The sequence below is a fragment of the Alosa pseudoharengus genome, unplaced genomic scaffold (assembly GCF_046254945.1).
Source record: "Alosa pseudoharengus isolate Yale_2024_CS ecotype anadromous, Long Island Sound unplaced genomic scaffold, YU_APseudo_1.1 YU_APseudo_1.1_scf_9, whole genome shotgun sequence".
NCBI lineage: Eukaryota > Metazoa > Chordata > Actinopteri > Clupeiformes > Clupeidae > Alosa > Alosa pseudoharengus.
Window position 1 is genome coordinate 19,408,532 of NW_027468881.1, and position 72,089 is coordinate 19,480,620.

A 72,089-nucleotide genomic window follows, 5' to 3' on the forward strand; every position below is an offset into this window, starting at 1 on the left:
CACCTGGCCTAGGATTCTAATTGCTTAACGGCAGTCTTAATAGAGCCATATTGTATGCTTAAAGCCTGAGACAGAGTATATAGTTTAAAAGTTAAATGTAGATAGTGTAATGGATGTTGATAGACAGAAAGTTGAATGGATTTTGATAGGCAGATTGTTTAATGGATGTTGATGGATAGTTTAATGGGTGGATGAGTGAATGGTTTGAAGAGGATGAATGGATAGAAAGTTGGATGAAATGTGTCTTATATCCTTGTAGAATGGAGAAACACAGAGAGAGTTGGTCTAGTTCAGTAGAAAGCAGTTGATACAGGTGCAATCAGTTGAACTGATTCTTTGATGGGGCCTAGATGAGCAGCTGGAAGATGATACAGGTGCAAATCGAGTTAATTAGTCCATTGTGATGTCATGAGCCCATGTTAAGTCTATGGGGACATTTTGAGTAGTTTTTAATTAATAGTTTAAAAAGTATAAAAGTTACAAAGCTGAAAAATACAAAGCCCACATGTCCTAAGTAAGACCTACGCAACATAGTTTGAATGAAGTTTCTACGTTAAACGGTTGAAGCTGCATTAACTGCGTTAGAAGAAGACGAATAATAGGAAGAAGAAGAAGAAGAAGAAGCCTAGGAAGAACAGCACAGTGCATTTTCATGCACTGTAATTAATTGTTTTTCCCCTTTAACGAATAGCATATACAACAAACTTTTGCTTTAGGTGTTTACTGTAGCAATGATACCAGAACTAGTCAGAGAGAGACATTTTATCTTAGCCTACAGAATTGACTTAAACTGAGTTTAGTTTCATTCACACCAAGTATCACATCTCAGTGTCTGACTTATCCGGAAAGGGCAATTTCTTTCTTTTTGTAGTCAATACAGCAGCCTCTCAATTTCAGCCAGAAATAGCCTTAGTACACTGAAACAGACATACTGTATGATGCTGTGGCGCTGAGCCAATGGACCACCTTTGCCCTGGGATGACTTGACAGACACAAGGTAGGCAGAGGCAGAACCTCCTAGGCCGCTGTTAGTCACACGACTCCGGCCCCACCCCTTCTCCACTTCTTTTGCCTTCACTCCTCTCAGCTAGACTCTTCTCTCTCCTAGGCCTGATGGCTGCAGAATGAATGACTGTGAGCAGTTTTCTACAAGAGATGACACACAGTTGGTCAGGTTCAAACTCATCCTCTTTTTACCTCAAAGGCCTGAAGTGGAACTAGACACCAGCTGTAACTGACGTTAATTGGCTTACCTACCTCATACCATACTCTACCTTAGCCAATGTACTGTTGTACAGTTCAGGGTTTCCCGCAGGAAATGTGTTAGTCAAGGTGGTAGGTCGTAGGTCAGGGCTCTGGTATCGGTTGCCGTCCGAGTGGGGGGGGGGGGGTGTTCTTGTATCGATTGCTGTCCGACCGGGGTGGTAATAACACCTAACAAACAGTATTTAAATATTTCAAAATATTTGTGTAACTTGTGCAATTTTAACAAAGACTATTACAACCTATAGAACAAGTGCAAAAGAAAGTGCAAAACAACAAAATGTGCAAATGTGATCAGTCACTACTTATGGCAGAGCTGACAACTATAGCATCGTTACAAGTAGGGATGTAACTGTATTAGCTAGGATGCAATTCATGAACTTCTGGCACTTCTGGATAAGAAATGCCCAATCTTCATGATTTTTCACATATTCCTTCCCAGCTATATGAAAATTTAACCTCATGGTTATAGTGACCAAAATTATCACGGTTTTCGGTATTATCACGGTATTTCTAAAAATGTGATCAATATGTTCAGAAAGCACTGATAGGCCTACACAAGCTGAAATAGTTTCAAAAAGTGTCCCGTTCACTTTTTTCTTCATGCTTAATTGGCTATGTGCTTATAGCTTAACTTACCCTACCATAACTTGGAGTTTGCTATTTCTTTTATTTGGATGCAATGAGTGAGAACAAAGTAAGCGTTCAAAATAAAACTTTAGGCTACTGTATTCTCCTGATAACGTGAGTGGAATGGATTTAATGTGGACGTGAACATAAAAAGACCCAAGTCTGTCCTGATCTATACACCGAGAGTGAATGAAGTTTAGATTATTTTATAGTTTTGTGTAATATGGATGGAATTTGTGCGTGGAGCGTTTTTTAATTTAGAGGCCGCTCTGTTCCGCTCCGATACCGCTCACACCACGAGACTGAGGCATGCCCAATTGTCTTCCTAATAAAACCAAGACCGTTAAATTTCAAAGATATTGGCCATATTGCCTAAGTTCGTTGATGGGGATGGAGTTAGCTAAATAATTTAGAAAGCATACGCACTATTGGCACTATTGTCAGTCTTGCCCGTCCGATTAGAGGGCTTTCCTTCGTTTACGCTCACCATCTTAAAAAGACACGCAAGTCAACACTGTGCTGAGAGCAGGTGGCTGTTTACTCGGCCGCTCCTCCGTTCAAATTCGCGTCAGGTCAATTTCGCTCCCCGGTCCCAAAGAACTAAGAGCAACGGCAATATATTTCACTCAGAACATTTATTTTAAAAGACTGAAAACACTGATAGTGCAACAACAAACAAGCTTGGCAACGTTAATACATAAGCCTAAAACTAAAGGGATCAGTCGGGATTAATTGCCAAAAGAATACAGGCTTAGCATCCAAGTTTTACTTTAGCCTTCTACTTGATATGAAGCATATTCAAATTGCTCACGTTTTTCTTTGCTCTCCGTAGCACACCCTCATGGTTCCGCGAAATGTGTCCTCTTAGATACCAAAATGAATCTTTACTCACTGGAACAGTGTCACCACCAAATGCTTATTCTTGCTCTACATTGTTAGTATCTAGTTGTTTTGTAGGAATAGTACACTGACTTATCAGTTTCCTTTCTAACAGTAGCGTAGCCAGAAATGTTCAAATGGGTGGGCACAGAAAAAACGGGTGGGCAAAGCGAATTTGATTGAACATAAGAGAGGCCTAAATTAGATACACCATAGAAGAATTAATCATAGGCATGTTATATTTATGACATAAAACAGGAATTTATTGAACGCATTTGATCACAGCTGACAAATTACGCAGAAACATTTTCAACTGGAGCAAAACAATGCATGAATGTAGCTTCTGCGACAAATTACGCAGTTGGCTAAACATTTTAAACTTGCGCCAAACGGATGGACCCAGCATCGGTGCGTCGCATAAATTAAAACACAAATTGAAGCAACAACTTGATCATTGGACAATCCTACGACAAAACCTTTCCATAGGCCTGCAACATTTATGACATAAAAAATCGAATATGAACGCATTTCATCACACCTGACAATTAAACGGATCTGTGGCTGTTCGTGATTTGACTGATTCATCTTGAGAGCGAGGAGCGAGATATTTGCACCGCTCAGCTCCGCTCACTAGCTCTGATTCGGAGGCATATCACATATGTAAAAATGATAAAATCTGATTATTTTTCGATTCATGACGCGTTTCTTCTTATTTTTTTAATGCGTTCTGCGGAGAAGGGAGATTGGCGTTGGTCACGGTTTGGAATGAAAGGGAGAAAACAGGACAGAGTAACTTAACACGTTTTTGTTTTTTAAGACGACGTAGTTAAGGCGGCAGGCTTGTTTTGCCAAGGCGGCCACCTTGACTGCAAAGTGCTGTGGGAAACCCTGCAGTTGGTGTGAACTTGTTGAAGTCTGAAGGTGATGATATATGGGACAACTTTTTGAGCAATGTTGGTGGTCAACCACATAACCAGTTCCATTTATTCTGATTGGATGATCATGATGATTTGCCTACTGTTCTCCAGAAAATAATAACACATAACGTTGCAGCAACATTGGCAGAAAGTTGTCATTTGGTCACCATAATATTACCTGGCCATGTCCTTGCAGCGTCTGTGAGAATGTTGTCATTTGGTAAGGCAAGTAACGTGGCAATGACATTGTAAACTGGTCAAAATCCGAGAGTAATGTTTACGTGATGTTGTGCCATGATACTCGCAAATGTTGTCATTTGGTGTCATGCGTAAAGTTGCCACAACGTTGCAACCTGGTCGCCTGATAGTTTGTACCGTAGATAACATTACCACAATGTCATGCTATGATCACTCGCACGTCTTCATTTGATGCCATGATTCAAATTGCCACAACGTTGTGATCCTGGTCGCCTGATAACAGGACCAGTTAATACTGTGGCATTGTTAACGTTGCCACCACGCCCTAACACAGAGATATGCAAACTTTTACAACATTGGTTTCATCTACCATGTGTGTATTTGTTAGTGTGTATGTCGTGCCAGGCTACCCGAGCAGTACTCAAATTCAGTCCCTCTAGGCCAATCACGAACCGGAGTTGAGAGAAGGGGCGGGGCACTCAGTCCACTTTCTTCTCCTAGTCACTGCTAAACGAAGGAAAAACACTTAGTGTCCACTCACAGTCATCTGCCAGCCCATTCACTGAGCGACAAATTATGATCACTTCCCTTAGCTGTGCGCTGACTGGAACATCTTGCACTCCACGCCCAACTTCAGTCTGGGCGTGTGCTGGTAGAGAGGAAACACTTCTTTACTGGAAGGCAGTGACATTATCTGTGTCTGCAATGAAGTTGTTTTCAGGAGATATTGACTATTGTTGCCTTTCTGTCTGTCTGTTTCAGATATAAGTGTGACTTCAACGAGTCCATAGAGACCGTCCACAAACTGCTTGTGCACAGGATGACACAGGGAGATTAAAAAATTCTTGCTGTCTAGTTTCTTCAAGGCTTCCCTCACCCCACATTGCATCAGCTATGCTACCAAAAGAACACAACAGGTAAAATAAAATAATGAAAAAAAACTGCCTTAAAAAACAGGAGAAATGTTTTCAGTGTTGCGCTGTAGTCATGAAGTTTGAATAGTCAGTTTGAGAAGAGTGGGAAGTTAACTTGGCTATAGGCTACCAGCGAGAGTTGCAGTTCGGAGGACTGATTTGTTACAGTCGTGAATTTTTAATAGTTTGTTGGATAAGTTAACAAAGTTACCAGTGAGAGTTGCAACACAGGGAATTAAGAGGGAAGAACTAGGAACCAGGGACATAATAATCCAACAAAAGGTAACAAAGAGATTTATTTTCAACCAAAAAATATCTGCTAAGACTAGCCAGCTACCTGCACACACCTTGGAAACTAGATGGTAATGTCCCCTAGTTGTGAAGAGCAGCAACCGAAGTCTGAAGTAGCCTATCATTACAGAGGCTAGTCACTACTGCCATTGACGCCAATATTTACATTTCTTCTTCTACAGTCTAAGCAATAGCCTTTTCACAACAGCGACACCTCAGGAGAATACTGCAACTAGTGTCACGACCACCACGCGCGAGTATAAATAGTTATGCCGTTCCTGTGACGTCACATTGTCGCATGACAGGTCGGGAACGGCGAGTATACTGAAGCCTTTACTCTCCATGTATTATAAATAGGACAGGCTCCTTACTACTCTAATCACCAGCACCGTTTGGGGCCGTTTTAATTAACTTTGACTTTTGCTGTGGTGACCTACATATTTCACTACATGTTATATTGTATTTCTTATATTGATAACACAGAATGTTAATAACCAAAGGCAAATACACTTGCAGTATATGCAAATGTGTTGAGAGAACTGACAGTTTACCATCCCAGTTTGCCAATACTGGTTAGTCAGATTGACAATAGTGTTTTTAATGGTACCACAATGATACCACAAACACTATAGTGCCTGAAAGGGACTTGTCTCTCTTTTGTTATGTTATTGTAGTTCCTAGTCCCTAGGCATATCATTAAGACCAGCTGGTTTTGTTGGAATTCCCTTACTGCTTTGAATTAAGTTTGTCCCCTTAAGAGGGGCCGTGAGACGCACTTACTGTTTGGAATGAAGGCATTGCCACCTTTCTGGTATGAGCACGTAATTATTAGCACAGTTTGGCTGACAAAGAGTTCAAACAAAAGGAGGTCAGGATATAATTGAAACCAAGGTGTCATATAGGCTCTATAATTGAAAAGAGTAACGTACACCTTGTGAAGTATGTTTGTTAAGACACCATCACCCCAATTAGCTCAGAAGAGGTATTTGGTGGTGGTGGTATGGTGAGGTATCAGGCAGGCCCAAGATTGCAATATAACCATTCCACACTACAACTTAACCAGCCTCTCCCCTTAATCCACACATGCATGCGTGCCCACACGTGGGCACGCGCGCGCACACACACACACACACACAGGAACAGTCTGTGAAAAGCACACAGAAAATGCTTTCCTGCAGTACACTGGCCCGATTCATTCACGTTTAATCCGTTAAGCAGTTTCTGCCTAATTTGGGCATGTCTCTTTCATCTGAATTGGAAGACCTGCATCAGAGAACTAAGTAAAAGATACAGTTTATCTGTATAGTTCTGCATCTGTACAATTAATTTAACAAATACATTACTTCAGCCCATAACCTTAACATTCAGACGATATATGTATTGACTGGTGTGGCTGATTAGATTAGATATGAAGTCTGTTCTTTTGCTTAAAGGTAGAACTGGTTGAAACCAGATTACATACAAGATTCACCTGGAATATGTAATGTATGCAAATGTAGTCTATTCATTCCAAGTAGTGGTGATTGATCTAAAACTTTAGAGGACACCTGTTGTATGCTAAAATTCAAAACATATAGAACTCAGGCACATACTCTAGTGACTAGTAAATGGTTTAACCACCTAGGATGTGGTCAGTGCTTGGTTATCCCCAGGCCGGGTGTTCATTTGAATGGACTCACTGGCCTTGGAATGCCTTCCATTGATGTCTGTAGAGGCTCCAGACGCTCCAGTTGTGCAGGAACGCTGTGTTTAACATAGAGCCCTGTTGCTCGAGGTCACAGAGTACTGTCGTTAGGAAAAAAATGCAGTCAGGGGGCATCACTTAAACTGTGCCCAACTTAACCCTTGTAAGGTGTTCATATTTTTGTTCCCGAGTCTGGTCTACCCACCACATTATTAGGCTTTACAGCCATAACAATTTATGTAAAATTACTTATCAGATGTTTACTTCGTTTTTGTGACAAACAATTATAAACAAGGCATTATTAATTATTATTAAGGTATAAACAAGATCATTTAACAATTTTGTAACTTTTAGTGGGAATAGCAGGTGCAGAAAAACAACATTCCCGCACACAGACACCTACACTCAGACACATGCACACACACACACACACACACACACACACAAGCAGGCCCGGTTAGGAGGAGGACACAGTTAAGGTATACATAGCACCTACAATTATTACACTCGGATCCAGTAGACCCGAACACCACATATGTAATAGTTATGTGTAGGGGGGTGTACCGTGTGCAGTCATTGAAAATAAGGTTTTTTTTTTATGTTCTTCACAGAAAATGAGCCAAGGCCACTGAGTCTGAGTTTGAAGAAATAATAAATAGGATATTTTTTCTTTAAGCAAACTTTGAAAAAGAGCCCCACAGACCCGAACACCTTACAAGGGTTAAAAGACTCAAAATGTCATTACAAGTGCTATGCAACATGAACATGGTCTTTATGAGACATCACTATGCATGTTTATGTCAGTTATTATGAAGAATCAGTATAAATCCAGTTTACAGGTACAGTAGTCACATATCTCTGTTTCCATCAGTCACTTCCTGTAAAGTCCGTACAAAAGTCAAACTCAGGCCTTTTCCCATTTCCACAGAGACTAAATGTTTATTTCCAAAAAAATGACGATTGAGCATTGCAATGGTTAATATTAATGACTATGTAACAACATGGGAATGGTCCATATGACAGCTGAATTGGTGCACATCACTAACACTACTGAAAGCTATATAGGACCAAAAACTACTTTAGGATTAATTAATAAATGCAGAAATAGATTATGAAATGTATACATAAATAAATGGATCTTTACAGTTTGGTCATGAAAACTGGTCATTATTATTAATTTATCTCTGTATTTCTTTATTTCTTTATTTATTTCGGCCTTTCTACTTTTTTTCATTCATTTATTTATGTATTTACACATTGTTTCATTTATTTACTTGTATTTTCTTAACTGTACGTAAATGAGATAGAAATTAGCTAATTGCATAAATGAACTACCAGATTGACTAACTGTATTCCTGTATCTGTACGTACAGCACTTTATTAGCACCCTATTCTTTGAATGTTCAGTAATCTCCTTTACACTTGATGAAGGTACACATCACTAAAATGTGTAAGAAACACAGCTGATGTTTAACCATCATAAAATAATGGAAAACAACACTGTCCAAAGCTCAGTCACGAAGCTAGCAGAAACATACAGAGGATTCTAAGAAATGACTCTTAGCTGGACTTAAGGCTGCCAAGCAGAGAGGTCATTTCCGAGGGAAACATACTGTCCTCTAGATGCATAATCAATTTGAACTCCTCAATACTTCAAGATTTCCCCTGGACAAGATGGCACATGGTACATGCAGATTTACAAGGCTATAATTGTATGACTTTAAGGTGCAGTCATCCATCTACCTTTGCCTTGAATTTCCCCTGGGGATCAATAAAGTATCTATCTATCTATCTATCTGTTTTCTATGAAAAAAAGTTGGTAGCAAATTGTATGTCATTACTTGCTTACGCATGCTGGAGGAGCAGTACAGACTTGAACATTGAATGTTATTGCAGTAACGCAGTGAACTGTTCTCTTTTGTGGGTGTATCATCCAGGATGGGTTTTTTTAATTATTATTTTGTTTTTATTCTGATCAAAATTTAACCATGTTCTCTGAAAAAATATCCAATTTGCTGACAGTGTTATGGTTCAATGCCTCTTGAGACTTGAATGATTAAATATTTACAAATACTGCAGCTTGCCGACAGGTTCAGGCACACTCTGGTGGTCAAGCGATTTCGCAACAAATGTAATAAGTTCAAAAGATCTAGAAGACTAGCCAGAAGTGATTAACTTGTAACAAATATGTTTCCTGGTTGACAGGAAGAAAGTGTTCCATTTTGGCTATTGGTTGTTTGTTTGGGTAACAGAACAATTGTTATGATTACAGTGATGGCAAGTTAGCCAAAATGTTCCAGTATAAAAAGAATGTGAACCATGAAGCCACCAAGAAAGAGAAAGAAGTTCAATATGTGGACCCACCAGATGGAGGATGGGGCTGGATGGTGGTTCTGCACTGTTTTTTGGTATTTTATTTTTACCCTAAGTTAAAATGCTTTTAAACATTTATTTCAAACTCACTGAATAGTAAAAGTTAATTTAAGTTCAAATTGAATACTGCTTGTTCCAGTCAACTATGCAGGTAGTTAATAATTCCGTTTCAGTACAAACCTTGTTTTCATTTGTTGGGACAGGTGAATGTTTTGGTCATGGGAACCCTGAAGAGCTTCGGCATCTTTTTTGTGGCATTCCAAGACGAGTTTGGAGGCTCGGCTGAAAGCATCAGTTGGATTGGCTCAATCATGTCGAGCCTCAGACTATCTGGAGGTCAGCCATTTTTCCTATTGTCATACCTCACACATCACATCTGGCCTCGGCTGATTTCTGAACCAATATCGCTGAACCTGCTTCTCTAGGTCCCATTGCCTCGGTGGCGTGTGCCAAGCTGGGAAACCGCATCACCTCCATCATGGGAGCACTGTTCGTTACTGTAGGCTTCCTCATCAGCATATTTGCTACAAATGCTGTCTTCTTATATATCAGCATGGGATTGATTGTGGGTAAGTGCCCAATCTGAAACTATATAGCATAAAACAGTGCAACTCAGCATGTCTGAATGTTGTGTCTATTAAAACAAACATTCATGTTCCATGTAGGTATAGGTTTTGCTTTCCTGTACCAAGCCAGCTCTGTTGTTACGGCAACATATTTCCGGAAGAGGCTGGCCACTGCATATTCCATTGGCCGCTCAGGAATGGGCTTGACTTTTGCTCTCGCTCCTTTCACACAGCTTCTTCTGGACCACTATGCTTGGCAAGGTAAATATTACATCACTCAAACATTCTGCTATAACACGGACATCCAAGACACTGTTTCTTAGAACTAACAGAGTTTAGATGTAGCAACTGGGAGTCTAAATGATTAGCATTCATCACAGAACAGAGAGCAACCATCTTAAACTTCATAATTAAGAAATGCTGATAATAACTTCCAATTTACAAAGTATCTATTTTCAATGAATGAATTCAAATTTATCATCCCAATTATCTGACATTAAATGACCTTGGTGAACAGTATGTGAACCCCTTTTTCAGCAACTGGTGTGAACCCAATGCCTTTAAACAAATATTTCTGTTCCTGTCCAAACCATGATCTTATCAATACCCTGTTGCAATATTTGAGATGACTTATTATGTTTGAAGGTCATTTTTAATGCCTCTCATCTAAGCCAAGTTTTTGACTCATCTGTCCACAAAACCATTAGTTCTCAGGGCCATTGAACCATTAGCCCAAAACTTTAAATCGGCATAGGTGAAACCAAACACCCCCCTCCCCCAAGGCTTGTGACTGATCCACAGGTACCAGGCACCAGCAGCAAAAAAAGGTGATCAGTTATTGGAAGGTTCACAATTTCACTTATATTTTTTGACCAGAGAATATTGTATCAGATTCTCTTCTGAAATGGTATAGCTTGATGATCTGTTTAGATTTGTTAAAATTTTCATTTAGAACGTTATAGGTGATGGGACATGGGACAACTTTTTTTGCAATGTTCCAGGGCAACCTCACAACCAGTTCCATGTGATTTGATTGGATGATTATGAAAATGTTCTTACTGATAATTGTAACTGTCCACCAGTATGATCTTCTTAGCATCCTTTATTCAGAAACATGTTTGACGGCACAGCTGATCTGGGGCAAATCTCTTCCTGCACAGGAGCTCTGCTGATCCTGGGGGGTCTCATGCTGAACCTGGTGGCTTCAGGAATGCTTCTGAGACCGATCAACGTCAGGCCCTCCTCCTCTCCATCTCCCGCAACCTCTTCGTCTCCCTCCTCGCCTTCAATCCAAAAAGGCCAGCATGGTGTTCTCAATAGACAAGAAAAGGAGCCACTTAAGAACGGCGTAAATGGGTCTACACCGGTGGCCAATGGAATTGCCAAAGCAGACTCTTCTCCATCCACAACATGGGCCGTGTCTAGCCCAGAGATAATAGGCAAGGGGCAGAATGATCTGACAAGTGTGGAAGTCACACAGCTAGTCCATAATGGAGTGAATGGGCTAGAGAGCAATTGCACCATGACAGGGGATCCTCCTCTGGAACGCAACGGAGCCTCTTCTCTAGCAAATACTTCATTGCATGAGAAGGCCTCTTGTGAAAACCAAAAAAACAAAGCTCTGGACTTCTCTCTCCTGAAGAACCCTTTCTTCTGCATTTACACCTGGTCTCTTGTCTTCAGCCAACTAGCTTACTTCATCCCCTACTTCCACCTGTCTGCACGAGCTCGGAATCTTGGTATCGATGCCATGGACGCCTCGTTCATCATCTCCTTGGCCGGTGAGTTTTTCCATTTCTGCTTTTCAGTTTTCTAGCACATGTTGCAGACATTAAAAAATAAAAATAAATATGATTTATTTAAGGCACATAGAGCTGCATTTTTCCTAGAGCATCACTTGAGCAACAAATCAACCATTTAAAATCCACTAACCAGATCTCATTTGGAGTATTGCGCTTACCTCAAGGATTATCAGATCATGAGGCAGCTGCGGTAGTGTTTAATTTGAGGATTACTAGCCTGTGAAGCATGTGGTGTTTTCAGGGTGTCAAATAAGCATTTTAAGCACGTAAATACAGGAAACAGTGCATGGTGCTTGTCCAAAAGTTGAATTTCAGAGAAAAAAATAGTTGTTGAGTCAGCAAAAATCTTACAGTCCTATAGTCTTAATCCAAACCAGCCATTTCGCTACTGATGACTCTGGATATTAATATTATAGTATCAATTATTAAGGGCAATTAAGGTTCATTATTTTCTATTGTAGCTGAAAATACCATAGCATGCATTTCACTGAGCTTTTGAGGGTGATGCAAAAAGTCCTCAGTCAACTTTTGTGCATTAATTATTTGTGAGCTGCTCAGAATCTGCAGTCTTATGTAATGAACGTTCTTACATAAAAGCTGAACTTTAGCCCACTGGCCGAGGCAGTTGAGTTCAGAAGTATCCCATTGATGAAACCACATTATATGAAAACAAGAGAAGAAGAAAAAAACTTCACAACATGCATGAGGTCCGTGCTGGCAGAGGAAATTAGACTGCTCCATGGATGGAGGAGTTATATGTGATTGAGGTTAAATCTATGAAGCATGGCACAGTGATGAGTGTTGCACTACTCTGACAAGCAGAATAAGGAGGCTGGACGTGTATCACTCCATACTTGTTGTCAGTCTGCTCCTAAATTCTGGGAAATGTGTTTATCCATCCCATAAGAGTACTTGGATAAAGAAGTGAAGCTTGAGTACTAACCTTGCGCTTTACATCGACAGTGAAACATAATGCACAGCGCAGTTATGCAGACATATTACTTTTACTCCTACCCCCACAGAGAGGGATTACTGTCCCATGTCATATTGATATGTCGACTAAGTCCAACCAACCCCAACTCATTTCTAGCCCCCTTTGCCAACCCCCCAATTCAAAAGACTCTTTTCAGTTGAAACAGAGAGACTGGCCCCCAGAGTCCCAGGCCTCTACAAATGTGTTCCCGTGACAGACCAGTGCTGGCGAGCCAGGGAGTCGCTAAGCAACGGCTTACAGAGTAGAGTCGCTGCTGTGGTGACAGGGGGGCTTCCCAATTTTGCCCCAAGTTTGAAGTGGCTGAGATTGTGCTGAGACTCACTGAGGCAGCAAAGCCACACAAAGGGGTGGCCAGGCAGGCCAAACACGCTTGTATTTTAATGAGTGGGCAGGAAAATTGGACGTGGACTTAATATTGTGAGAGCATTGTTTTGCACTGACGCAGTGGACATTGCATGTCCTTCCAACCTTTTTGAGTCTTTGGTCAGAGACGTCTGTCAAGATGCAATTAAAGGAAGCTTGAGGATACTGGTTATTCTCTGTGTGACTGACGGGAGAGGTCCATGCTACAGAACGTCAAAGAGCTTAGCTTTCAAAGCCCAACTAGCTTTCTGCAGAGAGACTGCCTTAGGCACAGTATGGAGCGCTCAATGGGACCAGCTGCAAACGTTGACTAACCTGCTGAGATTAAAACACACAAACAAGCTCCCAGTGTCTCTGTGCTCAAGAGGGAGCACACCAGGAGATACCCTCTGGTTGTCTGCAGAGGATACATAAACAATAGACAGCTGTTTCAATTCATTCTGCACCACCACTAAGCATCCTGTGGCACATACTTCTGAAGGGGTGTCACATCGGAGGATTCACTCGGTTCAATTTCTCTGCAGATTGCATTCAATTAGAAAATGAAAGGAGTGCACTGCAGTTTTGGGGCAACTAACGTTCTCCAAACATCTCTGCAACAGCTGTTGGTTGTTAGCACTAGCCCGCACAGAAAGGTGATTGGAAACACATGGCTCTCGTGTCACTGCAGTGGGCTATAGCCATGTGGCAAGTCCACTGCAGACTCAAGGAGTTGAGGTTGAAAAATGCCTCATCACCAGCATTCTCTATAATGCGGCTGCAGCGGAAATGGGACCCATTGATCGGTCCTTGTTTGGGAGCTGTTTTTTTTTTCATTGATCTGCTGGATAGTGCTGCCAGCAGCTTTTTCCTGAAGTGATCAATATCCAACTTCTTTCCAAACAGTTGGACTGCAGTGATATAGAATTACCATATCTCATGAGAGACTCCAGGCACTGAAAGACTTGCAAGGGCATGCTAAAAGAATTCCTTTTTTCTGTAGTAGCCATCTTTTTGTTTATGTCGTTTTGGGGTTAATGCCAGGGAGCAATTTTGATATTGTGACTGTTCAATATTTATAAACTGTCTTGGGAAAGAGAAACTGGGAGGATATCCAGTATACCTTAATATTGACTTGTGCAAGAAGAATGTGCTACCATCTCTAGTAGCCTATGTCTGGGTTTGTAATGGTGGGCTATTTATCTTCACAGCCTGTCTCCAACATTAAACTACACACTTTAGGCAAGGTGCAGAGCGCAGAGCATGTGAGGTTCCTCAGTGTCATGATATGGAGTTTGTAAGGTGCTGAACATCATCTAATGCATAGTTTAACCTGCCAATCAGGCCTTTTTGAATGCATCTAGAGAGTAACACCACTTGTTACTCTCAGAGTAGTCAGATTAATCAAGGGGACTAGTAGTGGATTAGTTTTTTAGTATTTCATATAGTGCTGAATAGAGAAAACATAATCAGACCTGACAAAAAATGACTATTACAGAGTTTGGTCTCTCTCTTCAGGCATCACAGAGACTATGGCCCAGCTGGGATCAGGCTGGTTGGCAGACCGTAACTTTCTCCATAAGTATCACTACCACAAGGCCTACCTGATCCTGTGTGGTGTGGTCAACCTGCTGTCGCCGTTGGCTACATCCTACATGCACCTTATGGTGTACGCGGTCTTCTTCGCCATCTTCTGCGGGGGCTACATGGCACTGTTGCTGCCTGTCCTGGTGAGTGCTGATTAATGAGAACTATGCAAAAGCTGATAATGCATAGGGCAACTTTTTGAGCAATGTTCCTCATTATAGTGGTTCTGGCATGTTCCCATTGATATTGGGCAACAGTTTATTTTCTCAAGAACTTTAATCATCTGTAGGCAAATTGTCATGATCATCCAATTCAGAATGAACGGAACTGGTTAAGTAAATGCCCAGCAATATTGCTCAAAATGTTGCCCCATGTATCATCAGCTAAAGAGAATAAGGAAACACTAGGAAACAAGCCCTGCTGGATGACATACAGACATACATCATATACAACAGAAATGAACTCATAAAGAACTTGAATTGTTTCACTTTACACTACAGTCATGGCATGACTTCTAAGTTGAACAGAAGGGTATTTGTTCTTATATCAAATAAAAAAAATCAGTTTTGATTTACTGTATTATCTACTATCCACTACAGAGCCGGCCTGAGGCATAAGCAAACTAAGCGGCTGCTTGAGGCCCCCAAGATGAGGTGGTCATAGTATTCGTACACAAAACTAAGACAAGATAATTCTGATTTCATGATCAATATTATACTACTGCTGTGTCTGCCAACGTTTGGATCATGTGCACAGACAGACAGTGAACTCTAGCGTTAACACAGCAACATTAAACCCACAGTCGACAGTTCGGATAAAAGTGAGTTTGCTCACTGTAGCTAGTTACTGTAACTAATTACTGGTACTAATTTTCAGTAACTCGCCCAACATTGGTTATTTTTCAATTTAAGGTCAGTAAACCACACATAGTGCTTTATTTTAAAATACGAAAGTAAAAAATAATACTAGATCACTTTTATGATTTTAGTACCCTCTAAGGTTAAAGTGACACTGGTTTGGTGTAAATAACAACTATATTAATACAATTTATAATGTTACTATAGTGTGACATTTGTATCAATAATAGTCAAGCATGATAGGTGACTCATAAAGGCTTGGGCCCGCACTGTTTATTTATTATGGCAAACTCTTTGGTGGATGGGCTGTTTCTCTGCCTTTGTTTTTAAAGTGGCCATATTATGCTCACTTTTCTGGTTCTGGTTCCATTTGGGTCACCTATGCTGCTACAAACACTTTAGTTGAGAGAGGTTGATGTCAGAAACTATGTGCTTCTTTGAGCTAGTCAGAAATCTCCCTTATAGAGTACAGAAGTGTGACGTTCCGTTTCCATGATGGCAGAATCACTGGATTTAAACAAACTTTCGAAGTGGCTTAAATAGCATTGAATGTAGACATGTGGCTTCATTTCTAGCTAATAAATTGTTTTAAATGTAGGCTATAGTCATTTAAATGTGTTTTACCTGCTAGGCAGCAGCTTAGCCACATAACACAGATTCCCTGGCAGGTGTAATTCCAGTGGATATTTCACATCTTCTCAAAGACTGGCGGCTGTTAAGAGTGACGTTTTTTGCCAAAAAAATAAAGCCAAAACACGTCCGTGAAATTAAGGATTATCCGCATGCTGTGAAGTTACATGCAGGTCTCTTTTACGGAGGAAACCCATGCTAAAATAAAACTCTGTAGTCACGAATTTGATCGACATGCAGGTGTCTGAATTGATTCAGCTATGGATATTTTAGGCAACAGGCCCCAGAAACAGCCTATTCTTAAAGGGACAAGAATGGAGCTGTGTAATCTGAGAGGAATTTTGGAATTCGCTTCAGCTTCAGTGACAAGTTTTGTGCAACCCATAGGTCTATTTTGACTTGTTGAAACAGAAGTACCTTTAAAATAACCGAAAGGTGTTCTACTGGGTTCAAGGCAAGTCACATACCATGTCTTAATTCTCAACGCCTCTCCAGAAATACTATGGAAAAACTGCTCATCTAACAAAGTGTTATTAATCGTATGTTAAGATCAAAACTGTAGTTAGTATTGTTTTAAGTATAAAAGATAAAGAATGTAATAGCAGCCTGTCTTATTAAAACAAATTTAGCTGCCAGTGCATTAAGCAAATGTCTCTTGATGTTTTGAATTAATACAGGCTGCTATTAAAGGGGAACTATGCAGTTTGTTTAGCTTAATTTACCTTAACTTAACAGCTTCGGAGTTATTAGAATAGTTATATGAGTTTTTCTGGGGTGAATGGTGGCAGTCTCACTTCACTAGCGTCTGTAAGCCGAAAAACCAGCCCAAACTTCTCAGAGACAGAAAGTCTCGCAGCCTCTTGATGTAACGGATTGCTTTACTGCACACACACATACACACCAGGAAGTGGCTAGAACAAGCTAGTGAAGTTAGGGAAGTTTCTCAGGCATTTGTCACGGCAGAGCCAGCGAAAAGAAGCAGAAAGCGAGTAAACTGTTGTCGGAGGAACAGGGAAAGAGGAAACGGCAGACTGACTAATTGAGGAGTATCGTAAAATATATAATCTGAAGCTGTAGGGGGAGAGAAGCCTGCGAGCAAAAAGAGAAAACAGCGAATAAATGACCAAAACGGCATATTTTCCCTTTAAATTAAGTGAAAATGATCTTACGAGAAAGTGCTAGGTACTTTTCTTTATACTAAAAACAATACCAAGTAGATTTTTGATCTTAAAGGGGTGGTTCAGGATTTTGGACATAGGACCTCATTTCCAAGTTAGCAAGTGTGATATTTATCAGTGGAGACCGTTTTCAACACAGTCCTTCTAGTTGCAGAGTTCGCAGTTGCTAGGCTAGCGCAAGTCATCAGTATGTGCTAGCCTGCCACTAAAAACATTCTTACCCATTCCAAAGCACACCTGAGGCAAATAAATTATAACGCCAGACATTTACATCGATCGTCTGCCGTTACAATTTATTTGCCTCGTGTGTACTGTGGAGTGGGTAAGACGGTTTTTAGTGGCAGGCTAACACATACTGATGACTTGTGCTAGCCTAGCACCTGCAAACTCTGCAACTAGAAGGACTGGATGAAACATGTTGAAAATGGTCTTCACTGATAAATATCACACTTGCTAGCATGGAAGTGAGGTCCTATGTCCAAAATCCTGAACCACCCCTTTAATATAAGATTGATAACACTTGGTTAGATAAGAAGTTTTTGCAGTGCTCCCTTCTTAACAAGCAAATAGTTGTCCCTCAATGCTCCATCTGTCCCAAAGTCAAAGAGTCAATCCGTTCAAATTCAAATCCAGTCCCACACAAAAACAAAATCTCCCCAGAAAAAAGGTAGCCTACAGCATGATGAGAGGCATAAGGAATGTGCAATCTCGCCAGTTGTCGCGTTTATAAAAAAGGTTCCTGTATTTGCAGTAGCCTAAATCCAATGCCTTCAGAGTATAGTCAAGTCAAGTTTATTTATATAGCACATTTCATACACAGAGGTCATTCAATGTGCTTTACTTAAACCAAACAATAATATACTCCTCCAGTGTTCAAATCCACAGCAAAAAAACACAGGGTAAATCCTGCTGAAAGATGAGGTAGTTACATTACATTACATTTTGGCTGACGCTTTTTTAGCCAAAGCGACTAACAACATGGTAAACAGTTTAAGTATTAGAAGTAAGTAAGTAAGTAAGTAAGAGGTAGTGTCAGAGGTGGGGTGCTCTTTTTGCATTCCAGTCAGGTGTGCCCACTGAAAAACAATCTTTGTTCCTGCTTCATTTAAGGCCAACGCACCTGACACACGTCAAGTGACGCCAAAGTTTACATCATTACTTTTAACGGAGCAAAGCCCAATGGTGGCGTCTAATGCGTGTCAACGCCAAAGCTTCGAAGCTTCTCTTGAGCGTCAAATCCAATGTCGTCGGCAGTGGGTATTGGCCTTTATTGTCCTTTGGGGCAGTCGTGGCCTACTGGTTAGGGCTTCAGGCTTGGAACCGGAGGGTTGCCGGTTCGATCTCTGACCAGTGGGAACGGCTGAAGTGCCCTTGAGCAAGGCACCTAACCCCTCACTGCTCCCCGAGTGCCGCTGTAGCAAGGCAGCTCACTGCTCTGGTTTAGTGTGTGCTTCACCTCACTCTGTGTGCTCTGTGTGTTCACTAATTCACGGATGGGATAAATGCAGACACCAATTTCCTTGAATACGCAAGTATACTTGGCCTAGAAAACCTGATTTACTTAAGAGACAACAGAACCAGTATTATGTCACAGAAATCTGTTGGGGTGTTCCAGTCAATCAATACTGATTTGCAATGATTAGTCTTGTGCTAATATCCAGAGTAAAAATTGAAGAACTGACATTTACTGTACATAAGTAAATATAAGCAGCAGTATACAGTTGACAGCTTTCTGAAGAATGTGTAATAGGCACCTAGTTTTGGTATACAGTAATCTTAAAATTCATAGAATTTTAATAAAGAATAGATGACAACTGCTGTCATAGAAAGAATAGATGACACCTGTCATTTGGTGGTCTGTGCTGGACCGCTCTGCAAAGTTTCAAGAGAAGCTTGAAGAGAAGAACACAACACCAAAAGACACCAGTTAGCATGCTATCAGCTTTGATCAGTGGCAGCTGTGCTGTTGTGTTTGCAAGATGTTGTATGTCGCGTAGGAAGTTCTCTCCCTACATGCTGTGTTGATAGGTAGATAGAGCTGTTTCTCTCAAAGGCCTATTGAAATTAAGTCATGCTTTGCACCTCCCATACCAGTGTGCTCAGCTGAGAGGGGCCCCTGAGGTCTGTAAATCAATCAACCAGGCCCAGCCTCGCTCAACCCTCAGATAGCAGTCCACATGCTCTGTACAGCTTCAGTTCTAACCTCTCCCTCCCCCCACAACAAAGTGGGGGGCATGCCAAAGAAAAACAAACTCCCACATCATTCACCTTCAATGGCAATAAAACCCTCCAAATGTCACTCAACCTCTTTTGAGAGGCTACAGTTTAACTCTGTGTCTGCTTTACCTTCACAGGTAGATCTGGTGGGATCTGAGAAAGTAAACAACTCAATGGGCTTCTCCATGTTTTTTGTGGGGCTTGGTTGCCTGACGGGCCCTCCGCTTGCAGGTATGTGTGCACAGGTATCAGCGCTCCCGTTGGCCAGAAGCCATGAATCATATTAGATGGTGATGAAATGACGTCAGGTGAGAGGTGATTGTGGAGTGCACATGCTTGCTGCGTGGGGTCGGGGGCTGAGAGGGTGTGCTGCACTGTTAGGCTGCCAGAACATGTAAACCATCAGTATCTTCAAATGTCAGTGTTCTCTCAAGCTCACCCTGTGTAGGTTGATCCTGCCTGAGTTTGGCCGGTAATAAACCGGGGGAGCATTAAAAACTCAGAAATGTACAACAAACTTTCTTCTGGTAGTTGTGACCTACTTGTTTTTCTGGAGTGTCCTTTTGAGTAAGGGGAAGGGTAACCCAGAACCTGAGAATGTCACGGTTCTTGGAAACACTATTCCACACTCTCTCACTCTCTTGTGAAGGGGGGCCTCTTTGGGTGGGGTTGTTGAACCTGGTGTCACAGTTCCCAGATGGGCTAACGCAAACCAGCTTGTCAGACTTGCTTGAGAGGTCAAGATGTGATTAGGGAGTCGGGAGGGAGAGGGGGGTCCAGAAATAGTGTGGTGTGTGCTGTTTGGCTGACTGGGGGCTTTGAGTTTACAGGGCTCCATGATGACCCCAGTGTCTTGAGTTATGACTGATACAACCACCCAGCTGGTTAAAAATGGCAAAAGCCCAAACTTATATAGGAGTGCTTTGTCTTCATGGAAAAGCTTTTTAAGCTTTCCAAAATTATTCCTAAAATGCCTATTTTCAGACCAGCTTGCTACATTTTCCACTGACCAATGTATCCATTTACAATTTTGTATTACAGATCAATTCAAAATAAGTTTCAAGAGAGATATATGGTCTTCTAACATCTGAAAGTTCATCACATGTTTTTTTATTTTTTTTTATGAACTTAACCCTCCAAAAATAGATATGCATGAATGCCTGACTGAGCTTCTCACCTTTCAGGTTTCCTGTATGACTACACCCAGACGTACGATTGCTCTTTCTACCTGGCGGGAGTGTGCTACCTGCTCTCCTCTGTCTCACTCTTCCTGGAGCCCCTGGCACGGAGATGGCAGTCGAGGAGTAAAGGCAAAGACCTGGGGAGGGAACCTGGAGGAAAAGTCAATGGCTGCTTCTGCCCAGAGCCTCTCAGGAATGGTGTTGTCTAGCAGATGGAAGCTGGCACAGGAACGACTCCACTTTTCTGTACGTTCCCTTTCCTTGAACTTCCACATGTGTATGGGCCCAAGGTGGAGAGAATATCACTGTCTTCAGTCAAGTTCCTTGGCAGAGGAAAAGAGCTGAATGCATTCTAACCAACACACATCCAGTGCTTGAAGATGAAACGGAGACTATACCTGTAGTTCACAGATGCAAAGGCTTAATCCTGTTTTGTAACTTTTTATATATGCCAAATAGACATTTATATTATGACATATTGTTATTTCCTCCCTTTGTTTCCACTGGCATCATCGGCTTTTGAAAACATGATGAATAGACTTGCATTGGTCACTTGTGATTGTATTCTCGATTTTGCATTGCATACTGTAGCTGTTAACAGAAAGGCATATCAGATGCATTGTGTAATACACTCAATAGATTATTGATCTTGATATCTGTTGTCCTGTGTAACTATAGTCACAAACACGCACTTTCTTGCCAAAAGTAGGTCAGATTCTATGCAACAGCCAATTATTTTCTGGTGTAGTAGGAAGATTGCTTTTGTTTGGACAGACTGTTGCATGAACTTTAAACTCAAACGAGTTTATCACTGCAAAGAAACATACTTTCTCCTATTGCACATCCCAGATGGTTTCATGAAGCATGAAGCTATTCAACTGCATTAGTGATAGTTGGAAGAGTGTTAGGAGAAGCTGAAAACTTGGTAAAACTTAGAGGCAAACTGCCATTTGGATTTCATTTTTGCCAATTCCTTCCTACACTGATCTACCTCTCTAGTAATCCCATGTAAGCTCTGTCATGTATAATGAATGGTCACAGGCTTAGTCATTTTGAATAGAGACTATGTGGGAAGCACTGGAGTTTGTATATTTTGTATTGAAATGCTAGTTTCACTTTGTTTGTCCCACCATTTGCCTTTATATACTTAACTTTACTAACTATTCTATAATGTAAGCCAAAGATGCAGAGATATTCTATGCATTCACACCCATCACAATATGAAATGCAGTACCATTGACTGTACTTGGTAGCACCTAGAGATGTTTGTTCATGTGTGTTCTGTTGTGATTTTGAAATGTGCGTGAACACAATGTGTTCTGTTGTGTGCTGCCCCCTAGTGGCAATGGGAAGTTTTGGCAAAAAGAATGTCATTTCAATTAGTCTAAATCCTCACTGCACCTCTGTTCAGCTTACTGAAATCCACTCCAAGCTCATACGCACTGGACTCACAAATTTAACTCTAACCTTATGTAACCCATATCCCATTGTCTTCACTATAAAAAAAATCAGAATGTTATTAGGTAGCCTTCTTGGCAAACACTGAATGTCTGAAATGGCTTTGTGACTTCTGGGTTTATATCCAGTCACTTAAGGGGTACCATGTTTATCTTCTTAAATTGGTCACACCACTATGTAATACTTCAATGGAAAACATAATTTCCATGTTAATCTCCTCAACTTTCTTGAGGAGTTTGGTGCCCCATGGTGGTCTTGTATATTGAGACATATACACATTGACATAGCCTGAGCTGGGCACAGACGTCTAAATGTAAATAGAATGTATGATTACAGACATGTTGAGCAAATTTTGTTGTGGACTGAGCAGAATTACTGGTACTTGTCTTAATCCATCAGCATTTTGTATGCGTCTGTGGGATCGTGGTTGTTGGGAAACTGATTACAAGGTGTTAACAACTGATTTTAATAGTGGTCACAACTTTCTCATCTGCAATAAAGACTTTAGTGACCACTAATCAAATATTTATTGGTCCATTGTTTGTGTGTCTAACAGCTAAAACCACAATCTCTTGGATAACAGATATTTTGTCATATTTTTCAACTCTGGTGAAATCACCTCTATTAATAAAACTAATATGCAGACCATTGCATATGGATAGGGATAATTGTTTTCAAATATATTTTACCTGCAAGATCTGAAAGGTTTATGGACATATTTAGCAAAAATACAACAACAAGAAGAAGAAGACAAATGTCCATTCTTAAGATACTAAAAATTACCACTGGTACTGCAGTAATTACTACAATTATTAAGAGGTGGTGATAACGTAGTGGTTAAAGAGCTGGGCCATGTAATAATTTACATAATAATTCACTTTGGATAAGTGTCAGCCAAATATATATATTTTTAAAGATACCACAGGTGGCGGGGGGTACAAACGCAACCACCTGTTGGTGCTCCTGTGCATTATCTCCACAAAGTGTGGTAGGCTTTGCATACAATCCTATTTGACTAGTAAATTGAATGGGAAACCAATCATATATTCATATAATAATTTAGAGATCTGTACAGGGAAGCAGGAGGATTGGAGCAGATGGAAGGAAATGTGAAGAATCTTGCTTAGATTCAGGTTTCACACAACATCTAGGACCCATATTCAATAGTTGGTTCCATTACTTCAATAACCCATATTGTTCTGGTAAGCATTTTTATATGATGTGTTTAAATGAGACACTGTTAAAGATGAGTCTGGGTAGGAGTCAGGCCTACCAGAGCTTATGGATGTCATGTGCCTGGCTTAAAAAGAGCTAAGCTACAACTAAGAACCTTGAATCAAATGTTTTCTGGCTAAGGACTTTAATATATTATTTCAATAAAGGCTTGTTTTATGGAGGGTCAGGGCATTGTTCTTTAAATTTGACAAAGGAAGCATGAAAAATGAGAGCAATAGAAGGTATCACATGCTTGGCCCTAAGGATCAGTAAGGAAACATGACAAAGAGCCTTAAGTTCTTAAATGGCATCCCACAGAATGCCTTAAAACAAAGCAAAGAATATAATCTTCCAGTCATAATGCACCATCAGTTAGCTGAGGGGTTCCTCCATTTTTTGAGGCCAGGGACTTCATACACGGGAGACATCTTTCCTTATAATCTTAATATTAAGCATGTGCTTACTACCATATTTCTTCTTAGCAGAGGTGGTACACACTTTCCATACTCAAGTAGAAGTACAGATACTTCTGTAAAAAAAAGACTAATAAAAGTATAATAGTGATTTAACTTCTTTGCTCAAGTAAAAGTAACAAAGTACATGTTCTGAAATGTAAATGTAAAGCATAAAAGTATCCTAGCCATTTTGAAGGACTATTTTACCAGTTGTTTGTGTTAAAAGAAGTGGACTATAACCTACAATGGTATATTCCAATTTAATAACTGTAATTCCTTATAGCAGTTAAACACAAAAATGTAACACTTTGTAGAAAAATATGAAACTCTTTTTGATAGAAAAACTCACAAAGTTGACCAGATTTAGAATCATAGGCGCCTCGGATTTAGCACCTGGGACCATGGCGGCCATTTTTAAAATGTCTGACAAATATGGATTTCTTAAGGTGAAAAGGGATTGACAGCAGAAACTATCAACTAATAGTTACATATTTTACCATAAATCTATGTAATTCTTCACACATACTCATGGACAAGGCCCTTTAAATTTGCCCCCTGTGATACCAACTAGTACCATATGCAAGTTCATGTAGTGTGATCAGAATTTGTGTAGTCAGAATTAAGAATCATTCAAGAATTTACATTTAGTCATTTATCTGACGCCTTTATCTGACGCGACTTACAAAAAGAGGGAACAATCAAGGTGCGGTGCAACTAGGACATGTTAGTGCAGCAATACGTACTATTCACATAGAATAGGATTACAGTTCACGCAAAGTTAAGTCAAGGGAAGGAGAAGAGGGATAGTCTAGTGCTAGATTAAGCATGGCCAGTTGTTTGTAGTCCTAGGAGAGGAGGTACTCTGAAGGGTTGGGTCTTCAAGAGGTTTTTGAAGACAGAGAAGGACACTCCTGCTCTGGTAGGAACTGGTAATGCATTCCACCAATGGGTAACTACAGATGAGAAAAGTTTGGATTGCCATTCAGCATACGGGTGACAGTGTTCATTGGAGGAATGCAGCGGTCTGGAGGTAGCATATTCTGGATCAACTGGAAGGGTTTTATGTGCAGGCTGGGAGGCCCGTCAGGAGAATGTTACAGTAGTCGAGTCGCGAGATAATGATGCCTGTATCAGGCAGTGGTGGGTAGAGTACTGACAATCTATACTCAAGTACAAGTACAATTACTTCCTTCAAAATCTAAGCTTACTTGAGTAAAAGTAAATATTCCAATTGGACAAACCTACTCGAGTAAAAGTAAAAAAGTACTTTGTTATTAAGTTACTCAAATTACAAGTTGCTTTTCATTTTTGTATTGATGTGCTTGGATCAGTGAAAAAGACATAACAGGCCCTATTTTGGCAATCTAAAACACATGGTCACTAGCGAATAGCTTAAATACATTTAGGGGTTTGTCCAGTCCACACTCGGGGTGGTTTTGTTATCAAACGTCAGGCGCCTGGTGCAAAAAGGTGGCTCTTATGTTTTTTTAATCAGTCATGGGTGTGTTTTCGGCATAACATCCTTTAAACCAATCAGAATGACACCTGGCATTCCCTTTAGAAGCAAGCACTGCAACTTCAAACAGCGCATTGGTATTTTGATAGTCAGTGGCGCATTTGAAGGAATCAAATTGAAACACAACTACCTAAGAAAAACCAACCAGGCTGACAGAGGGAGAGAGAGAGAGGGAAAGAAAGGGAGGGAGAGAGAAACAATAACAATATAGGCCATCAAACAAATTTACACTAAACATGTAATTTAACTTCAGTTCTGTGCATATGGCAAAATCCCATGCAACAATTGCTGCATTTATTCAGCAAGTTACATTCTGTTGTTAACCCTTCCTGAAGCATACATTCTACTAGTTATACCAGGGTCTCCAACCTTTTTGGGAATGAGGGCTATCATCAGGAGTTGGATAGCATATTGAGTCAGGTAGGCCTATGGCCTGATTTTTCTTATGTTGTAAAGTGCGAAGCAACATGAGCACCATGGCAGTACTATTTACGTACGTTCTGGAGCCCAATGCAGTATCTAGCTTTCTAATACCTACTGTATGTATTTTACATTTATTTATTTATTTATTAATTAACAAACAAAACAATCCTTGTCATTTCCATTCAGTTTTCAACAGCTATCAAGAAGAGAGGTCATGCCATGGATTTTTGTGAATGTTTCTTCTAGGTCGTAGGATATTGATACAACTTGTATAAGATTAACGTACCTGCAGTAAAAACCAAGCATGTCCGATAAACATTCTCAGATTTATTTTGGCTTCAAGAAGAAATGGGAATTACATTTCATGTGAAAATCATCCTACCCTTATTAGACGTTCTCTGCGGTAAACTGTTGTCCTTGTAGGAAGCGTCTATTTTCTTTCCAACCCTCTTTAGATTAACTTCCAACAAAATTACGTCTCACTGCAACGATGCACCATCTGGTGGACAAACGACTACGTAACGCCAATATTGGAAATGCAGCCAAATGATGATGATGAATATTTGGCTTTCCTTTAATCCTACTGAATTTGTAATTATGTATTGCCCGATCTTATTGCCAATACCGATAGTATGTACGTGCCTGTGTGTGTGTGCGTGTGTGTATGTGTGCACCACCATCTACAGGCCAATGAGTGTACAGTCACTAAATGTACACATAACTTAATTTTTTTAGATCCCCCCATGGATGAAATTCTACGAAACTTGGCATACCCCCAGAGAATGTCAGGTTAATCATACACATGAAATTTGGTGCAGTTCTAAACATCTTTACTGAAGAGAGGGGCAATTAAAGCAGAATGATATTGCATTTTCATTTTTTACGGGGTGCAAATCACAAATGAGTGATTATGGGCTAGGTTGATGTGGGCCCTTGAGACCAACAGAATATGGCATAGAAATGTCTTCATCCTCGGTGCCACGATTCAGGTAGTTATTTAGGAAAAACTGCATTTTTTGGGTTTCGGGGGCCCAGCGCGGTGGTCTTGAGTGGCCCCTAGGGACCAAACGAAATTTCCAATCCCTATATGACTTCTTCGCTAGCTTCGCATAATACTGTTACCGTTAGCATTGGTTAAGTGATGGAGGCCAATTTGGAGGCCAATTTGATTATTGATGTATTTGTAGAAAACCATAAATGCGGTTATAGGCTACCAAGCAAATTGATAACAGCACTAATTATGACTGCCGCTAGCGAATATAGGGATTGTCAACGTTTTTGTTAATTATTTTTTTATTTATTTATTTTTTTCCCCGTCATCTACTTCCTGAAATTTTGGTCAACGATACCCGGGACACCGAAACACCGGGACACATGAAATTTGGTGGGTATGTAGCCCCACTAGACTTTTACGAAAAAAAATTGTTTGGTCCCCGGGGGCCACTCCCTCCCCGCACTTTATCCACCAGATGGCGCATCGTTGCAGTGAGATGTAATTTTGTTGGAAGTTAATCTAAAGTGGGTTGGAAAGACAACACTTTAGTTTATTGCAGAGAACGTCTAATAAGAGTAGGATGATTTCCACATGAAATGTAATTCCCATTTCTTCTTGAAGCCGAAATAAATCTGAAAATGTTTATCAGACATGCTTGGTTTTTACTGCAGGTAGGCTACGTTAATCTTGTAAATTATAGCCTAGGAGGTAGGTAAAATAATGTTACCGTTAGCATTGGTTGAGTGATGGAGCCCAATTTGATTATATATTTGTAGAAAACCATAAATACAGTTATAGGCTACCAAGGACATTGATAACAGCACTAATTCTATCTTTCGACTGTCATCCCAGTCTCTTATGACCATAACCTAGGCTAGGCTACTAGCAGGAGCTAAGTGACCACGTTCGCTAACGTGATGGTTTTCTAATGGAAAATATATAGGCTACCTTAAAGATAACCTCTCTATGATGCACCCTAAACACCGGGCTGGGACATTTCTGCTCAAAATCTCAAAAAGCATCTGAGTCAACGTTAATTCCCAAACACCCACTAGGCTACTTCAATCCTCTATTTTCAAAGGTGATTAAAGTAAGGAAGAGTGAAAGTAATTGTGGTGAATAATGACTTAATATTAACTTAGACTGGCAAACTTCAGGAAAACTCAGGAATCAGGTTTATTCTGTTACAAGCAGAGGGTAAAAAATGGTCTATGGTCTATGTAGGCCATGGCCTCTGTTGGATCAACCTCTCTCTCTCTTCTTCAGTTCTCCATCTAGTTCTAGTTCTTCTAACTAACAATGCAAGTTAGTCACTTTTGTATGGGTTAAACAAAGAAAGAAGTTTGGCGGCAAAACAAGCCCACATGGTTGGTTCTCCAGATGGCATCAGACACATTCTTATCTGATCAGCATGAGGAGAGATATCCTATACATCAGAAATATCACTTGCACGTTCCAAACATTCACTGTAAAAAGTTTAACGTAAAATTTACAGCAACTTGCTGGCAGCAAATAACCAGCAAGTTGCTGTATTTCACTCTACAGTACACCTACTGTATATGAAATCACAGTACCTATGCCTGATACTGTAAATGCAAACTACAGTAGTACTACCAGTGCTGTAATGTATACAGCATTGAATTGTCTACCGTATTTTTGATCACAGTACTTATGGATCATACTGTAACTAAGTACAGTAGTAATACCAGTGCTGTAATATTATATACAGTAATTTTGGGAAATTCATATCCTGCTTTATCTACAGCCAGGATACATTTGGCTAGGCCTATGTATGGTTTAGGCTACACAAACTTGCATAAATAACCATTGACAACTTGTTATCAGTTTGAAAAGCAAGTACATTTATTCACTTTTTGCATCCTAACGTTAGACCAACGGTTGCAGTCAGCCTGATCCACCACCAGTAGCAGAGTGAAGCAGCACCTAGCAGAAATAGAAGAAAAGATAAATAGTGTTAGATAACAATGTTCAACTGAAACTGAAGGCTACTTACAAGTGAAACTTTAGAATAATCATTTATATATATATACTGTATGTTTTTTGAGTTTACTGTCAAAATGCCAGGCTGAAGATGGTGTTAGCATAACTCAGTTTCGCAAGGTATATTTAACGTTAGCCAGCTGGGTGAGCTCATTGATGATGTTTGCTTGCAGCAACAGCCATTCGCGCTGTTCGTCCGAACAACGGTTAATGATAGTCAGATGTGACTTAAAGTTAACTTATATCAATATTGCTAAAGTTCGCCTATTAAACTCACAAAACCGTACATGATTACGGGGAGTTAACGTTACATAAGTCAGCTAAACCTCCACGTTAACGTTAACCAGCAACACATCATCTTCAGCCTAACATTGTGACAGTAACATACTAGGCCTAACACTAGTGAATGTTTTATATAAATGATATGAATATAATAAACTGTAACTTACTGAGAACTAAGGTAGGCCTAATATAAATGAGACTGCCATAACGTTAACGTAACATAAAACATTAACGTTAATGCCACCGTCACAGCAACAGCAACTAAGTTATGATAGCTAGCATAACGTTAGCTGCTAGAACTACTTACTTAGCTGCTAGTTGATCCAACAAGCATGGATGAGTTGTAAGTTAGACAGTAGCTGCTACAACGTACATAGACTGTACACATGCCCGAATTTAATGTAGTACACTTTCACAATGAAACATTAACGTTACATAAATAAATGCTTGCTTACCATTAAGGTGGAGCTGCGAACTTGTCAGAGTGCTGAACACCGTTGGTCTGACTGACTGAACTGTTGCTCAAAAATGATCTCCCGCCGGACAGTTCAAACGTCGTCGCGCGGTGCACGTTTCAATCACCACGTCAAAATTTCCCAGTAAACCATAAATACATGACTTTTCAATATTTTTTCAAAATTATGATTTGGATGGAAAATCAACATAATATCAATGTCACCTTGCTATCTGGGAGCTTAACTTTGTATTTATGTGCAAAAAGAAAACAGAAAACCCCAACTGATTTTCCGCCATGTTTTTTCAAAATTTTCAAAAAGCTGACAAGTGAGGGAGGAGTCAGATTTATACGGAAGCGTATTAGGGCCACATGAAGAGAAAATATTTTTGAAAATTCCGAGATAAAAGTCAAAATTTTCGAGATAAAAGTCAAAATTTTCGAGAATCAAAGTCAAAATTTTCGAGAAACAAAGTCAGAAATAATTTCTGAGATTAAAGTCAGAATTTCTGAGTAAAAAAGTCAAAATTTTCGAGATAAAAGTAACACATTTTGAGATAAAAGTCAAAATTTTCGATTTTTAATCTCAGAAATTATTTCTGACTTTGTTTCTCGAAAATTTTGACTTTTATCTCGAAAATTTTGACTTTTATTCTCAGAAATTCTGACTTTTATCTCAGAAATTATTTCTGACTTTGTTTCTCAAAGATTTTGACTTTTATCTCAAAAATTTTGCCTTTTATCTCGAAAATTTTGACTTTTTTTCTCAGAAATTCTGACTTTAATCTCAGAAAATATTTCTGACTTTGTTTCTCGAAAATTTTGACTTTTATCTCAGAATTTTCAAAAATATTTTCTCTTCATGTGGCCCTAATACGCTTCCGTAGATTTATTACTGTGTTATGATTTGCAGCAAATTTTTATTACTGTAGTTTGACCATTTTTGACCATAATTCATAGCGAAACCACAGCAACATACTGTATTCACAAATACAGTACACATTTTCCCCAAAAACAGCAGTGATGCTGTGAAAATCACGGAATCTTGTTACAGTGTTCTTACAATTAAATCATTACAATCCTTGTACTGAGACTATTACAATGATACCAAACATGAATATATTTACATTTCATGACACATGGATACATTATAGCAAGGTAACATCCTTTGTCTTGTGGATCTGATAGCCCTTGGAACCAGTACATTAGCATTTCATTGGGGGAGGGGAGGGTGTCATTGTTTAATGCCAAGAGGGGCCACATGGCTAACCAAAACTAGTCTTGAAACCCTAAAATTATTGCCATCAATACCCCCTTTTCAATTCTGAATGACTTGAATTTTAACATAAGATTCCATAAACATGAGCATTCTTAAACAATTATACATTTATTTTATTTTATTTATAAAGTCCATAATCAGTCCATAATCAATGTAAGTGTGTGCATGAGCAAGGAAATGCAGCCTGCAGCATACACCTCTTCTTGCGTTTCTCTTCTGTTGGAGAAGGGTCCTCTTCATGTAGGGCAAATCAGTGAGACGTGAATGTGTCTGCATTGTTTCAGTGTAAGTGTATGCGAGTGCAAAAGGTGTGCATGGCCTACCGCGTTCGGCGTGCACCCTTGTGTCTGTCCAAATATGTCCACATGTATTGCGGGCAGTGAACAATGTGCCATGAGTGTCTTTGATGATGCGGTAGTGCGAGGCTGCTTTCGGCACCCCCTTTCGTTGCTTCCAGTCAGCCCAGTTTTGTTGCTTCCAGAGTCATGCCAGTTGGTTCTGCCACAGGTTCCGTTGGACCTGTGGTTCCTGACAAGCGCGCCGGAAGCACCGGTGCAGGGGGAACTCCTTCGTAGTTAATATTGAGGTAGAGACAATGCTTTCTTATTAACTAAACACTGAAACAAGAAGAATTTGCACTGTAGGCTATAGGCATATGCTTCAACAAAGAGTTGTTGCTCTAGGCTTAGCATGTTGGATTAATTGAATCTAGCTTCATGGACATAGGCTAGGCCTACTAAATAAATAAACAAACTGAAAGATCCTTAATTCTTTATTGATGCATTTAAAGGTAAAACACAAGTAACAGGCTACATCATGTAACCTAACATGAACTCTCCTCTCTCTCTCTCTCTCCGCGGGCGGGCGTGCGAGCACAAACACACACACACAGACGTGTTCAATCGGTTTAAACCCTTGATATCCGTCTGTTGCCTAAAATTTACATTTTTATGAACTGAACCAGAAATCTGTCTAATGAAAGAAAGTTGAAAATTATCATTATAGCATGCATCCACAAACTTAACAAAACTGCATCTGTCTAATGAAAGAAAGTTGAAATTATCATCCTAACCAGTGCCTAACCTAACCACATGCATCCACCGTTCCAGGATTTAACCTATTTCGACTCGCCTCCAGCCCCTGACCAGCTGAGCTGAAAGCACGCTCACTTGATGCACTTGTTTCGTGAATGCAGGTTGCAGCGCACCCTCTGTCATGCTCCTGTGTGAGAGGGGAAGAGAAGATGGAAGGTATTGTAGACTAATCATATCTTAACCTGTTTTATGCAGTTAAGAGAGATTGCAATAAGGTTTGTTGCACTTAATGTTCTGCCTACATTATTAATAACTAAGTGAACTTTGTGAGAAGAAGTGCTTTGTCAATTTTTGACCTGCCCCCGCCCGCACCCGCGATATTTTCCGATCAAGCTTACCCGCACCCGCGGTAACGGGTTGACCCACGCAACACTATGCACCAACCGTATCAATGCGACCAACGAGGCTACGATGATACTGAAGCTCCGTTCAGTTATCGTCACCACCACACTTACAAATCGCTGTGCATCTACGCTACCTTCAGTTGTATTTGTTCTTGGAACTTGTGTGTGGAGGACTACAGAGATTGTTTCAATGTTTTTGATCATTTCGATGTTATAGGGCTCTTGTAAAATATGTCAGTGATTCACAGGCCAAATTATGCGGGTGCATCTTGGCACTGGAGAATGGGAATGACCTTGGCTGCGTGCACAGGACACAAAATGGAGATTGTGATCATTATTATTGGCTATAGACTACCTCCTTTATTCCTTGAATGGACATTCAGGTTATGCTGGTGTGTCTGTGTCTGTCAATAGGCGCAGTTTATTTTAACAGATTCATTTAGAACTTGTAGCCTAGACTAATTCACTCTGTGCGTAAAAAGACGCTACTTGCAGTCCAATCAGCTTGAATTAAACCACGAAATCACTACACAGCACCTAACCACACACCTAACATAATGACAGTTTTGTTACTTTTTTTAAATTATTATTAGACCATCTGACCATCTTATATAAGCTTTTTTTTTTTTGCACCCCCACTTTCAAACTCGTTCCGGTGCCGCTGGTTCCTGAGCATCGTCCAGTCTCATCCAATGACATGGCCTGGTCACTGCTGCTCTGGGCTGTACCTAAGCCCAGGGCGGAGTTGTCTGGTCCATCAACCTCATCCAGTGGCATGGCCTGGTTGGTGGAGCCGTCCGTCACCTTGAAAGGATCTTCTGAGATGTTTGCTTAGTGGTCTGTAGTCGAAGACAAAGGCATGTCACACCTCCCTTTGTCCCTTCTGGCATGAGAGATCTGGAGAGACTGAAGTTTCACAACAACTTGGAGAGACATTAGCATGAGTGTAAACAGAGTCAAGCAGTGTCTTGTGAATGCAGTTTCACAAGTCAACAAAAGTATGCTAATGGTTTCAGTTTCTCAATTGGAGACAGTCACACCTATGGGTCTAACATTTTACACTTCAGGGGCCTCATTTATAAAGCGTTCTTACGCACAGATTTGATCTTATGCTCAAATCCATGCCAACGCTCAGATTTATAAAAACAGTCTTTGACGTGGAAAAGTGCTTATCTCCACGTCAGCTTCAAACTTAACGTACGACCATTTCCTTGTGGTAATGCCAGGGTATTGCAAGTAATCTGAGGTCTAAGTGCGATGCATTATCAAAATTCCAAGACCAACGATCTCATGTCTTTCTTTGCCATATGCATGATCAATATCAGAAGATTTTTAAAGACGTTTTTGGACGCAGCTTAATGTTTCATGGTTTGGCGTAAAACTGCTAATGAGAACTATAGCCCACTTAAGAACGTGAAAAAACGTATAGCTTACTTATTTCATAATATCTATTAAAACACCAAGACTGACGATAGAATGATTGAAACATTCTTACAGGTGATCTAGTATATTTAGTGTTCTCACCAATCTAATATTGACCATAAAATGTCCAATTGCCCTCGTTTAGGAGAAGAAAAGTACATTTGTGCCAGGGATGTAGTGGTAAAATAAGAGGTGGGTGAACTATGAATTCTGCAATCTCTGTGAGGTGCACTGTGCCATGCGGTATCGGATTTTTAAAAAAGGCATTCGAACATGTTTGATAATGGTGGAGGTTATTGTGCAGTATTGGGAATATAGTATTGGATAATACAGTTTTGAATGTTAAAAGTGAATAAACCCTTTTGATAGGTGGATAAATTCTAATAAGAGGTGGGTAGGCCTAAACTCTATTTCTGAAATGTCAGAGGTGGATAAACTGCGTTTACTCGCATTTAGCCTCCACTACATCCTAATTTGCGCTCATAGGCCTATTCCCAGCTTCGTAACAGAAAGGTAATATTTGAATGCAAGTGTGGCAGATGAGCGTTGGGTAGTACGTAAGTACTTACCCGTGTAAGATCGACTACGCCACCCTGGGAATTTCACCCGGGGAAATGTATATACTAAATTGGTCTAATATGCACACAGGTTCATTTAACTGACAGTGAAGTGGTTTCATCCAGTAAAAAAAATAGTTTATTAACAAGGTCTAAAATTACAGCCGATGTAGCTCAAGCACACTACACACACAAAGGGGGCGACAGACAGCAGGAAGTGAGGCATACCAGTAAAGATACCGGCTAACTAGTGAGGGGGGCGTCCAAGAACAGGTCACACCACTGCAATAGTGCCCACGCGCACACACACACACGCAAGGTCAAGTCTGAAACACCCGTGATGTAGGTAGCACACCAGAAAGGGGACACCACCAGGAAGACAGCAGCCCCTCCAACGTAGGCCTCAGCTCCTAGGAAAGACACAGGACAGGGTAGGACAATTAGTGGGGCCACAGTTCAACCAACAATTAACTAAGAAAAATAACCATAGTTGAGAGTAGGACACGGCTTTCCCCAGTTCCCCATCCCGCTGTTAACTACCCACAGTTTTCTGCAATACGAAATAAAACTGAATGTCAATGTATATTTTAAAAGGAAAGACTGGCTAACACTCGAAAGGGGCTACGTACCAGCAAGTTTGCACTGCAGAGGGAAAAATCACTAGGGTGAAAGTAGCAGCAACTACCTAAAATGCAAACAAACATTTACTATATGCGACACAATCAAGTGTCGCGAAGAAAAGTGTAAACATACCAGCTGCGAAGCGACGCCAGCTACAGAGATGGGGAAGGATCCACAAGGACGCTGTATACACAAAAAGGCACTAGTATAACTAAACAGCCACCAAGTCAAACAAAAGCAGAGCCTTGAGAGGAAACGCCGAAACGCTGTTACCTCTGGGAATAGCGGAAATTGGGTGAGCAACAACCAGCCAGTCGGACGTAACAGGAAAAGGCAGTCACTGAGTATATGTACGAGTCTCACCAAAGCGATTGGCTGACCAATTACCTGCTAGTTGACGTGGCTACTACAGACAGGAACCACATTCCTTTCTGCTACATAAGCTATACAATGTAGGCTATAGATATTTTATATCATATATAGCCTACACAATCAAGGGACGGAAGTTATCCTCTGAAAGCAGGGCATCTTCATATTTAGTGTTGCGTCGGAGTTGCGTAAAAGTGCAGAGCGCGCATCTGTTTGCTTTTTTTGACTGGCAGTGGCCAAGATCAGATGACAATACATGAGTTGAATAATGTAGGCTAAAATATAAAGGTAGGCCTAAAGCAAACAATAAAGGACAGTGTTTAAGGCCACTGGACATTATTGAAAGAAAACAATAGCAAAGATATGCAGAATGAATGAATAATGACCGGCGAACTAGGTTACTTTTTCAGCAAAAACATAACCTATCCTAAAAGAAACGTTAAGCCTACATGACATATCACGCTTATAATTTAGTCCTCTGTTTTGTAGGCTAAATCAGCATATTACCCTGAGTCATATTGGAAACGTACAGTAGCCTACTGTACCATAACATACAGGATTATATAGGCCTAGAGGTCTTTCCTTCATAAAGGCCTACCCATTTTTCTTTTCTACAAAGTAGGCCCAAACATACGAAATATTGATTATTCACATTACTGCAAGCAAAAGGAATGAAAGCGAGCAGAGGACAATGTACATGGATGCATACGATCTCTTTCCAGAAAGCTTTGCTGGAAAAAAACATAATTAGTTAAGCTATTCGAATTGACGCATATAGGCTAGTTAACATCAGATGGCATAGGCTAGGCCTATACAATTTTTTCAATATATAATTTTACATACACTACAGCTTTTAGGCCATTGATTTCATTAAAACATGCTAATGATATTAATAAGGGGGTGTTTACAAGGCGGAGACCTAAAACCATCCGGCTGCGCACAAGTTGACGTTCATTTGTGATTTAAAGGGACACCAGGCAACGTTTTCGTGTTAATTGCTCATCTTCGTAAGTCGGTATATGGTTAAATGACTCATTACAGGGCGAATGAAGACTCTCTCGCCCGCCCCTACTGCCTGTAGGAAGAATATCCCGCTTGCAAGTTCAGTGTATCGTACCCTGCAACCGAAGCCGTTTCAGTTTCCATCCTGCATCCACAGCACAGAGGGAGGCTAACGAAACGCCAGCGATTGTGTGTATAATGGCAGAGCCGGCGAAGAAGCAGCGAAAACCCTTGACAGAAGATGCAAAGAAAAGGAAAAGAGTCAGACCGAGCGAGGGGGAGTTTCGTAGAGAAAAAGCATCAGGCTTGCCTGGTGTCCCTTTAATGGGCACATCTGGAAGGGTGGTGTACGCACGTTTTCTCTGAATCACACGTACGATCATTTCAGAAATTATCTAAGATCAAATGAAGGATGGTTTCTACGCAACCCTTTTATAAATGAGGCCCCAGGGCTATTTACCTCCAAACAGAGACTAAACATTTGCATCGGATCAACAGCAAATAAAACAAATTAATGAATAGGCTTGCATCTATTGGCAAAGGCCAATATAGAGAAAATAAATAAACTTTTGGTTAAGTTTAGATGTTTTTTTTTTTTTTTTTTTAAATCCACAGACTCACGTGGGTAGGGTATCCCTGTATCCCTAAAGAGATTTTGCATTAGAAGTGAGGGTCAGTAAAACAAAACATTAAGCATTTCAAAATGACAATTTGAGCAATAAAACCCGTAAACTTAGAGAAGAAAGTATTTCAAGTCAATACCATCTATCTCCCCCTTTTTATAGTTTATTAACTATTACAAATTCTGATCCCAATATGAATGAAGAAAAAAGAAAATACAAAACTAAAAACAAATAAAAGGTAATTTCAAACATAAAGAACTCAAGTTGTGGGTATGAATCCACTCAATTGAACATTTGCCCACATCAAACAAGGCGTAAACATGTAGCAAACATTTCCCATTGGCTTATAAGCAAAAATAAAAATGTCTTAACATGTTAAACCCCAGAAGGTGTCCCTCAAAAGACAAAATAAATAAAAGAAAGAAAAATGGTTGAAATGAAAACAATGGAAATGGTCTCCCATTAACACTCCTCTCATAGATTCTTATCTCCCCAGTGAAGCTCCTTCGTGTCCATGGGGGAGAGGCTGGGGGTTGGGTACAGAATACAGTGGTGATGAAAAAACAAAGGCGGTTAGATAACAGATAAATGTTTGAAAACTTTTGACCCAAGAAAGACAAAGAGAGTGTAACGGTTATAAGCAGGTAATAGAGGACCCTTGAATCACACAACAACTGAAGAGCCAAATTTATAAAAATACAAGTTTATTAAAGATTTTCTAAAAAAACAATCATGCAACACTTTGTCGTTTCTAAAATCAATAAGCTACCAGGAAATATCAGGCCGCTAAATATGCAAAAGGGCAGAAAGTGCAAAAAGTGCAAATGTGCTGGGTCTTAATTTCTACGTCAGGGAATGCAGTAAGGAATACATGGCAAATGCTAGATTTAAGGTCAATTGACAACTTCTAATCACGCCACTAGGCTACGGCACAAAAAGCCCACAATTTAGTGACTTACTGAACACCAGGCGCGTCGTTAGAGCCGGGCATTCGGGGCTATAGCCCCGGATTCTCTGGGGATAGCCCCTGAGGAATTTATTTCCTCAGCATATTAGCTCATATCATAGCTTATTATGGCCATTATTAAAATAATAATAAAAGAGTTCTTGAACTTTAATGTCACTAATGCTGATTATTCAATGATTTATTTGAATTTAAAAATGTAAAATACTTTCACAGCAAAAATTATATATGCGATTAATTTAGATTAATTAATCACAGAGTATTTAATTAATTAGATTATTTTTTTTAATTGATTAACAGCCCTAATACTTAAGTTTACTTACTCATATGTTAGGCTACTTGTATCGTCTAAAGTTTAACAACATGACAGAAAAACAAACTTTTGATTAAATTACACAGTGTCATCCATTATCACTTATAATGAACACATCAAAAGCGGTCATGGTAGAACTGTTAATAAATACTTCATGGTTGAACTGTAAAAGATCCATAAGTTGACAGTGTTATGAACTATCATAGTGAATTTTACAGTAAAACCATCAAATTACCACAAATAAATTAATGAGAACAGCAGCACTCTTTTTATGGAAGCCTTAGCTATGTTGCTATGACACCATGTGTGCAGGAAGACCATCTTACTCAATTTAGCTCTAATATTCTCAGGGTCCTTGACTCTATATAGTATAATAGCACCTGCCAAGGTTAGAAAGACTTCAGTAAACCTAAAACACCATGGAGGAATATCACAACAGTAGCAAATCAGAAGAGAGAATGTAGGAAAGCTGAACGTAAATGGAGAAACACTAAGCTTCAGGTTAACTATATGACATCTTCAAAAAGAGACTCCACATTTATAACTCTGAGTTATGTATAGGGCCAGGCATTCTTCATTAATTGTAACATTATTAACACAACCGTGCTCTTTTTGCCATTGTTGATAAGTTAACAAATTCCCCAACAGAGCTACCTCAAGATTTCAAGTCAACAAAAATGTTTAATGACTTTGGTTCTTTTTTTCATCACAAAATTGAAAATATTAGAGTTCACCACAGGCCTAGGCAAAATGTAGCCTCCTTATCTGAATTTACTGCTACATGTATGATGGCCAAACCCTTGAAAAAACTGTGCTGCAACTTAGTTCATCTACAGTACCTGCTGTCTTGACGCTCTGCCTACAAACTTCTTTAAAAGTGTCTCAAATATGACCGGCCATTAGAAATGAATGGGTGAGAAAATGGTCAGTGTATAAAATTGAATCCAGTATACTTATTGATTAGATGGACTGTATGTGTGCTTCTGTACATTAAAACACCCTCACTCCCTCTCTTTGCTTCTATGCCAACCCCCACTGGAACCTTTCCCCAATAGAATCTTCCCCTTTCTGACTTGCATGAGCTCAGATCAATGAGGCCTACAGGCCATAAATAGCAAATGGAAGTTCAATAGGTTATATCCAGTGTTGGGCAAGTTACTTCAAAAGCGTAATGCATTATTTATTACTTGTTACTGTCATCTCAAAGTAATTTGTTACATTACAATATTACTGTCTTTGAATTGTAAGGCATTACACTACGTTTACATTACTTTCACCAAAATAACAGGAAATATGGATTTCTTCATGTGTTCAATGCAGCTCATTACACGGCAAGAGGTGATGTGGTATGGCATAATGACTGAGCTAGGCTTAAGGCTAACAAAAGAACAATATGATGGTTGCAGTTATGGCTCATGGAACAATGTAGGCCCCAAAGGCCAAAGGTCACTCACAACTTAATATAGTAAAATATAGCCATAGTGAAATTGTATGTTGACTTTAAATGGTTCTCATCATTGCTGGTTGCCTTTCCTTCCACTTACAGTGGTGTAGACTTAATGCAAATAGTTTGAGAATAATGGCTACAATCTTTGTCTGTAAAAGCAACATTTTAGTTATTCTCACTGCTTGAAATGAGAAGTATAGCCTAACCATGTTAGATCTGTTTTATGAATGGCAGAGATAACTCAAATTCCATTTCTACAGTTATCTAAACAAGGCAATCAAATTCCAGGACCAGCATAGATGACTTTTTTAAATTATTATGACCGCCGCTAGCGAAGCTAGCGAAGCGGTCATATAGGGATTGTCAAAGTTTTTTTTTTTTTTTTTTTTCCCGTCATCTACTTCCTGAAATTTTGGTCAACGATACCCGGGGCACCGAAACACCGGGGCACATGAAATTTGGTGGGTATGTAGCCCCACTAGACTTTTACGGAAAAATTTCGTTTGGTCCCCGGGGGCCACTGCCCCTCCGCGCTGGGCCCCCCGAAACCCAAAAAATGCAGTTTTTCCTAAATAACTACCTGAACCGTGGCACCGAGGATGAAGAAATTTTTATGGTATGTTGGTCTCAAGGGCCCACATCAACTTAGCCCATAATCACTCATTTGTGATTTGCACCCCCCCCCCGGTAAAAAATGAAAATGCAATATCATTCTGCTTTAATCGCCCCTCTCTTCAGTAAAGACGTTCAGAACTGCACCAAATTTTATGTGTATGATTAACCTGACATTCTCTGGGGGTATGCCAAGTTTCGTAGAATTTCATCCATGGGGGGGTCTAAAAAATTAAGTTATGTGTACATTTAGTGACTCTACACTCATTGGCCTGTAGATGGTGGTGCACACATATACACATGCACACACAGGCACCCACATACTATCGGTATTAGAACGGCTGATACATAATTACAAATTCAGTAGGATTAAAAGAAAGCCAAAATAAATATTCATCATCATCATCATGGCTGCATTTCCAGTATTGGCGATAAGTAGTCGTTTGTCCACTAGATGGCGCATCGTTGCAGTGAGACGTAATTTTGTTGGAAGTTAATCTAAAGTGGGTTAGAAAGACACTATGCTTCCTACAAGGACAAGACTGTAGGCTACAGTAGTTTACCGCAGAGAACGTCTAAGGGTAGGATGATTTCTGCATGAAATGTAATTCCCATTTCCTCTTGAAGCCGAAATAAATCTGAGAATGTTTATCGGACATGCTTGTTTTTTACTGCAGGTAGGCTACGTTAATCCTATCAATAGCAGAACGTAGGTAAAATAATGTTACCGTTAGCATGGTTGAGTGATGGAGGCCAATTTGATTATTGATGTATTTGTAGAAAACCATAAATGCGTTTATAGGCTACCAAGCAAATCGATAACAGCACTAATTGTATCTTTCGACTGTCATCTCATTTGCTTATGACCATAACCTAGGCTACTAACAGGAGCTAAATGAGTTAGCCACAACACGTTCGCTACGTGATGGTTTTTTAATGGAAAATATATAGCACTGCTAGGCCTAGGCTACCTGAAAGATAACCTGTCTATGATCCCGTGATGATCTACATCTCCATTTAAACCAGATGTTTTAGAGCGCACGTTGAGATGTATTCAGGCAGGGCTGTACCTACACATATTTGTTGCACGTGCTACAAAAATCATTCTTTGCGATGGATGATTTAGTACCAACGTTACACCGGTCAGATACAGTTTTGCCTATGGCTATTCCGTGAGACTGAGGCGCTTTTTGTTTGTTCGAAGTGCGTGTTTAGGGTGTGAGAAGGGGAGTCGATGTGCTTTGATTCCAGCTTGGTAGTTGTAGTCTATGCGATTAAAAAACACGTGTGTGTGAAGTATCCAAACAATGATAACGCTTTCATTATGGCTGCTTTAGCCACAGACCTTGAGTTACTGTACAGTGGGTTGGGTTCCATTTAGAAGTGTCCACTTCATTCGCCCTTTCCGTGATTCACAGCTACGTGAAATGTATTACTACTGATATGCAAAACTATTAACTTTTCGCCAAGAGGTGGCAGCTTGATACTGTAAGGTGTAAGCCATTGGTTCCAACGGAGATTTTATTTGGGTCGCCAGCATAGCCTGGTGACAATTTGTGTTGTGTAATAGGCCTAGCATAGGGCCTACCTTATATAGCTTATAGTTTGTTAACAGTCACGGTTTTGTCATGCAATGTCTATGCATTTTTGCATTTAGAATAGCTCTAAAACCGGGGGGCGCCAGTGCGTGGATATCTCAATCGCAAAATTAAACAATATTTCTATCGGGCGCCTACCATGGACTAGGCTGGGTGAAAATCAAAAGATTGCGTCAAAAGATTGAGCTTAACCATGGACCTCATGGTTGCAAAATGCAAGGGAACATGAATCAGCATATTATTTGCACAAACAATAACGGAGAGTAGCTCTTCAACTTTGCCCGCTAAAATGTGTATGAACAGTCTCGCAACGCATTTCACGAAGGCCCTTTTGGACATGTCAGTTATTTGCACCACTGGGTAAAACGGCATTTTGTTTTAGACTACTGGTATTTAATTTGTGCATTGACAATAAAGCTGAATATAATTTGAACTAGATGACTAAACCTATGCATATGTAGAAGAAGAAACATTCACAAAAATCCATGACATGACCTCTCTTCTTGATAGCTGTTGAAAACTGCATGGAACTGACAGGGATTGTTTTAGTTTAATAATAAATAAATAAATACATAATGCTGCTACCTTCTGCTTTTCCCAAATACAATGTAGCCTACAGGTGTACCTTTCATCAGTCCAGTTGCAATGGATGGACTATGATGAACTGCCCTACTTGTGATTGTTTAGAGATTTTAAAGGTTTTATAACAATGTTACAGATTTTTTGGCCCAGAAACAAATCTATTCACCTTTGCAGCGCCAGTAGGCTACTTTGTGTGCGGAATGTGTGTAAACACACATTCCAAACAAGCATACACAAAAGTTTCAAGAGTGGGGGATGGAGTAGAAGATGGAGACAAATTCATTAATATGATTTATTTTCGCGGAATGGATGTGCAGGACTGAGCGGCGGTCATATTTTGTACCGCTACGCGGTACATCTAGTTGGATAATCTTCTCTGGTGCCATTTGAGCATTTCTCAATTTTGGGTTAAAAAGCAAAGTAACTTCAGTTACTGAGAATTGTACCGAGTAAAATATTACTGAAATTGTATTGGTAATGCCTTACATTACTGCATTACAGCAAAAAGCAATGCATTACTGTAATTACATTACTTTCTTAATGCATTACTCCCAACACTGGTTATATCTATAGAACACACGTTCATACAAAGGTCTATCACAACATTAGATGATAATATATGTGCTACTATGGATTTATAACAACTTTGGGTGCTGAGATATCATGCAAAACATGAGTACCTTGTCTCACCCCCCACAGCACAGACAATCTCTAATCTTTAAAAACAGCCCCTACAAGATTCTTAGCGATTCTGACCTTTTGACGATCGAAACTATCTCAGCAACAAAGACATGAAACTGCCCCAACTGGTCCTTGACAATTCAAGAACTTCAGTGCATTCTCCTCCAAGCACTTTGGGATGCCTGGAGCTATAGTGCTCATGTCCCCATGTTGCTGGATGCATTGTAAGCCATTCCAACCTGTTACACACGCCAAATCTGTTTTGTCATTCAAAATAGGGTATTGGTCTTCACAACTGAACGTAAATGCCCCCCTCCCCCTTTTACAATATATAAAAATGTCCAGTCATGTATTACCAATATAATGAATGTAATTAAACAAAATCGGTTAGTGTTCTCTCATCATGGTCATGCGATCATTGAGGGCAAACTTTTTTACCATTTGAGTGCACCATCCGTGTACTTGCAGCGCACTTTGTTGTCATAATTATCAGTGTGAATGCACGCATGTGAATGAATACACAGTGCTAGTGACTAACCAAAGGATTTACATATTATTATTGTGTATGAAAAATATTACATTAAAAAGAAAAAATGGTTGTACTTTTCATTTTTGAATACTTATGTTTAAAAAAAAAAGCAAGTAGTTATCTACTTCAACTCAATTAACATTTTGTTTCACCTTCATCTTTCACTTGTATTGGAGTAATATTTGACAAGGTGTATCTGTACTTTCACTTAAGTAAAGGAATTGCGGGCTACTTCGTTCACCTCTGCTATTGGTTTTACCAAAAATATTTGGCAGTATTTTTAAACTACAAAAATATACACCTTTAAAGTATTTTGACACAAAATACAAAGCCATTTTCTTCAACAAAAATAAAATACAAATGACAAAATTCTATTTTGTATTTGAAATAATTATTTTGAATCAGAAATACTGGCTGCAGCAACTCGACCTAGGAAGCACAATTTTTTTGTGTTTTGTTATGTCAATTTTGATCCAATTTGACCGCTTTGCTATGTTGCCCACCCAAATGTATTAGCCTAGGCTAAAACCAGCCCAGGGCCCACTTCCCCGATAACGACGGAGACACGCTCTTAAGAGGGTTTTCTACGATTCATCTTACGATCGTTCGTTTGGTTTTTCCGACTGTTTCCCGAACATGCTCGTAGCGTGAACGCGTGTGCACTGCTCTTAAGACGCTCTTAAGGGGAGCTGTCCATGTCAATAGTTCTGAAATATCCTCTGATTTGATGGTGATGTCAGGTGACTGCACGTCACAGCTATAGGCCTACCGTTTAAGATTCGGATCTACACATTAATTCACATCAATACGAAAATAGAAACACTTTGACATCTGCATGTAAGCATTCCAAGTAGGTTATATACCACACACAGACATGAATAATTGTAATTATTTAAGATTAGATTGTTGCACCATGCAATAGGCTACTTTTTCGCTGTGTCACTTAAGAACACGTTTGAAGATAAGAGTAGAGTAAAGAGAGGAAATGTGTAGGCTTCGATTTTGATGCAGTAGGCCTACAGACTAAACCACATGTTCCTTTCTCTGCTTGTACCCTTATAGGCCTAATAAAATATAGCCCTCACTTAGCAAAGATAATGGCAAACTATTCTGGCAACGTCTCGTTTCATAACAAGATTGCATTTTTGTCCGCTTTTCATCACATTATTATGACCATTAAATGTAGGCTATGCTGTTTTGCACGCTAAAATCTAATTCATCACAGGTAAACACAATAAAGAATGGGAACGTAAGTTGGATTATGTATTCTAAGTTGTAATTCCTCTGTATGTCCTGTTGGTGACCTCAGTGATAAGTACTGTTAAGACGCTCTTAGCCGGTAACGACAACTCTGGAGCACTCGTAGATCTACGAGTGTTTTCACGACGCTCTTAAGCTACGATGGTTTCGGGAAACAGTCAGCAAATCTTAAGACGTTCGTAAGAGGGACTTTACGACGCTCTTAGGCTTAAGATGCTTTCGGGGAACTGGGCCCTGGGCCCCATTTCCCGATAACGATGGAGACACGCATTTACGAGGGTTTTTTACGATTCATCTTACAATCGTTTGTTTGGTTTTTCCATGCTCGAACATGCTCGACATCGTAAACGTGCGTGCACTGCTCTTAAGACGCTCTTAAGGGGAGCTGTCCATGTCAATAGTTCTGAAATATCCTCTAATTTGATGGTGATGTCAGGTGACTGCACGTCACAGCTAGGCCTACCGTTTCAACTTCGGATCTATACATTAATTCACACCAATACGAAAATAGAAAAACTTTCACAAGCATACCAAGTAGGCTATATACCACACATAGACATATATAGTAATTATTTAAGATTAGAGTTTAAGAGCGTCGTGAAAACACTCGTAGATCTACGTGCTCCAGAGTTCTCGTTACGGGCTAAGAGCGTCTTAACAGTACTTCTCACTGAGGTCACCAGCAGGACATACAGAGGAATTACAATTTATAATACATAATCCAACTTACGTTCCCATTCTTTATTGTGTTTACCTGTGATGAATAAGATTTTAGCGTGCAAAATTGCATAGCCTACATTTAATGGTTGTAATAATGTGATGATTCCGTCTGTACTCGCCTCCTTCAGATTGGACGATGTATGACCTGGGTTCCTTGCAGACTTCCTTGATGGTTCCTAAGCGGTCATGCCCATGAGGGGTTTGCATCCGTACTACCTCGCCTTGATGCAAGGGACGAAGGGGTCTGCTGGATTTGTCATAGCATTCCTTTTGTGAAAGGCGTTTACGAATGAGCCCTGCCTTGACAACTGTGTTGTTCTTGGATTTTGGGACTAACAATTTCTTACTCACAGGTAGGGTCGTTCGTGTCTGCCTGGACATCAGCCTTTCGGCTGGGGAGCCAATTGTGTGGTCACGTGGCACATTGCGAAGATTGAGCAGGTTGAGGAAAACATCTGTTCCATCTCTCTTCGATCTTTCCATTAGTTGCTTTGCACTACGAATGGCACACTCAGCTAGCCCGTTGGCTTGTGGGTATTCTCGGGGCTGCTTGTTATATGACAGAAGTCCCAAGCCAGGGCAAAGTCTGTGAAGCGTTGGCTGGTGAATTGAGTGCCATTGTCCGAAATGAGTTTGTGTGGGCTGCCATAGACAGAGAAGTGCCTTTTTAGTTTTGTGATCACAGTGTTGGCAGTTAGGTCACGAAGTAGGTCAATCTCAAACCAACCTGAGTAGGAATCAACTAAAACTAAATAGTGTTGGCCGTTCCACTCAAATATGTCAGTTGCGACTGTTGACCAGGGTAGGTCAGGGACCTGGTGTAGCTTAAGTGGTTCCTTTTGTTGGTGAGGTTTCGTACTGTTGCACACAGGACATGCAATTGTGGCCCTCTCAATGTCCTCACTGATTGTGGGCCAGAACACGATTCCACGTGCTCTGCGTTTAGTGGATTCTATGCCTGGGTGCCCTCTGTGAAGAATGGTGATGTAGTCCTTTTGCAATGACTTGGGAATGACTGTCTTTGGGCCCTTCATGATAACACCATCTTCAACAGCCAGTTCATCTCTGTAGGGGAAGTACTGGCGGATCTCTGGGGATATCTGAGTTTGTTTGAGAGGCCAGCCCTTTGATATGACGCTGCTCAGTTTCTGCAGAGCTGGATCTGAAGCAGTGTGTGCCTTCAATTCATTCAGTCTGGAGGATGAGATATGTTGGACTGACATGATCTCATAGTCACCTGGTTCATCACTGTGCTGCTCCGTTGTTGTTCTAGGGGCACGCGACAGAGTATCAGCGATGTACATCTGTGAGCCTTTCTTGTAGACAATCTTGAAGTCATACTTTTGCAGCCTCAGCATCATACGTTGCAATCTGGCTGGAGCTGAGTGTATGGGCTTGTTGAGTATTGTCACTAAAGGCTGATGATCAGTCTCAATCTCGATCCGCTTTCCATAGATGTAATCATTAAATTTCGAGCATGCAAAAACGACTGCTAACAGCTCCTTTTCAATTTGCGCATAGCGCATTTTAGTCTGTGTCAATGATCGGGAGGAGTATGCGATCGGAGCACCTTCCTGAAGGCATGCTGCCCCGAGTCCATACTGTGAGGCGTCACAGGTAAGTGTAACCGATTTCTGGAGATCGTAGTAGCGCAGAGTAGGTGGACTGGACAGGCACCGTTTCAAAGCGTCAAACGCCTCCTGATGTTGTTCCAGCCAGCACCACTGAATGTCTTTGCATGTTAGCTCGCGCAGAGGGGCTGAGATCTCGCTAAAATTAGGAATGAACTTTCCTACATAGTTGATCATGCCTAAGAAACGCTGAAGGGCTGTGACGTTTTCAGGTAAGGGCATCTCACTAATTGCTTTTGTCTTTGCAGGGTCTGGCTTTAATCCTTCACTTGTGAACACATGTCCGACATAACAGACTTCTTTAAGTCGAAATTTGCACTTTGTGGGGTTGAACCTAAGGTTCACTTCCCTTGCACGGTCAAGCACTTTTTTGAGGTTTTGTTCATGCTCTTTTTCGTCTTTGCCGCCTATGATTATGTCGTCCACTATGACAGCGCAGGGGTACCCAGCAAAGATTTGCTCCATTGCACGCTGGAACACCTCACTGGCTGAGTTGATTCCATATGGCATTCTTAGAAAGCGGAACCTGCCAAATGGAGAGCTGAAAGTCATCAGCATGGATGACTTGTGATCAAGTGAGATCTGCCAGAATGAACTTTTCGCGTCGAGGACAGAGAAGACTGTGGAATTGGGCATTTGTGCAGCTACTTCCTCTACAGTACGCATGGGATGATGCGGACGTTTCAGAGCTTTATTTAGATCCCTTGGGTCAATGCACAGTCTGATGTCATCAGAGTTTTTCTTATGAGTTGCAACCATAGAAGAAACCCATTCAGTGGGGTCTGCGACAGGAGTGATTACGCCTAAGTCAACCATACGGGTCAGTTCTGCTTTGACTTTATCTTGCATTGGCACTGGTATTTTACGTGCTGGTTTTACGGCTGGCGGGACCTCGGGGTCTAGCTTCATGGAATAAGTGACAGGAAGCTTGCCAAGCTCGTCTTTAAAGAGGTCTGCATACTCTGTAAACATCTGGTGTGAGAAATGTGTTTCTTTGCTGATGTCTATGTGATGAACTTCTTTGTTCAAGCTGATTAAGTCCAAGCGAAGACAGTCTGGTAGACCAAGCAGAGGTTGTACGTTTCGTTTCACTATGTAGAATTGTAGGTTGTATACTCTGCCTGCAGAGTGACACGAAAGTAGGGCTAACCCAGCTGTATGGATTTCTTCACCTCCATAGGCTACCGGAGGGGTATTTCACAAAACCTAGATAAGGGATTAAGCTGGGATTTCTAGGTTATCCTGGATGAATTTAGCCTTGACTTGGTTTCACAAAAGAGGTGGCACATAAGTTACCATGGGGATTTATTCTCTGCACCTAGCCTGGTCCCGACCAGGCTAACAGCCAAGCTAAGTTAATTCTAATGGTAATTATGTGGTCTTATTGGTTCAGCTAGCTGTCATTCACATCAGACCTCCGTGCTATTTTTTAAGGAGCTTTATTCCATTTATAAACTATTTGCTAAATGTATTTGCTCGCAAAACAAAACAGATAGTCTGCCTACTACCATATGGTTATTATTTTAATTGTGATAGCCTTATAATTATTAACATAGGCCTAGGTACTCATTGTTTGCTTATTTTATTGATAGACGTTTGATGAATAGCCTACTGTAGTTGATTGGAAGTGGAGGGGAACGTTTTCGAAGGTATTTTCAACTATAATATTAAGGTAGGCTATATCATATTATGTGCATATTTGCAGTGGCAAAGGAAGCACTCACGCGTGGGTGCATACGTAAATTTGCATTCAGTTGGTCTACCACGCCTACTCCTGCTGTTTTACAGGAATAGCCATGATTCCCCATTCCAAAAAGGACAACTTTACATCATTGTTAGTCTATATCAAAAAGCGGTTGTTCACTTTGTGTGAATGACGCAATTTTCGCGTCTTTTTTATTCCAACCGTGGGCACTTTGGAGCAGAAACGAGAACGCGCACACATCCTGATTTACTTACACCTGGCTTGACATAGTCGCTCCTACTCATCCTGGATTGGCATTAGTGAAACCAGTTGAGCTAGGATGACCAGACAACGCTATGTCAAACCTCGCTTTATCACTTATATTGGATGTCTTAATTCTGCCTTTGTGAAATACCCCTCGGTTTAGTACCCTCTGATGACTGGAGGTCTTCATGCTGTCTCATTTGTGTGAAAAGATCCGCAGACATGACATTACATTTGGCGCCTGTATCAACTTTGAGTTCTACGGGTTTTCCATTAATGTGTACAGTGGAGAATATGTCATTCCTTTGTAGCAGATGGGAGTCAACAGCATCTACAGTTCCACTTGTAACACTAACTCCATCCACAAAGAACAGTTCCTCATCACTACTAGTGGCCTGCACAGTTTGAATCTGATTCACAGATCTCTTTTTGTAGCCTTGTGTTTGTGATGATCTACAGCATTTCTAGAAATGGTTCCACTTTTTGCACTTGTGACATTGCTGACCATAAGCTTGGCATTTCTCTCTTTTAGCCTCATGGTTATTTCCACAATTATTGCAGTTAGTTATGGAATGTGTGGGACGCTGGTCTGAAAGTGATTGAAATGCATACTGCTCTGCGCCTGATTTTGGCTTTGGTGTGTGTCTTTTCCATACTTTGTGTTGTAAACTGTCCACGTTCGGAAGTGTTTGTTTTGGGGCTGCAAGGGCCTTTGTATGTTGTTCAGTCTGTTCATATACAGTATTTGACACATGTCAATGGCTTTGGTTAAAGTTAACTCATTGTCACGCAGGAGTTGCTTTCTCATGCCATCGCTTATTATGCCACACACCAATTTGTCTCTGATAAGCTTGTCTCTGAGTTCACCGAATCTGCAGCCCTTGGCTTTGTTTTTCAGGTCGGTCACGTAAGCCTCAACTGTTTCATCTGGTCGTTGGTTTCTTGTATTAAATTTGTGTCTTTCCATTGTTATATTTGTCTGAGGGTTGCAGAGTTGGCGGAATTTTCGTTTAAGACATTCAGGATCTTCTCTCGATTCTGCTCTGGTCACTATACGTCTGTTCTCTCCCACCCCCGTATAAACAGCGGGTGCATAAACGAAAGCACGTCCCCTTTCAATGGCTTCCGAGCCGGCTAAATTTAGGAGTATGAAAGCTTTAGTTCGAGCATCCTTATCAGAGTGAGCAGCTGCGATGAATATATCATATTCTTGCTCGAACACACTAGCCTAGAAATCTAGACGCACCCTAGCGGCGCAAATTAATTTGCTCAGCCTGTACGTCTAGTATCGAACCATAGGAATTTCTATTGGCTTAACACCGTGGATGTTCTCCAATCACAGCGCTCTATTTCGTTAGAGAGTCTTAAGGCGGGCTTAACAGGATAACGACAGTCCTGTGACGGTGAACAACAAGGAAGGTGGCTATGGCGAACGAAGAGCGGTTGTTTGAATCGGCGTTGGCGTCAACTTTGGAGGAGTTGGACTTGTGCTTTTCTTTGAAAGTTGAGCAACACAATGCACTTAAGTCTTTCCTTTCTAAGAAGGATGTGTTTGCCGTTTTGCCTACCGGATACGGATATGGTCGTAGCGCTGGCCTATTGCATGCCTAGGCAGTTTGAAAGACAATTCTCTGCCCGCCCCTTGGATTAAGCGAGGTGAATGATTCGATGCCAGACTATACATCTCAATGATATAGGATGGCCCCGCCAGGCTACGAACACACGCCACTTTTCACCAATGTTTCCATCAAATATCAGCGGTTCTGGCCTACGGAATCCTTCAGCCATGGTCGTTGGTAGATTAGCCTTTGCAACGATAGCTGTGCAGAGCTAGATCTAGCTGGCTGCGACTGTTTGCTATGTCCTCAAAGCACAGAAAACGTCGTCTTACCACGTCGTAGACAGTTCTTTCACTCACGACCAAACCTCAACTTCTGACACCATGTTGAAAGACGAGTGACACATCATTCAGGAATCCGTATTATGGCTTTTACTCAGGAACTCGTAAAGGCATAAAGGCATTACAGGCCACTTGGGTCAGACTCGTCATTCACTATAACGACTACGCACATGCGCAGTGCCCATTCAGAGTATTCAAACTGATCTCATTACTTATGAACATTTGGTGAGTAACATGACATAGACAAATGTTCTACAGATACTGATTACCGAATGGAATGGAATCAACCTCAATCAAATACTCGCAAACTCTACTCTACATATTGTAAAAGCATATACCCTGTACATGAAATATAACATTAATCAACAAAATAACATTTCCATCTTCCTCCACACCAAGCATAATACATACTCTATTCTGTATAGGCAAATATAGTGTAAAGCCGATACATTTTGGCATATACAGTCCAGGGAAAACAAATGAAACACCCTAAAATATATATTTTCTGAAAGCATATAATCTGTAGATAAGATATAGCACCATTTAAAACATGTCCCATCTTCCTCCATGCCATGAACAATGCATTGCCCTCTATTCTGTATAGGCAAATCTAGTGTAAAGGGGATACATTTTAGCCTATATTGTCCAGGCAAAACAGATTAAACACCCAAAACTATATATTTTCTAAAAGCATATAATCTGTAGATAAGATATAACACCATTTAAAACATGTCCCATCTTCCTCCATGAATGCACAATACATTGCCCTCTATTCTGTATAGGCGAATCTAGTGTAAAGCGAATACATGTTGGCCTCTTTTGTCCAGGGAAAACAGATTAAACATCCTAAACTATATATTTTCTGAAAGCATTTAACCTGCAGATGAGATATAACACCAGTTAAGACATGTCCCATCTTCCTCCATGCCATGAACAATACATTGCCCTCTATTCTGTATTGGTGAATCTAGTGTAAAGCAGATACATTTTGGCATGTACAGTCCAGGGAAAACAAATCAAACACCCTAAACTACATATTTTCTGAAAGCATATAACCTGCAGATGAGATATAACACCAGTTAAGACATGTCCCATCTTCCTCCATGCCATGAACAATGCATTGCCCTCTATTCTGTATAGGTGAATCTAGTGTAAAGGGGATACATTTTAGCCTATATTGTCCAGGCAAAACAGATTAAACACCCCAAACCATATATTTTCTAAAAGCATATAACCTCTAGATGAGATATAACACCAGTTAAGACATGTCTTATCTTCCTCCATGCCATGGAGATGGTTAATAATCCTGTATTGCATTTGCTCTGTATTAAAACGCATTGATTTTAATTTATGGCTGAAAAAGGTAGAGCATTGAAACATTTTCAATTTTAACATTTAAAATCCTATTCTTGTTTAATTTGACCATCATTTGATATAAATTTCACCCCTGTAGGCTGAATAGTAATTGAGATATAGCCATTCTAACCGGTTGACAGCCATTTTGGCGGCCATTTTGAAAATGACCCCTATCCCAAGGTCAGATTTTACTAGATTTTTAGTATGTTATTTAGCATGTCCAACAGTACCAGAATCCACAAAAAAACCTTTTGTATCAATTTTTTTGACGTTGAACCCTATATTGACCCGCCTACTATGCAGATGTCAAAGTGTTTCTATTTTCGTATTGATGTGAATTAATGTGTAGATCTGAAGTTTAAACGGTAGGCCTATAGCTGTGACGTACAGTCACCTGACATCACCGTCAAATTAGAGGAAATTTCAGAACTATTAACGTGGACAGCTCCCCTTAAGAGCATCTTAAGAGCAGTGCACGCGCGTTCACGCTACGAGCATGTTCGGGAAACAGTCGGAAAAACCAAACGAACGATCGTAAGATGAATCGCAGAAAACCCTCGTAAGAGCATGTCTCCGTCGTTATCGGGCCCAGGTTCAGTTCATAGAGATCAATGTGAAAAATCAACGGAGTTCTCTTTTAAGTTTGAGCAGTAGTTGATTTTCAAAGTTAGTTGCACTCATCCTTGGTCGCTTTGCAGTGAACAGTAGTCCAGCACAACTGAAAAGCCGCTCACAGGCAGCTGAGGAAGGCAGGCCAATGTTGAGTTGCAGAGAGTTTTTTTAATACTTGGAAACGAGCTGAAGGTTCAGCAAATTCAAGGGCATCGGACTGGGGGGAAAAGTGGGAAGTACTAGGACCCCAATGGAGGAGAGGGCCCTTGAAAAGTCGAATACGGGGGGCACAAAATTTTCACCAGACATTAGTAAAAAAAGTATTGAACATGCTAAGAATTAGAAGTGAGGGTCAGTAAAACAAAACATTAAGCATTTAAAAATTACAATTTGAGCAATAAAACCCATAAACTTAGAGAAGAAAGTATTTCAAGTCAATACCATCTATCTCCCCCTTTTTATAGTTTCTTAACTATAACAAATTCTGATCCCAATATGAATGAAGAAAAAAGAAAATACAAAACTAAAAACAAATAAAAGGTAATTTCAAACATAAAGAACTCAAGTTGTGGGTATGAATCCACTCAATTGAACATTTGCCCACATCAAACAAGGCGTAAACATGTAGCAAACATTTCCCATTGGCTTATAAGCAAAAATAAAAATATGTCTTAACATGTTAAACCCCAAAAGGTGTCCCTCAAAAGACAAAATAAATAAAAGAAAGAAAAATGGTTGAAATGAAAACAATGGCAATGGTCTCCCATTAACACTCCTCTCATAGATTCTTATCTCCCCAGTGAAGCTCCTTCGTGTCCATGGGGGAGAGGCTGGGGGTTGGGTACAGAATACAGTGGTGATGAAAAAACAAAGGCGGTTAGATAACAGATAAATGTTTGAAAACTTTTGACCCGAGAAAGACAAAGAGAGTGTAACGGTTATAAGCAGGTAATAGAGGACCCTTGAATCACACAACAACTGAAGAGCCAAATTTATAAAAATACAAGTTTATTAAAGATTTTCTAAAAAAACAATCATACAACACTTTGTCGTTTCTAAAATCAATAAGCTACCAAGAAATATCAGAGCGTGGCCGCTAAATGTGCAAAAGGGCAGAAAGTGCAAAAAGGCAAAGGTCCATGTGACACCCTTAATACAGTGGGTAGGGGGGTCTTAATTTCTACGTCAGGGAGTGCAGTAGGGAATACATGGCAAATGCTAGATTTAAGGTCAATTGACAACTTCTAATCACGCCACTAGGCTACGGCACAAAAAGCCCACAATTTAGTGACTTACTGAACACCAGGCGCGTCGTTAGACCCGGGCATTCGGGGCTATAGCCCCGGATTCTCTGGGGATAGCCCCGGATCTATGGGCCGTCAACAACAACAAAAACTCTAATCGTGAATGAAATAAATAGCCCCGTAGAAGAGACTTTTGTGTTTTGTGTCCATTGTGTGCATATACAGCAGCGCAAGAAAATCTGACGTGATCTGGGCAGGTTTAGAATCATTTGTTGCAAAATGTTGCAATTTCAAGTACCTTCTCCTCTACGCTATGCATTGCTGTTTCGTGCTTCTACTAACTAGCCTTAGCGAAATAAGTGTACAGAAGGACAAATGGATATTAGAAGTTTCTTTAGAAAAAAAGGGCAGAGCAGGGACAAGAAGTGGAAACTCACAGTGTGTCATCATCTCCCGCAACCCAGGAGGACATTTCGATCAGCTCAGGTTCATGAAACGCAGCCCTCAAAGACAACGTTGATCAATGCTGGTCTGCCCAGGAAAAAATGAACTGTAAAATTTCACAGTAAAACGATGAAATTTACAGTTCAACTTAAATTTGTTATGGTTCTACCATTGCCTTTACAGTTCGACCATGAATATATCATAACTTGACTATGAACTCTCCTATTACTATGAACTTCACGGTCGCATGTCTGATGCGGACTTTAAAGTTTACAGTTAATAAGTAAAGATGATGATTGACTGCAATTTGTTTATAGTCAGACTGAGGTCTTCATAATTATGAGGTTTACTATGACATTTAGAGTTCAACTAAACATTTTCAACTTCAAAAGTAAATCACATTTCTGGGATAATACCAGGCTGTATGAAATAAAACATGAATTCCCTCTTTTTATATCCTTTACATTCCTGTGCTACCTCTACTTTTAAGCCTACGTCATGTTTGATGTGGTCATCAAATAGGATATGTTGGGGCAGCCGTGGACTACTGGTTAGTGCTTCGGACTTGTAACCGGAGTGTTGCCGGTTCAAACCCCGACCAGTAGGCACGGCTGAAGTGCCCTTGAGCAAGGCACCTAACCCTTCACTGCTCCCCGAGCGCTGCTGTTGTTGCAGGCAGCTCACTGTGCCGGGATTAGTGTGTGCTTCACCTCACTGTGTGTTCACTGTGTGCTGAGTGTATTTCACTAATTCACGGATTGGGATAAATGCAGAGACCAAATTTCCCCTCACGGGATCAAAAGAGTATACTTATTAGGGCTGTCAAAATAACTGATTAATTTCGATTAATTAATTTGAGAAAAAATAACTGATTAAAAAAAATAATGCAGATTAATCGATTCCGTATCACCTTTGACCCCAAGCCATTGTAGACAGTAACCATTAGACTGTAAAATGAAGGAGAGAGAAGAAAATGTGCTGACTAGATCATTGATTGGAACATTTACTTTTAAACAACGGCCTGATGGTGTTGATAAAAATAAAGTGTTGATTAAAATAAAGTGGCACATCAATGCAAAGAAATAGTGTTGACATTGAGGGAAGTGTTATATCTGTGGCCTGAAATACCTTGTTTGTGAAAACAACTTCTTCCCGAAGCACTTTTGAATTTATTTCCTCAGCATATTAGCTCATATCATAGCTTATTATGGCCATTATTAAAATAATAATAAAAGAGTTCTTGAACTTTAATGTCACTAATGCTGATTATTCAATGATTTATTAAGTGTGCTTGCTGAAAGCAGCACACTTATTGTTCTTCTTAAGTTTTCTTATTCCTGTAAGCCCAATTTTTCGTAAGCTCCTGCTCCTAGACCTTTTGAGATATTGCCACCGGTCCAACTCTAGAACGTCCGGCCGGAACCGGTGTAGTGTGGAAATTGAAAAGGATGTCACTGACCCTTGTCATTCTTCCGCCATATTGGATTGAATAGAAAGCGAAACTAAAGTTTCACAGGTCACAAATTTGGTCCGAACTTCACGAAACTTGACGTACATGATCCTTGGACCATGCAAGCTTCACAAAAGTTACAGAAAGGATTTTTGATTTTAAAAAGCGTTTGCCCATCACAGCCAAACGAAATCGGCAGCGAAGCTCCGAAACAGGAAGTCGTCCATATCTCAGGAACACTGTCACATATCGATACCAAATTTTGTATATGAACTGGGGACTCCAGTGTGAGGGTGCATAAGGTAAAAAAAAAGAGACATATTCCAAAAGTTTCCATCATTTCGCAAACCACCCACAGGTACTTGGTTACTCTCACCATTCACCTTCTATCACAATGCCTTCCAAGTATGCTCAATGCCTCTGGGTAGCCACAGTGTCTCCGGGCAACCTTGCCCAATCATGAAATCCTTGCTCTGCCATGGGATAGTATGGACTTACGAACTGAAATAGTGAGGAGAACAGTAACTATATATAGCTTACATAATAGAGTTGTTTTCACATTGACGGTATTCAAATTAAATGTTTCATTATTGTTAAATATCATGATGGGAGAGTATTATTAAAAATGTTACAAGTATGCAAATGCATATGTTTATGGGCATTTAGGTTTTACTGTGTTGTTTTGTTGTAAAGACATGCAAGGCATTCTGGGCCGTAATGAACAGTGGTTGGCAGCACTCCATAGGCTACGTATTAATATGAATAGGTGTTTCTGTAAACCTAGGGACAATAAACAGCTATCTCTGTTACAAAAACGAGCTGGTAATCGCTCATTGAAGAGGGAACTACTGTATGATAAAAAGATTGTTTTTCTAAAAGCATGGAGTTGACGAAAGAATAAGCAAACAATGTCACGTTAATGTTAAATAGCCTAACGCTAGGTGGCAATGTTGTATTAGCAGAGCAAAGATTCTAGAACAGAGCTTCAGAGAGACACGTTTTGAGTTCGTGGCCAAGTACCTAAAATATCGGTTTCCATGTGTATGTGCTGGATGGCGTGCTTCCTTTATGAAAGTAAGTGTTTTATAGAGTTACATACATAATGAGTCATGTTGTAGTGGTCAACATAAATGTGCCCCTTCTGTCATTAGAATGCTAAGCGGAGATTTAAAATCATTCATTTCTTGTGTGGCTAGAAGCTAGCTAGCTATGTCAGGGAGGAGATGTTGCTGTAACGTTATGGTATTTATGTCGCTTAGCGTAATGCCATGGTCATTTGATATGAGATGCTTGTACTCGTAACTTCGTCACTCGTAACTTTAGGACTACTATTTTTTTTTACTAAGAGTAATTCAGGAAGCATTTTAGCCCTAAAATTAGCGCCTGAGTCTGTGACAGCTTAAGCGAGGACTCCTAATAAGACCGATTCACAAACAATGTTTTGTGGTGGCATTTCACGTCGCGATGTTTTGAAATGCGTCTAACAATCACGAGGGAACAATTTTGCATTGTAGGCATAACTAAGGGATGCAGTAACACCACCAACAACAACCAAAACTAGCCTACTCATTGTTTACATGTACATTAAATGTAACGTTTCATTGTGAATCATTGTGAAAAGATTCTCCTCTTTGCAAACGTTGGCATAGGCATATGGTGACAGATTAATTTAATAATGTTGCTGCGTGAATCACGGTAAGCGCGAATGAAGTGGCCACTTCTTAACAGGAGTCACTGTATGGAAGTAGGCTAAGTAAAATAGAGATGTTTAAAATAAGATAAAGTTAGGATATTCCCGCTTGACAATGGCAGAGATAACTGGCCTTTGGCCATAGCAACCATCCATTTAGAACGACTGGCCTTCAACCAAGGATCTTAGCTGTGATTCATGTAGTTACAGTATGCATACAATGTGATGCAAAGTATAGAAAGGTAATGAAATATACAGAGACAGGTCAAGAAATATAGTGCAATGTAGACAGTAGTATACAGTTGATTTACAGAAGGTGGTTTAGAGTAATATGAATTAAATATAAATATGTGCAGTGTATTAGCAGTTATCTCATACAATAAGTAGAATAATGTATGTAGATGTAGCAGTAACATTATAATAGTAGAAATAATAATATAGATACATGCAGTGTATTAACAGAATATAATAAAACAGAATAAATATGGATATTCAATATGACAAATATATAACAGATATGTACATAACATACAGCTATGTGCCGTGTGGAAACAGTGTCATTGTAGTGCAGAAACAACATTATAAGAGTAGTAAGAATAAGTTAATGTGCAGGATGAATAGTATAAAGATCAGTAGAATAACTGTATAAATAAATAATTTGTAAATAAATAGAAAACTATGGGTGAGGGGGATAAATTAATTTTATTTAATCGTAAAAGTAAATTGCATTCAATTAAATTGCCATTCAAAATCTTTCCAGTAGGCTTTAATGTCACACAAAAAGTACAACCAAAGCTGAGCTTGATCAACTAGAACGTCTAAAGAACCAGAACTTGAGTGTAGTTTTTTGCTGGGTCCCAGGCCATGTTGGTCTGAGGGGAAATGAGAAAGCGGACAGTGCTGCAAAGCAAGTCCTCTATGAAGAAGTCACAGAATGTCAAATCCGTGCCCCAGACCTTAAACCTATACTGAACTCTTACATCACAGATAAGTGGCAATCTGAATGGGATTAATGTACCAACATCAAGCAAGGAATGTGAATTTTGGCACGTTTTCATGATCCACTGGGTCGTTATGGGCCACACAAAATACGGTGTTGCTAAAATTACTCCTATTGTGGCTATTAGAGACATGCGTTCATGAGTATTCAGCTACATTTAATGAGTTAAGTAAAATACATTCACACAAAAAAAAAACATCAATAATGTTGTGGACATTACTTTATTCTGAGATACATCAATAGGCTCTCAAAACAATCCTAAACAGACATAAGGTCTTTATAGAGCAAATCCATATAGATTATTTGTCAAATAAACCAGTAAAACAGAATTAGGGGATGGAATATATAACATTCACACTCATAGCTCATATTTTTAAAATAAATCAGTGAAAAAGTATCCTGACAAACAAGCAGCATTTGAATTCCTTAGTCATATTTCATCATTTCAATTCTTCTAGGTTACCTGATAGCCCAGTTTGAGAGGTGCAAGACACGTGACATTATTTATTTTTGCAGCCAATCACTGCTGTTGTTTTATTTTATTGATTTGATCTTAGTCATAGAAGCTAAATTCAAAGGCAGGCCACAGGTAAAATCCAACGAGCCGCATTCACCCCGCAAGTCAATAGTTGAATAGCCCTCTCCTAGAGCTTTTGCGGTATTGCTACTGCCACTGTCTGCTCATGTTGATGACCGGACCAGGGCAAGCACACTTTTGCAGTTCCCGCCGGAAATGCAGTCTAGTTTGAATTTAAAAATGTAAAATACTTTCACAGCAAAAATTATATGCGATTAATTTAGATTAATTAATCACAGAGTATTTAATTAATTCGATTTTTTTTTTTTAATTGATTAACAGCCCTAATACTTATGTTTACTTACTCATATGTTAGGCTACTTGTATCGTCTAAAGTTTAACAACATGACAGAAAAACAAACTTTTGATTAAATTACACAGTGTCATCCATTATCACTTATAATGAACACATCAAAAGCGGTCATGGTAGAACTGTTAATAAATACTTCATGGTTGAACTGTAAAAGATCCATAAGTTGACAGTGTTATGAACTATCATAGTGAATTTTACAGTAAAACCATCAAATTACCACAAATAAATTAATGAGAACAGCAGCACTCTTTTTATGGAAGCCTTAGCAATGTAGCTATGACACCATGTGTGCAGGAAGACCATCTTACTCAATTTAGCTCTAATATTCTCAGGGCCCTTGACTCTATATAGTATAATAGCACCTGCCAAGTTTAGAAAGACTTCAGTAAACCTAAAACACCATGGAGGAATATCACAACAGTAGCAAATCAGAAGAGAGAATGTAGGAAAGCTGAACGTGAATGGAGAAACACTAAGCTTCAGGTTAACTATATGACATCTTCAAAAAGAGACTCCACATTTATAACTCTGAGTTATGTATAGGGCCAGGCATTCTTCATTAATTGTAACATTATTAACACATTAATAACTCCCGTGCTCTTTTTGCCATTGCCAAGTTAACAAATTCCCCAACAGAGCTACCTCAAGATTTCAAGTCAACAAAAATGTTTAATGACTTTGGTTCTTTTTTTCATCACAAAATTGAAAATATTAGAGTTCACCACAGGCCTAGGCAAAATGTAGCCTCCTTATCTGAATTTACTGCTACATGTATGATGGCCAAACCCTTGAAAAAACTGTGCTGCAACTTAGTTCATCTACAGTACCTGCTGTCTTGACGCTCTGCCTACAAACTTCTTTAAAAGTGTCTCAAATATGACCGGCCATTAGAAATGAATGGGTGAGAAAATGGTCAGTGTATAAAATTGAATCCAGACACATACTTATTGATTAGATGGACTGTATGTGTGCTTCTGTACATTAAAACACCCTCACTCCCCCTCTTTGCTTCTATGCCAACCCCCACTGGAACCTTTCCCCAATAGAATCTTCCCCTTTCTGACTTGCATGAGCTCAGGTCAATGAGGCCTACAGGCCATAAATAGCAAATGGAAGTTCAATAGGTTATATCTATAGAACACACGTTCATACAAAGGTCTATCACAACATTAGATGATAATATATGTGCTACTATGGATTTATAACAACTTTGGGTGCTGAGATATCATGCAAAACATGAGTACCTTGTCTCACCCTCCACAGCACAGACAATCTCTAATCTTTAAAAACAGCCCCTACAAGATTCTTAGCGATTCTGACCTTTTGACGATCGAAACTATCTCAGGAACAGAGATATGCCCCAAACAGCCCCTACAAGATTCTTGGCAATTCTGACCTTTTGACGATCGAAACTATCTCAGCAACAGAGACATGAAACTGCCCCAACTGGTCCTTGACATTTCAAGAACTTCAGTGCATTCTCCTGCAAGCACTTTGGGATGCCTGGAGCTATAGGGTATTGGTCTTCACAACTGAACGTAAATGCCCCCCCCCCCCCTTTTACAATATATAAAAATGTCCATTCATGTGTTACCAATATAATAACTGTAATTAAACAAAATCGGTTAGTGTTCTTTCATCATGGTCATGCGATCATTGAGGACAAACTTTTTTACCATTATGAGTGCACCATCCGTGTACTTGCAGCGCACTTTGTTGTCATAATTATCAGTGTGAATGCACGCATGTAAATGAATACACAGTGCTAGTGACTAACCAAAGGATTTACATATTATTATTGTGTATGAAAAATATTACATTAATAAGGAAAAATGGTTGTACTTTTGATTTTTGAATACTTATGTTTAAAAAGCAAGTAGTTCTCTACTTCAACTCAATTAACATTTTGTTTCACCTTCATCTTTCACTTGTATTGGAGTAATATTTGACAAGGTGTATCTGTACTTTCACTTAAGTAAAGGAATTGCGGGCTACTTCGTTCACCTCTGCTATTGGTTTTACAAAAATATTTGGCAGTATTTTTAAACTACAAAAATACACACCTTTAAAGTATTTTGACACAAAATACAAAGCCATTTTCTTCAACAAAAATAAAATACAAATGACAAAATACAATTTTGTATTTGAAATAATTATTTTGAATCAGAAATACTGGCTGCAGCAACTCGACCTAGGAAGCACAATTTTTTTGTGTTTTGTTATGTCAATATTGATCCAATTTGACCGCTTTGCTATGTTGCCCACCCAAATGTAGTAGCCTAGGCTAAAACCAGCCCTGGGCCCAGTTCCCCGATAACGACGGAGACACGCTCTTAAGAGGGTTTTCTACGATTCATCTTACGATCGTTCGTTTGGTTTTTCTGACTGTTTCCCGAACATGCTCGTAGCGTGAACGCGCGTGCACTGCTCTTAAGACGCTCTTAAGGGGAACTGTCCACCGAAGCAGTGCTGAATATATCGCGACTCTTTTCGTATGCGGAAGACACGGAAGGAAGTGTCCTAAATAAAACAGTAATTCTCTTTCTGAAATTAATGCATATCTCCGTTACCACATCTCCTTTCACAACAGCATGCTAAATTGAAACATTATTTTGTGATAAAATGTAGGTGATTTAATTAACCTTCGTTGTAATTGCTCACGTGAGATGACTTGTCTATATAATGGCCACAATCAACAAGGACGGTGTTGGAGAGAAGAAAAATGGATACTAGAAGGAGAAAACAGAGCTTCAGGCCCGATGAGGTGCGTCTCCTGATAGAGGAGATAGAGGCGCACAAAAGGGTCATTTTCGACCGCTTTAAAGGTGCCCACACCAACCTGCAAAAGCAGAAGGTGTGGGCACAAATAGCGGAGAAGATGGCCGCTGTGTCGGGGACTAGGCGATCTGGAGCGGATCTCCGTAAGAAGTGGCAGGACTTTGCCAGTTTGGCCAAGAAGAAGGCAGCTGCAAATAGGCAACAACTAGCAGCAACAGGTGGAGGCAGCAGCTCTGCACCTCCCCTTACCCCCGAGGAGGAGATGGCCCTGGGTATCCTGGGGACAACTGCGTCGTCGGGCATCCCTGGGGGGGTCGATGTGATGGGGGGCATGGATCCACAGCCAGGGACCTCGACGGAGCCACTACCACCATCCCAGGAACCCAGGTGCCCCCTCACTCCTGCTGCTGCTCCTGCTGCTCCTGCCCCTGCTCCTGCTGCTCCCGCTGCTCCTGCTCCTGCTGCTGCTGCTGCTCCTCCTGTTGCTGCTGCTCCTGCTGCTGCTCCTGCCCCTGATGCTGCTGCTGCTGCCCCTGCTCCTGCCCCTGCTCCTGCTGCTACCATCTGCCAGTGCAGCCAGGACCTAGTGCAGCTGGAGAGGGAGAAGCTGGGCCTGCTGAGGGAGCTGTGTGGCCTGACCAGGGAGGCGTCGAAAAGGGACGCCGAGTACCAGCAGCAGGTGCTTTACATCAAGAAGGCCAAGTTGGACCTGCTGGCTCGACAGGTGGCCCTGGAGGAGGAGAAGTTGGCTCGGCCCACTATCTCTGTGCCCATCATCCTCCCTGAGCAGCAAGGTGATACGTAATTATGTAATGTATTGGGAATGTGTGAATGACACATCAGACATGAGCAAACTGTTTGGTGTTTACTTTGTGAATGTAATTTCACATGCATACTCTTCATCTCTTTCCAGGTGGTCCCAGTGAGCCCCACTATTAAATTGTTTCTTGCACCACACGCTGTGCCTTCCGTGTCATCATTCTATATTCCAGAATATTACCTAGTTGTTAAGAACCTACAAGGTGTAAGGACATCAGTGTGGAATGTTATGACCAAATCACATTGAAATGTCTAAATGCTTAAAGGGTGCTAAATGCTTGCCCATTTCCACTGTGTCACATGTAAACCATCGGTCCCCAAAGCAGATATACATTACCCATATACAGTTCCAGTAATCATTTAATGAAGTCTTCTTTGTTGCATGTGTCCGAGGGCATAAAGAACATGGCCAAACACTGCATGCAACACACAACCTTTACTACTTACATATCCATTATATTGCCTGGCATGTTCCAGTGGCCAGAGGAATTAGGCAAATGAGTCCTTTGCATACAATCATCATGAAGTGCCTGGAGGTGAACCACACACAAGCCTAATGGCTCATCACAGTCACCTGTGCACTGGTGTGTGACCTGCTGTAGACATGAACCCTCACATATAAGCCAGTGTGTGTAATTACTCCTAATTGTTGTGTATCTGATGACATCCACATGATGCATCACAGCCTCAACACCAATCATCGTTAATCATCCTCATGTTTTGCAGATTACTATATGGACCTATATAAGCTTAGAGTCAATGTAGGCTTGCACAGCAAACGATGGCTGGAAGACAGCGAGTGCTCGCGCTCCGTGCGCAAGAGAGAGAGAGAGAGAGAGAGAGAGAGAGAGAGAGAGAGAGAGAGAGAGAGAGAGAGAGAGAGAGAGAGAGGCAGAGGCAGAGGCGTCCCCGGAGTGGCCTTGTGCGACTGAACGCCGCACTTCGGGCCAATCACGATCCCCTCGAGGTCTACAATGATCGGGCGATCATTGAGCGGTACAGGCTGCCGAGGGAGGTCATCCAGCAGTTCCTTGAGGCCACCAGCGAGGACCTGAGGCGCGCAACCAGGAGGAACCAGGGGCATTTCTTCCGGGAACATCAGATTCCTCAGGTGGCCGGAGTGGTGGATGGCACGTTTGGTGGATGCGCTTCCGGTGTGTCCACAAGTCGGCCGGGGGACTCCTCTTCAGTCCGGCGAAGGCCTGCGCGGTGATATGTGTCACTGCAATGTTGCACAACCTTGCAGTGCGGGCAGGGCTTCAGCCGGATGGGCCAGACGAGGTGGAGGACGCTGAGGCTGATGAGGGGGGCCGTGATCCAGACGACCAACCTCAGCACTACATGGCTGGTTTTGAGGCCCACCGTGACGTGATCCAGGACTTTTTTTAATGTTTTGGGTTGCTCCTTTCCCCACAGTCACAGTGTCACCAATCACCACCAGCACACTTCGCATCCTCCCTATGTTGCTTTTGCCACTGCCCCTCCAACTTCTCTCCTACACCGTCTGCACAATTCTCTCCCTTCATATTTGGTTCTCCGTCACATTCTCCTGTTGCCTGTTTTGTGTTTGTTTCCATTTTTTATTTTCTTTTTTTTTTTTACATATATATAATTATATATATTGGCCGATCGTAATAGGCTATAGGACAATGTTTTTTTCCCTGCAACACACTATGACTTTCACAACATTGGTATGAATGATTCCTGCACCAACCACCTAGGCCTACCTAATAACATATATTAACTCACACAAGTGAAGTCAGTTTAGTTATGCAGCGGATTTTATTTGCTGACGTCTTCACGTACACACCTCAGTGGAGTCACCAGTAGGAAGATCGGTGACATTACATAGACACATGTAATGTCACTGATCTTCCTGCGGGTGACTCCACTGAGGCATATGCGTTAAGACGCTCTTAGCCAGTAACGAGTACTCTGGAGCACTCGTAGATCTAAGAGTGTTTTCACGACGCTCTTAAGCTACGATGGTTTCGGGAAACAGACAAATCTTAAGACGTTCGTAAGACACACAAATCTTAAGACGTTCGTAAGAGGGACTTTACGACGCTCTTAGGCTTAAGATGCTTTCGGGGAACTGGGCCCTGGGCCCCGTTTCCCGATAACGATGGAGACACGCACTTACGAGGGTTTTTTACGATTCATCTTATGATCGTTCGTTTGTTTTTTCCAACTGTTTCCCGAACATGCTCGACATCGTGAACGTGCATGCACTGCTCTTAAGACGCTCTTAAGGGGAGCTGTCCATGTCAATAGTTCTGAAATATCCTCTAATTTGATGGTGATGTCAGGTGACTGCACGTCACAGCTAGGCCTACCGTTTCAACTTCGGATCTACACATTAATTCACACCAATACGAAAATAGAAAAACTTTGAAAAGCATCCCAAGTAGGCTATATACCACACACAGGGGCGCCTGCAGGAATTAATGCTATGGTACGCACACCCATCACCCCCCCCCCCCCCCCCCGCAAAAAAAAAAAACACTCGTGTGAACAATATTGGTCCGTGCATTGGTCAGTCAGCAAAAAAGTAGCCTACATAGCATAACAACATCCACATGCAATAATACAACGACAACGTCTACAATGACCTATTCATTTGGACAACTTAATACAGCCCTATAGCTACAGGCTAAAGATACCTTTAGTTTTGTTCTAGCGTAACGTGACGTCTGGCTTTAGTGCAGTCTAACGTTCTGACAAGCACACCGATTGCCTACCTTGTTCTTGTCCATCTGAAATAACTCCTAGCTTTGCTGCCTCCATCCTTTCTGTTTTCGTTGTTTAAAACTTGTGATATCCATGATGAGTATTGAGTACATTGTGTGCTGATAACTATAGATAGCCGAGTAAAAGAAAACAAGTAGCCTATTGCGTGCCTGCGTGCGTATTCTCTCTCCTGCTCAAACAAAATGTGTGCACGTTAATTTTTATAACGTGTTCACTAACTTTACGTAATAGAAAATGGTAAATAGCCTGATGGCATGCAGCTAATGGGATACTGTGCATAGTTGGGAAGGTATGATAGGCCAATTTGGTGTGAATACACACACACAGAAGGGAAATTTTCTCTCGCTGTTGAGCCTGATGGTACGCACAGTGCGTACGGACGTACACCTGCAGGCGCGCCTGCCCACACATAGACATATATAGTAATTATTTAAGATTAGATTGTTGCACCTTTTATGTCTGTGTCACTTAAGAAGACGTTTGAAGATAAGAAAGAGGTCGAGTAAGAAAGTGAGGAAATGTGTAGGCAGTGTTGCCAGATTGGCAGAGGTGGAAAAAGTACTAAAATATTGTACTCAAGTAAAAGTACCAATACTTTGATGAAATATTAGGCTACTCAAGTAAGTTAAAATACCGATCTGAAAATGTACTCAAGTAAAAGTAAAAAGTAGTTCATTTAAAATGTACTTTAAGTAAAAGTTACTTAGTTTTTGTTGGGGGGGGGTACTAGAACAATCAGTTTTACCTAGCTCGAGTTGCTGCAGCCATAGATATATATATATAATAAACACTAGATGTCTTATGGCGGAGTCTCTAACGGCATCACCGGCGTCCATCTTGTCACAGGCAAGCTTTCTGTGGGGCTCTGTCAAAGATAATGAATGCGTAGCAAGATGGGTCGTCCTAGTTCATGTCTATGAGGGCAAAGTGGAGTTCAGTCAGAGACGGGCTCTGGTTCAGTTCCCGCCTGCACAGGGGCGTGTCACTGACGTATGACTGACGTTTGAACGCCTCGGTTCCACGCCAGACAGAAGCCGGAGTGTACACCTTCATTAATGTTGATTTTCTCCCGACTGGAGGGTCATACTGTCACGACATTCTCCTGAAATGGAGAGGAGGGTTTGGAGATCATGATACCGTGGCCGAAATGTGCATTCATTGCTCAGAAAAATAAGGCTTTGACAAATTCTGGGAAATTCTTGGATTCTGCCATAGACCTCAATGTTAAAAAAGGAGCTCGATCACTGCATAAATGTGCGGGGCGTGTACTACTGCTACCCTATTTGCATACATTTCCTGGGACAGGAAATGGCCTCTCAGGAAGTATCTTCGTAATCAACCATCTTTGGTTCTGTGGTACCTGATGTAAGGTATATCTCTTCTTCTACTAAAGGCAGAACAATGCCCCCAGGCTATAACAATGACACCTTCAGGTCACTACCTGTCATTACAGTGCACCATTGAAACACAATGTTATGAGTTAGCGAGCTGACTGTGGCAAGATGGCTGCGAGGTGCGGACGTACGTCGACCTCCATTGGCCAGCAGCGCGGACGAGACATCTAGCCTTTATTAAATCTATGGCTGCAGCCAGCAGCTAAGGTAGCCATGTTAATGATCCCAGTGTGTAGCAGCGCTGTAGCTGCAGCAACTCGAGCTTGGCAAAACGGATTATTTCCGTTTTTGTTCGTACCAACAGTATTCGGTGACGTTGAGAAATGGAGATCTATGTGAAAAATCACCGGAGTTCTCTTTTAAGTTTGAGAAGTAGTTGATTTTCAAAGTTAGTTGCACTCATCCTTGGTCGCTTTGCAGTGAACAGTAGTCCAGCACAACTGAAAAGCCGCTCACAGGCAGCTGAGGAAGGCAGGCCAATGTTGAGTTGCAGAGAGTTTTTTTAATACTTGGAAATGAGCTGAAGGTTCAACAAATTCAAGGGCATCGGACTGGGGGGAAAAGTGGGAAGTACTAGGACCCCAATGGAGGAGAGGGCCCTTGAAAAGTCGAATACGGGGGGCACAACATTTTCACCAGACATTAGTATTAACTCAGGTAATCCACACATAAAAAATCCAAACAAGTCCATAAGTAGAGTCATATGTAATGAAGTGGAATGACACAGAGAAAAAGTATTGAACACGCTAAGAATTAGAAGTGAGGGTCAGTAAAACAAAACATTAAGCATTTAAAAATGACAATTTGAGCAATAAAAACCGTAAACTTAGAGAAGAAAGTATTTCAAGTCAATACCATCTATCTCCCCCTTTTTATAGTTTCTTAACTATAACAAATTCTGATCCCAATATGAATGAAGAAAAAAGAAAATACAAAACTAAAAACAAATAAAAGGTAATTTCAAACATAAAGAACTCAAGTTGTGGGTATGAATCCACTCAATTGAACATTTGCCCACATCAAACAAGGCGTAAACATGTAGCAAACATTTCCCATTGGCTTATAAGCAAAAATAAAAATATGTCTTAACATGTTAAACCCCAAAAGGTGTCCCTCAAAAGACAAAATAAATAAAAGAAAGAAAAATGGTTGAAATGAAAACAATGGCAATGGTCTCCCATTAACACTCCTCTCATAGATTCTTATCTCCCCAGTGAAGCTCCTTCGTGTCCATGGGGGAGAGGCTGGGGGTTGGGTACAGAATACAGTGGTGATGAAAAAACAAAGGCGGTTAGATAACAGATAAATGTTTGAAAACTTTTGACCCAAAAAGACAAAGAGAGTGTAACGGTTATAAGCAGGTAATAGAGGACCCTTGAATCACACAACAACTGAAGAGCCAAATTTATAAAAATACAAGTTTATTAAAGATTTTCTAAAAAAACAATCATGCAACACTTTGTCGTTTCTAAAATCAATAAGCTACCAGGAAATATCAGGCCGCTAAATGTGCAAAAGGGCAGAAAGTGCAAAAAGGCAAAGGTCCATGTGACACCCTTAATACAGTGGGTAGGTGGGTCTTAATTTCTACGTCAGGGAATGCAGTAGGGAATACATGGCAAATGCTAGATTTAAGGTCAATTGACAACTTCTAATCACGCCACTAGGCTACGGCACAAAAAGCCCACAATTTAGTGACTTACTGAACACCAGGCGCGTCGTTAGACCCGGGCATTCGGAGCCATAGCCCCGGATTCTCTGGGGATAGCCCCGGATCTATGGGCCGTCAACAACAACAAAAACTCTAATCGTGAATGAAATAAATAGCCCCGTAGAAGAGACTTTTGTGTTTTGTGTCCATTGTGTGCATATACAGCAGCGCAAGAAAATCTGACGTGATCTGGGCAGGTTTAGAATCATTTGTTGCAAAATGTTGCAATTTCAAGTACCTTCTCCTCTACGCTATTATGCATTGCTGTTTCGTGCTTCTACTAACTAGCCTCAGCGAAATAAGTGTACAGAAGGACAAATGGATATTAGAAGTTTCTTTAGAAAAAAAGGGCAGAGCAGGGACAAGAAGTGGAAACTCACAGTGTGTCATCATCTCCCGCAACCCAGGAGGACATTTCGATCAGCTCAGGTTCATGAAACGCAGCCCTCAAAGACAACGTTGATCAATGCTGGTCTGCCCAGGAAAAAATGAACTGTAAAATTTCACAGTAAAACGATGAAATTTACAGTTCAACTTAAATTTGTTATGGTTCTACCATTGCCTTTACAGTTCGACCATGAATATATCATAACTTGACTATGAACTCTCCTATTACTATGAACTTCACGGTCGCATGTCTGATGTAAACTTTAAAGTTTACAGTTAATAAGTAAAGATGATGATTGACTGCAATTTGTTTATAGTCAGACTGAGGTCTTCATAATTATGAGGTTTACTATGAAGTTTAGAGTTCAACTAAACATTTTCAACTTCAAAAGTAAATCAAATTTCTGGGATAATACCAGGCTGTATGAAATAAAACATGAATTCCCTCTTTTTATATCCTTTACATTCCTGTGCTACCTCTACTTTTAAGCCTACGTCATGTTTGATGTGGTCATCAAATAGGATATGTTGGGGCAGCCGTGGACTACTGGTTAGTGCTTCGGACTTGTAACCGGAGTGTTGCCGGTTCAAACCCCGACCAGTAGGCACGGCTGAAGTGCCCTTGAGCAAGGCACCTAACCCTTCACTGCTCCCCGAGCGCTGCTGTTGTTGCAGGCAGCTCACTGTGCCGGGATTAGTGTGTGCTTCACCTCACTGTGTGTTCACTGTGTGCTGAGTGTATTTCACTAATTCACGGATTGGGATAAATGCAGAGACCAAATTTCCCCTCACGGGATCAAAAGAGTATATATACTTATTAGGGCTGTCAAAATAACTGATTAATTTCGATTAATTAATTTGAGAAAAAATAACTGATTAAAAAAAATAATGCAGATTAATCGATTCCGTATCACCTTTGACCCCAAGCCATTGTAGACAGTAACCATTAGACTGTAAAATGAAGGAGAAGAAAATGTGCTGACTAGATCATTGATTGGAACATTTACTTTTAAACAACGGCCTGATGGTGTTGATAAAAATAAAGTGTTGATTAAAATAAAGTGGCACATCAATGCAAAGAAATAGTGTTGACATTGAGGGAAGTGTTAATTTATTTTCATTGTGTCCCCTAGGTTATATCTGTGGCCTGAAATACCTTGTTTGTGAAAAACAACTTTTGAATTTATTTCCTCAGCATATTAGCTCATATCATAGCTTATTATGGCCATTATTAAAATAATAATAAAAGAGTTCTTGAACTTTAATGTCACTAATGCTGATTATTCAATGATTTATTTGAATTTAAAAATGTAAAATACTTTCACAGCAAAAATTATATATGCGATTATTTTAGATGAATTAATCGCAGAGTATTTAATTAATTAGATTATTTTTTTTCATTGATTAACAGCCCTAATACTTATGTTTACTTACTCATATGTTAGGCTACTTGTATCGTCTAAAGTTTAACAACATGACAGAAAAACAAACTTTTGATTAAATTACACAGTGTCATCCATTATCACTTATAATGAACACATCAAAAGCGGTCATGGTAGAACTGTTAATAAATACTTCATGGTTGAACTGTAAAAGATCCATAAGTTGACAGTGTTATGAACTTATCATAGTGAATTTTACAGTAAAACCATCAAATTACCACAAATAAATTAATGAGAACAGCAGCACTCTTTTTATGGAAGCCTTAGCTATGTTGCTATGACACCATGTGTGCAGGAAGACCATCTTACTCAATTTAGCTCTAATATTCTCAGGGTCCTTGACTCTATATAGTATAATAGCACCTGCCAAGGTTAGAAAGACTTCAGTAAACCTAAAACACCATGGAGGAATATCACAACAGTAGCAAATCAGAAGAGAGAATGTAGGAAAGCTGAACGTAAATGGAGAAACACTAAGCTTCAGGTTAACTATATGACATCTTCAAAAAGAGACTCCACATTTATAACTCTGAGTTATGTATAGGGCCAGGCATTCTTCATTAATTGTAACATTATTAACACATTAATAACTCCCGTGCTCTTTTTGCCATTGTTGATAAGTTAACAAATTCCCCAACAGAGCTACCTCAAGATTTCAAGTCAACAAAAATGTTTAATGACTTTGGTTCTTTTTTTCATCACAAAATTGAAAATATTAGAGTTCACCACAGGCCTAGGCAAAATGTAGCCTCCTTATCTGAATTTACTGCTACATGTATGATGGCCAAACCCTTGAAAAAACTGTGCTGCAACTTAGTTCATCTACAGTACCTGCTGTCTTGACACTCTGCCTACAAACTTCTTTAAAAGTGTCTCAAATATGACCGGCCATTAGAAATGAATGGGTGAGAAAATGGTCAGTGTATAAAATTGAATCCAGTATACTTATTGATTAGATGGACTGTATGTGTGCTTCTGTACATTAAAACACCCTCACTCCCCCTCTTTGCTTCTATGCCAACCCCCACTGGAACCTTTCCCCAATAGAATCTTCCCCTTTCTGACTTGCATGAGCTCAGGTCAATGAGGCCTACAGGCCATAAATAGCAAATGGAAGTTCAATAGGTTATATCTATAGAACACACGTTCATACAATGGTCTAGCACAACATTAGATGATAATATATGTGCTACTATGGATTTATAACAACTTTGGGTGCTGAGATATCATGCAAAACATGAGTACCTTGTCTCACCCCCCACAGCACAGACAATCTCTAATCTTTAAAAACAGCCCCTACAAGATTCTTAGCGATTCTGACCTT

General features: G+C 40.3%; 1 protein-coding gene and 1 long non-coding RNA gene across 2 annotated transcripts; one reads left to right on the top strand and one right to left on the bottom strand.

Annotated features, from left to right (window-relative positions):
- Positions 1 to 4,781: 4,781 nt before the first annotated feature.
- On the top strand, positions 4,782 to 21,111 carry slc16a4 (solute carrier family 16 member 4). Its single transcript, XM_076276597.1, has 9 exons — positions 4,782 to 4,804; positions 9,049 to 9,184; positions 9,353 to 9,485; positions 9,575 to 9,718; positions 9,815 to 9,976; positions 10,876 to 11,496; positions 14,372 to 14,583; positions 19,460 to 19,553; positions 20,507 to 21,111. Exons 1-9 carry the CDS (start codon positions 4,782 to 4,784, stop codon positions 20,710 to 20,712), a joined length of 1,731 nt encoding a protein of 576 aa, XP_076132712.1. The 3' UTR covers positions 20,713 to 21,111.
- A 13,017-nt stretch (positions 21,112 to 34,128) lies between these two features.
- On the bottom strand, positions 34,129 to 34,872 carry LOC143115472 (uncharacterized). Its single transcript, XR_012985109.1, has 2 exons — positions 34,751 to 34,872; positions 34,129 to 34,407 (listed from the first exon to the last, which is right to left on the bottom strand). It is a non-coding gene; the product is annotated as an uncharacterized LOC143115472 (long non-coding RNA).
- Between the last annotated feature and the right edge of the window lie 37,217 nt (positions 34,873 to 72,089).

Bases quoted from the DNA above. Each gene is read 5' to 3' on its own strand.
- slc16a4 (XM_076276597.1), top strand. From the start codon at position 4,782: ATGCTACCAAAAGAACACAACAG. The intron at 4,805-9,048 runs GTAAAATAAAAT...TTATGATTACAG, and splicing joins CTACCAAAAGAACACAACAG to TGATGGCAAGTTAGCCAAAA. The intron at 14,584-19,459 runs GTGAGTGCTGAT...TTACCTTCACAG, and splicing joins CACTGTTGCTGCCTGTCCTG to GTAGATCTGGTGGGATCTGA.